The 64,424-nt window shown below is 44.7% G+C and overlaps 2 protein-coding genes across 3 annotated transcripts; one reads left to right on the forward strand and one right to left on the reverse strand.

Moving 5' to 3' along the window:
• The first annotated feature begins 28,985 nt into the window (after positions 1-28,985).
• Positions 28,986-48,883, forward strand: Tmem192 (transmembrane protein 192). Of its 2 annotated transcripts, XM_051169506.1 has the most exons (6): positions 28,986-29,114; positions 36,712-36,858; positions 40,084-40,348; positions 44,636-44,779; positions 46,263-46,365; positions 48,708-48,883. In XM_051169506.1, exons 1-6 carry the CDS (start codon positions 29,088-29,090, stop codon positions 48,829-48,831), a joined length of 810 nt encoding a protein of 269 aa, XP_051025463.1. In that variant the 5' UTR covers positions 28,986-29,087; the 3' UTR covers positions 48,832-48,883. The 2 variants fall into 2 exon arrangements, with proteins under 2 accessions (XP_051025463.1, XP_051025462.1); XM_051169505.1 differs by lacking the exon at positions 44,636-44,779.
• Positions 48,884-55,946: 7,063 nt separating this feature from the next.
• Positions 55,947-57,439, reverse strand: LOC127209868 (tripartite motif-containing protein 75-like). The gene has a single exon (XM_051169502.1). The coding sequence runs from the start codon at positions 57,437-57,439 to the stop codon at positions 56,060-56,062; it is 1,380 nt and encodes a 459-aa protein (XP_051025459.1). The 3' UTR covers positions 55,947-56,059.
• Positions 57,440-64,424: the final 6,985 nt, after the last annotated feature.

Raw genomic sequence — 64,424 nt, forward strand, 5'->3', positions numbered from 1 at the left:
TGAAATGCCATAGTAAACATATATAAAAATAATATATACTAAGAAAAAACACTTCATAGGCACCTAACTTTTCCTACCAATATATAAATAGTAAATATTTCGGTGTTTTGAGGGTACATAACCCACAAAAAGAAAAAGAATTTGCTTATCATATATTAAGACATTTTTTTTTCTGCTCATCACACTTATTGTGCTGGCTGTCCACGTCACATTTCTAGTTTGGCTCCTGAGAGGGGTTCATCTGGACCTGCATATGTTGGAGGAAATTCTAGAATGCCTACGCTTAAAATAAAAATTAAATTAAATTAACAAATTGTAAGAATTCAGAGTCTTAGAGGATACCATGATATTTAAGGTATGTGTTGCTTATGGTTCCAGCACTTGAGAGGAAAAGGAATTCTATGTTATTTTAGCTACATCGAAAGTTCAAGGCCAACCCTGGCTACTTGGGATTTTGTCTGAGGACAGAGAGATGGAGGAGGGTAGGAGGGAGAGAGAGAGGGAGAGGGAGGGGGAGGGATGGAGGGAGGGAGCAAGACACACAGGGAGACACAGAGAGAGCGACTAGTGGTATTTGCTACTTCCATGCTTTGGTTTTGTTTTGAAGTAAACTCTCATGTGGCCTGTGTTAGCCTTGAACTGGGAATGAGCGTTGCCAAGAATAACACAACTTCAGATCCTCCTGCGTTCACCTAAGTGCTGGGATCACAGGCACCTGTGCTTCCGTGCCTGGTACTAAGTGGTACTGACAGTCAAATCCAGGGCTTTGTGTGAGCTAGGCAAGTGCTCTACCCGCCCCCCCCCCCCAAGCCAGCCGTGCCCCCACTCCTTTGCTTCTTCTCTTGTTCCTCAGCTTTTCCTTAGGGGACCCTTGTCTTCAGGCTGGCCTCTTTACCCACTTAATACTAAGAACCTTTGAAAGCATCTTTACTTTCTGGGAGAAGAAAAGGTCCAGGCTTATCTTGATTTTTCCTTTCCCAAGCTGTAGGATCAGATATTTTGAAAAGCCCTAGTTGTTGTTTTTTTTTTTTTTTTTTTTTAACTGAGAACAATATTAAAGAAAGAAAAGGGCAAGCAAAGCTAGGCACTGGGTATAGGAGATAGCTTTATATGACTGTGGGGAGGCAGAATGACGTCAGAGAAGGCATTACTCAGGTTACTGTGGCAAAAACAAGAAACTCTCAAAAAGAACAGGGAATTCATATCCGGGTTTTAAAATTTGTCTCTCATTTCTATTTGGTCTTCCTGTGTAAAAGGAAACATATTTCTAGTTTGGATAACAGAGCTATATTATATTTGTTTGTTTGCTTAGTGCTGAGGATTGAACCTATCCCTAGTGGGATTTTGGTGATTTTAATTTTAAGACCGGGTCTCATCAAGTTGAATTTGTTTTATCACTCTCTGTGATCCTCCTCAGCCTCTGCCATAATAGGAATTACAGGCTCCTGTTACCACATCACAAATTGAGATCCACTTGATAAGGAAAATCAATAGACAATTGATGGCAGATAACGATATTTAGTGGTGGATTATTGGTCTCCAAAGCTTGTTTGGTTTTGAGCGCTCAGTCATTCTTACCAAGTGTTGAAAGTACAGGCACACACCACCAGGCTCAGCACAACCTTATTTTAAGTTAATTTTTTTCCATTTTTAAAAAATGTTTGTGCCAAACAGCCAATATGCTTGTGTGTTTGCATAATCATTTATTTGGGGGCTGTCCTAGGACTGGAATCCAGTTTCAGAAGTCCTTGGAAACAGAGGGCTGTCTCGCTGTTGTAGAACTTGGTACCCAAAGCAGGCAAAAGTAACAGAAAATAAAACTAAATGAGGTTTCTTTAAAAAGCCCAAGTTATAACCAGAGTGGATAGAAAGCTGTATTGAAGAGAATAGAGGATTCTTTCTTTAGAACATCGATTGTCAACCATCTCTGCTTCGATTGCTGTCTCTGCTTTACTTCATGGAACTATTTCATGAGACACGAGCTCAACTGAGTTACACCGTGTGTCTGTATTCAAGCTACTTTTAGCTATTCCCCCTAACAATATTGCAGAGACTTGCCCAAGATTTTTTTTTAGCCCAGCGACTTGCAGATGCCCGCAGTTCTGGTATGTCCCGCTCAGATGGTCTTAAACGGAGGGCTTCCACTGTGTTGCCCTGGCTGGCTCCCAGCTCCTGGATTCCAGTGCTCTTTCTGCATTGGCCTCGCTTTAGCCAGCACACAGACTTTCATGCCCAAACCTCATTTGAGGGTGTTTTTGAGGGGTGAGAAGTAACGACTGAAGGCTGGCAATCACACATGGGAGGCGTGCGCTCTCCCAGTGAGTTGTATATCCTCAGTCCACAGTCTTAAAATGTATGAGGGATGGCAATGTGTCTCTGTGGTGGAGCATTTGCCTAGCATGCCTAAGGCCCTGGGATTGATACCCAGGCCAATGAAAGATGGAAAGGAGAAAGGAAATCTTTTAATTTTTGTTCTCCTTTTTAAAACTAATTTTGAGCCCTGTGCCTCCTGCGTGGTGGGATTACAGACATGCACTGCTGTACCCAAAGGATGACAGAGTGAGGCTTCCTCTATTGTAACTAACAAGAAAGAACAACAACAAAAAAAATGAAGACCCACATAAGCAGCTATATAGATTGGTGTCAGGCAGATGAGAAAGCTGAAGTCTCATAGTTTAATGAATAGTAAGGTGAGGATTTGTGTGGAGAGGACTATACAGGAGGGAGGGCAGGATGTCTGCAGTGAGTGAATCAGTTAACTGGGTGTGGTTCACACCTGTCACCCAGCACTTAGGAGACGGAGAGTAGAAAATCAGGGACTCCAAGCCAGCTTCAGGCTATGGAATGAGTTTGAGGCTAGCCTGGGCTACATGAGACCCAATGGCAGAAAAGAAAAAGAAAAAAAAAAGAAGGAAGGAAGAGTGGGGGGGAGAAGGCTTGGAAGGGAAGGGAAGGGGAAGAGGAAGAAAGGGAAGGGGAAGGGGAAGGGAGGGGAGGGGAGGGAGGAAAGGGAAGGGAAGGGAAAGGAAAGGAAGGGAAAGAAAAAAGAAAAAGATCCAGGTGGTGGTGGTACATGCCTTTAATTCCAGCACCCGATGCAGAGGCAGGTGGAGCTCTAAGTTCGAGGCCAGTCTGGTCTACAAAATGTGTTCAGCCAGGGCTACACAGAAGAACACAGGAAAAACAAAACCAGTACAAACAAACAAGAAAGAAGAAGAAAAGAAAAATGGCTAATAATAATCAATAAGGAAGAGAACAGATATGTCTTTAAGAGATTCTATGGCCATGAGTTTAAAATAAGAGTATTGTCCTTGGCTTGGTGGTCCAAAAGACTGTATGTGCTCATATGGTAGAAGAAAACTTTCAAACACAATTGTTCCCTGGAGTCACTCTCTCCATCCTCAGGATGAATGCAAGGGGTAACAAAGAGATGGACTTGCCCACAAGGGAATCCTTGAAGTGCTAGTCCACGGGGTCCACAGCAACAAGGAAGGGAGGAAGCCGTGAGGCTCAGGGCTAAGGCTATTAGTGATAGAGAGCTTGCCAAGCTGGAGTGGGACAAGAATGTAACAGAAAGCAAGCATTGAGAAAAAAGACAGCCAGGAGCTAGGACACCCTCTCCGCAGCCTGTCTCTATGTGTCTTCTGGCCCGTGTCTCCTCATTGTTTATAGACTATACGACTGACGCAGGCACCATGGAGAATTGCTTGTTTCTCTTCCTTGTTTGGTCCAAACTGCAAACAAACCAATTATCCTTTACCAATTTGTTTCCAGTTCTTGTTTGAAATACAGGAAAACTAAGGTGCTGGGTTCCAGATTTGAATATCAGGTTGTTAGTGGGGGCCTGAAACTGGCAGGCTCTAGAGACTGGATAGGCCGGGTGTAGTGTCGAACACCTTTAACCCCAGGACTCGGAAGGCAGAAGCAGGCAGGTATCTGTGAGTTTAGGGCCAGTCTTGTCTGTATAGTGAGTTCCAGGCTAGCCAGGGCTCAAATAAACAAACAAAAAGATTGTATGGCACAGGAGGTTCAAGAGTGGGTGGCACTTAAGCCAAAAGTACAGGAGAGGGAAGCTGGGGAAACAAGATTTCAGAAGTTGAAGGCTCTTTTTTTTTTTCTCTTTAGGTTGACACTGTGATATGACCATGAGAAGCGGTTGACAGAGATCAGGTAGGGAAACAGGTCATTGGAGATGTCCTGGGTCTTTTTCATCCTTACATCCTTACATAGAGTGACATGAATGAAGAGCAATGGAAAGGGATCCAGGGTTCCCCTTTCTGCTCAGGAGTCTTGCTTTTCTTCAACAAACTCCATGAAGGAAAGGAACAGGAGGAGGAGGAAGAGAAGGAGGAGGAGGAGGAGGAAGAGAAGGAGGAGGAGGAGGAGGAGGAGGCTCAGCAGGTAAAGCCTTTGCCAGCCACCTGGCCAACGTGAATTCTAGCCTTAAGGCCCATATGGCGGATGGAGAGAACTGACTTTCTGACCTCCGCACATCTGCCACATCTGCCGTGGCACAGGCATGTACTCCTCCCTGACACACACACACATTCAATCATTAAATATAGTTTGTTTTTTTATTTTTATAAGCATAATATTGACTGTGTTTGTATCTTATATCTCGTGACCCTAACAAAGTAAATTCGTTGTAATTATCTCTGTGTGTGCATGTGCGTGTGTGCATTTGTGTGTGTGTGTGGGTGTGCACCTATGTGTGTGTGCACACCCAAGGCTAGAAGAGGGCATCAGGTGTCCTCCTCTATCACTCTCTGCCTTATCCCTTTGAGGCAGGATCTCTCCCTGAATCCAGAGCTTATGGGTTTTTTGGGGGGTGTTTTTGACTAGCGAGTTCTAGAGATCTCCCTCTTTCCTCCCTTCCTTTGCTGGGGTCCTAGTCATGCGTGGGACCACACCCAGCCGGTTATGGCAAAAGCTTCTGGGTTCAGTCCTCAGCACTGCAAAACAAGAGTTATAATATGATTTAAAGTAACTAAACAAATATATTTTGAATATCGATGACACGTCAGTTCCTAACTTAAGCCCCGGGTATTATTCTAGTGGAAGAAACTTTGACCTCAGCCTTTTATTGGCTGCTTAGTATCCTATCATTATCCTTGGTGATTGTATGTTAATATCCAGATACCGTGACACACATCTATAATACCATCACTCAGGGATAGCTGAGACAGGAGGATTGTGGGTTGGAGGGTAGGCTGGGGTGAATAGTGAGCCTCTGTCTCAAAAACGACAATAAAAGAAAAAAATGTGCATGCTAAAAGATCCACTTAAGCCAGCACTTCTGGTCTAGAAATTTATTATGTGATGTATTGAGTTTGTTCAGTCTATTTTTTTTTTTCTTTTATGGGGTGGGTAAAATATAGTGCGGTCTGGCTATAAACTTACTGTATGGACAAGGTTAATCTCCTGCCTCCAAGTGCTCAAGGGCTGGGATAACAGGCGTGAGCTGCCATGCTCAGCTTATATACATTCTGAAGTCCACAAAGGCACAGATAAACTCCTGGTGCCATTTTCTATCTTAAAGAACAGCTAATGACAGGAGATAATAAAGTAATGATAGGACACAAAGTAGCCAATAAAAGGCCGAGGGCAAAAGCTGGGCAAGTGGCACATGCCTATAATCCCAGTTCCCAGGAGGTGGAGGCAGGAGGGCAACGCCATCTGCAGCTGCACAGTGAGATTGAGGCCATCCTGGGCTATATATGAAGCGTTCTTAAAACAAAACAAAACAAAACAAAAACAAAATAAGTAAATAAAAAAAAAAAACTGGCTGTGGAGGCATCAGCACAGGAGGAATGAACGAGAACAAATACATATGCCAATGCCACAATGAAACACATTACTTTGTATGCTAATCTAATAAAAAGGCAATAAAGTGAGCATCCATCACCAATTCATGTATAACAGATGTATGTGTGCCTATGATATATGTGCGTAGAAGAAGTGAGGGATATTAATGAAACTGTGGTGGTTAACGCTGGAGAAAGATTAGGAATGGCAACAGGGTAAATTATGGCCACCCTTCATAAATTTAGTACTGTGTGAACCATTTGCAATGGTAACATATTTGTGTGTCGTTTGTATATATTTTTAAAAAATAACCGATAAGGGGAAAAATAGCATGATGCTTCAAAGAAGCCAGCAAAACTCTGACAGATGGTCTGTCAGAACGATGGGGCGGGGAAGCAAGCATTAAGGGGGAAACATAGGGGAAAATATCAAATCAATATCCGCAGTTAATTAAAAGTAGGGAAGAAAAAGGGAAGAGAGATTGGCAAAGCAAAAGGACCAAAATAGCTAGAATCTAAAACCGAAGTAAGAAACTAGAGAGATCTGCATAGCTTCGCCCTGTGACCATAGCCCATTACATCTGTGATTTATGAAGATTGTTTTGTCAAAATCCCAGCACCCAGAGTGTTTCTTACAGCTCTATTTCAAGAGGCTGGGAGGAATTGTTTCATTTCAACACCCAAGGGAAACAATCATGAGCCAAGAAAGATTTAAATATCCCCGGAGACAAGAATTTTGCCTGCCAACTCTTAAGGAGCCGGGGTTTACTTGTCATGATGAAAGGAGACGCTGAGCACAGAATGAATTCCCAAGAAAGATGGCAGAGACTAACAGAGCGGTATATGTCCAAGTCAGGTGTTTTTATTACAGTCAGCTTGGTTTTTTTTTAATTTAAATTTTCTTTGATGCACGCTATTTCAAATAACTATCACATTGTAGCCAGCATCTCTTTTTTAAAAAATATTTTTAAAAATTTTTTATTATTAATTTATTCTTGTTACATCTCAATGGCTATCCCATCCCTTGTGTCCTCCCATTCTTCCCTCCCTCCCCCTTTCCCCTTATTCCCCTCCCCTATGACTGTTCCTGAGGGGGATTACCTCCCCCTGTATATGCTCATAAGGTATCAAGTCTCTTCTTGGTAACCTGCTGTCCTTCCTCTGAGTGCCACCAGGTCTCCCCCTCCAGGGGACATGGTCAAATGTGAGGTACCAGAGTACGTGAGACAGTCATATCCCACTCTCCACTCAAGTGTGGAGACTGTTCTGACCATTGGCTAGATCTGGGTAGGGGTTTAAAGTTTACCGCCTGTATTGTCCTTAGCTGGTGCCTTAGTTTGAGCGGGACCCCTGGGCCCAAATCTGCCTATCATAATGTTCTACTTGTAGGTTTCTAGGACCCAAAAAATATTTTATTAATTTATTCATATTACATCTCAATTGTTATCCCATCCCTTGTATCCTCCCATGCCTCCCTCCCTCCCGCTTTCCCCCTTACTCCCCTCCCCTATAACTGTGACTGAGGGGAGCCTCCTCCCCCTGTATATGCCCATAGGGTATCAAGTCTCTTCTTGGTAGCCTGTGTAGGCAGCATCTCTTAATCTTTAGTTGTCTGCTCGAATTTCCATATTACTGCATGTAACCTAGCAGCTTACAAAAAACCACCTCACAATTATCCTACGTGGCTCTCACTGCAAGCCTATGTTGGATACTTTCAGTCTTATTTTATGAGTGATGAGACTGAGCTCCAAATGGAGGAAGGCCGTGAGGCGCCACTGCAAAAAGCAGAGCTGAGTACAAAGCTCTGTCCCCTGACACAGTATTCTCCATGTTGCTCAGGCAGAGATAGTAAATGCGCTTCCTGTTTCCTTGGATAGCATTTGTCTGTTGGTATAAGGGAAAGCAGATAGTTCTTGAAGAAGGAGACATGAGCTAGAAACTAATGTACACGGGCTTAGAGAACCATAGCAAGGGGAGGTGAGAGGGGCAGCCTTGAACTAGTCACAGGATTTTTACCTGTCATGGTGATACATATGAAATGCAACCATGGCACTGAAAACAGAAAGGCCCTAACTAACATTGTGTCCAGCCAGATGTAACATCAAACACTCGAAATTCTACCACTTGGGAGGAGGAGGCCGGAGTGTTAGGTTCAGGGTCATCCTCTGCTACATCTAGAAGTTGAACCTAGCCTGGGCTACTGTCTCAAGAAAGAAACAGGTAAAACAACAGGAATAAAAAACAAGCAAAGTAGCCCGACGCAGTGGCACACGCCTATAGTCCCAGCACTCAGGAATCAGAGGCAGGCAGATCTTTGTGAGTTCGAGACTAGCCTGGTCTACAAAGTGAATCCAGGACAGCCAAGGCTACACAGAGAAACCTTGTCTACAAAAACAAAAACAGAGAGAGAGAGAGAGAGAAAGAGAGAGAGAGAGAGAGAGAGAGAGAGAGAGAGAGAGAGAGAGAGAGAGACAGAGACAGAGACAGAGACAGAGGCAGAGACAGAGAGAGACAGAGAGAGAGGAGAATACCAAGCAAAGTTTAAAAAAAAAAACCTGCCAATTCTTGTCAAAGTATACATAAATGGACCAATGGACAAGAGGTGGGGGGAGGGGCCATCAGAGGGGGCTGTACCAAGGAAAGTACAAGAGCAGGGCAATATTAGGAACTTAGCCATTTGGTAGCTGTGCTCATTTTCTTGTTGCTTTAAGAAAAGTAACTGAAGGAGGGAGGTTTTGTTTAGTTCAGAGTCTTAGAGGATATACTCTGCAATGGGACAGACATGGCTGTGACAGCCTAAGCAAGCTGGCTACCTTGCATACACACTCACAAAGTAGAGAGATGTAAATATTTCTGCTCTGCTCGTGTCCTGTTTTCCTTGCTGATGCTGTGATAAAATACCCTGACCAAAAAGCAACCTCGGGGAGAAAGGTTTTATTCTAGCAAGCAATCCAGGCTGTAGAGTCCTTCACTGTGCTGAAGTCACAGCAGCTAGAGCTTGGAACAGTTATATTACACCCACAGTGAAACACAGAGAGAAAATGAATCATGTTTGCTTAACACTCTGTCTGCTCACATTCTCTACTCTTATAGAGTCCAGACTCAAACCCAGGGAATGGTGCCACCCAGAGTGGGCTGGGTCTTTCTACTTAAATTAACGCAATCTAGACAGTCTCTCAAAGCATTTCCACAGGTTGACCTAGGCAGGTTGGTAGGTGATTCTAGAGTTCACACATATAGCTCAGGTGGGCCTCAAACTTAAAAAAAAAAAAAAGATTTATTTATTATTTATATAGTATTCCACCTGCATATATGCCAGCAGGCCAGAGGAGGAAACCAAATCTCATTATAGCCACCATGCGGTTGCTGGGAATTGAACTCAGGACCTTTGGCAGAACAACCAATGCTCTTAACCTCTGAGCCATTTCTCCACCCCATGCCTCAAACTTTTGGTGTAAACAAATAAAACATTGTTCTTCTGATCCCCCTGCCTCTACCTCCTGAGTGCCCAGATTATGGATTTGTGTCACCGTGCCCGGGTTATGTAGTGCTAGAAACTGACCCTGGCCCTTTGTGCATGACAGGTGTTCACTCTACCACTTGAGCTAAAAGTTTTCCCCTATAGGCAGCTTTTTACAAATATTAGTCTTAGCAAGCACTGTACATGCTGAGCCTTCCTTCTCCCCAGGCTCTCATAGGCCATTTTAAACATCCCTTCTTAAGGCAAAACTACAACAAACTACACACCAAATATTAGTCTTAGCAAGCACTGTACATGCTGAGCCTTCCTTCTCCCCAGGCTCTCATAGGCCATTTTAAACATCCCTTCTTAAGGCAAAACTACAACAAACTACACTCATGGAAGAGATGCTCTCTGAGAAGAGGACCTTGTTCTGAGCCCTGTCAGGGTTGCGTCTGCATAATAAAGGCATTTGGCTTCTGCTCCTGATAGCTCTTCATTATTTAAATGATAGGATGGAAAACTCTAGTGGACACCTGAGACTCAGCCAGTAACAGAGCCTTCGTTATCTTGAGTGCTAGTTCCTGGTCAGTGTTCCTTCAGTTCATCCAAAGACAATGATAAAACAGACCACTATCTTTTCTTCTTGTTTTTCAGGCAGAGTCTCACTATTTAGACCAGGATGGCTTCAAACTCACTCTGTTGGGCTGGTATTAAAAGGTGTGCACCATCACACCCATACCATATCTTTTTTTTTTTTTCTACCAGTTATGATGAAGTAGGCTCCTTGCCTCCATCTAAAAGAAGAGACTGGCCATTGCAAGTTTGATTGGCATTAATTTTCAAACAAAACAGTCAGTACATTTCTTTCTTTTTTTTTTTTTTTTTCTGGCTAAAGGTTGTAAGGATAAGAAACATAGAACTCTCCTTATCTGATTTATCTGGATTAATGATCTGATTTAATACATTATCCAATATAATATTGTACAATATAATATTGTATATTAATTATCCAGATAATTATCTGATTTATATGAATTAAACCTTAAAGATTACTATAACATGATCCCTATTTTTAAATTAGATTTATTATATTTTATGTGTCTATTTTGCCTGCATGGATGTATTTCTACCACACGTGTTCCTGGTACCTGTGGAAGCCTGAGGAGGGCATTGGATCCCCTAGAACTGGAGTTACAAGTGGCTGTGAGCCACCAGGTTGGCAGGAACCGAACTTTGGTACTTTGCAAGAGCAATAAATGCTCTTCACTGTTGAGCCATCTTTTCTAGCCCTGCCATGTTTGTTGTTGTTGTTTTATTTGATTTTTTGGGCACAGGGTTTTATGTAGTCCAGGCTGGCCTTGAACTTGCTTTGTAGCTAAGAATGGCTCCAGAACCTCCTGCCTCCACCTTCCTAGCATTACAGGCTTGGTCCACCACACCCAGCTAACGAAAGCCTTTTGATTTCTAAGATATTTTTGAAAATTCTTTCTCACTAAAAATCCACTTAAATGACCATTAATTCCATGGACATCTGTGCCCAAAGGGTAAATCTCAGTTCTTAGTGAAGAGTTCTGTTGGTGGGTCGCTGATCCTGTAGGCTAAGAAAGATTTGGACACTGTCTAATCTGCACTGATGATGATGGTGATAATGATGATGATGAAGATGATGATGGCCTAACCCTCTGAAACTGTAAGCCAGCCCCAGTTAAATGCTTTCCTTTCTAAGAATTGTCTCAGCCATGGTGTCTTGTCACAGCAATAGAACACTAAGACCGGCAGTTTATCTTAGTTCTAGCCTAGTACTGGAAAGAAAAGGGACCCCTGGCCGCCACAGGGCTGGAGAAATAAAGGTATTCAGTGGGTTGAAAGAAGGTGGAATGTAGAAGAATTTTAATCCAGCCACATGGCTTCTTTGATCACATCCCAAGACCTTCCAGAGCTGTGTGATCTGAATGGAATGCAGACACACCCTTAGGACACACCTTTAATCCCAAACAGTGACGCTAAAGCTAGTTTGTAGAAGGAAGCAGTCATGTTTGGAAATGATATCTAATTGAGAGGCAAACAAAGACCCAGAGAAAGATTTGACAGAATAGGGTATGCCCAGCTCCCACGAGAACAGAAGAAAAGAGAGGTGACTTAAGAGAGAGCTGTGCAGAGAGAGAAGAGGAGCGAGGAGGCAGTTTTATGGGGAGCATTTGACAGGGACAGGCTGAAGAGAGAACAAGCTAGACACAGGTGAAGACAGAACGAAGCAGAGAATAAGTAGCCAGAATATTAGAGCAGGTCACTAGAGTTAGTCTGAGGCCAAGCAGAACAATTCAGTCAGAAGTGAGAGAAGCCAGATTGAATCAGTCAGCTTGGAGAGGCGTTTGAGCCAGAACAGCTGAGTTAAACCAGTCAGCCAGAGTTCAGAAAGAGCTAGAAAGGGTGAGGTTTATTCAGCAGTAAGTCTCAGAGGCTGAAAACACTTTAGACCTAGATTATACTGTATGGAGGCTAGAAGCTTCCTGGACTAGGCCTAGGTTAGCAGACAGAGGCAGTAAACCTCCAAGATGACAAATCAGGCAAATAAAAGTTACTTTTGCAATGGAAGATGAGGAATCAGGTAAACTACTTTCTGGGTTCATGGCAGTTCTGTAGGCTGCCATTCTGGCCACCATCCAACTCTGAATCTTGTGCTTATCCCTCACTGTGTCTCTGTCTGTCTCTGTCTGTCTGTCTGTCTGTCTGTCTGTCTGTCTCTCTTTCTCTCTCTCTGTACATGCCAAGCCTAGGGTTCAGTGTCATGGCTTGCAGACAAAATGCTTCTAGTTATCAAATTCATCTAAATACCGTTTTCTACCACACGTTCTGCAAGTAATGAGCTTGTGTGTTGGTAACATGGCTCAGCAGATTCAACGCCAGCTGGGCGAGCTTGAGCAGAGCTCCACTCTGCAACCCATGGTAGAAGGAGGACTGACTCCTAAGAGTTGTCATCTGACCTCCACGCTTGCACCCTAAGGACCTTTGTTATTTTGTAAGCTAATTTTGAAAAAAAGAAATGCAAGGGGAGAAAAGAAAGAAAGGAAGAAAGAAGGAAGGAAGGAAGGAAGAGGGGTGTTTGGATGGGGCAGTCTTCAGGAAATAGGAGAGTACCGAAATTGGGCTTCACTCTCATCACTGTCCTCATAGGGCACAGAGCCTCTTCTCCCCTTCCTAGAGTTCAGTGTTTCCTGTAGAAATGAATGCCAGAGAGAAATCTTGTAACAAAGCTAAATGGCCTTCCAAAATGGCCCTTTAATCACACCCATGACACACGATATACTTGCTGTCCTTTGCTTGTTGGCAGCTGATTGCATGGCTTCCCTTTCTCTTTGTGCCCCAAGCAGTGTGTGGAGAAATTTTTGAATCCTTGCCACACTGCAGAAGGATAGGATGAGGTTCCTAAGTGTTCTGGGATGGGTATCCATTGTATTGCACAGGCAGCCAAGCAAGAAAGCTGTCTCTAAGTCAGTCCCTGTGGCAGACAAAGTATCATGTGAAAATGAATACTTTAGAAAGTGCATTTACCAATATTTTTTGTTGATTTGTGTGTGTGTGTGTGTGTGTGTGTGAGATGTGTGTACAGGTGCTCACAGAGGCAAGAAGGTATCAGATACCTGTGAGCTACAGCTACAGACAATCATGGGTACCCAGTGTGGATGTGGAAACAAAACTCTTGTCCTCTGGAAAAGCAGTGCATGCTTTTAAACACTGAGTCATCTTTCCAGCCCTAATATTTATCAATATGCATCATCATCATCATCATCGTATCAATATTCCCACCCAAAATTAAAGTTGAATATGGGCTGAGTATGGCAGCATGCAACTGTGTTTCCAGCACTTGGTATGTGAAGGAAACAGGAAGATCATGAGTTCAAGACCAGCCTTATAGTAAGACCTTGTCTCAGAAAGGATTGTCAGGGTGTGGGAACGACTGTAAGCTTTGTCACAGGTGAAAGCAGTCTTGGTGGGCTTTACCCTTGGACACACCATGGATACTCCCTTAGATTAACCTTGAGATAGACAGGGTGGAGCTATCCTGGCCCTGGAATTCAGGAAGTGGACCTAGGGACTCCACCTGGACTATTGTTTTTCTAATTGACCCTCAATAGGAGAAGGAGACTGCCCTTCGCCCTTCACACATGAGGCAGGCAAGTGGAGAGGAGAGAGCAGCTGCAGGTTCAGACCAGGCTTGAGCGCACGTGGATCAGCAAACAGGCCAGAGACACCTAGGGACCCATCCCATGGAACGGATACCGGACGGTTCCCTCTTTTTTCCCTTTAACCTTTTTTCTCTCTTGTGTAAGCTAGTTGGGTTGTATAATAAAGTTTAATTGTTAAGAAACAGAGCCTACATCAGGGCAATCTGGCTGAGAGATCTGTCATCCAGTTGACAGCCTGGATTGGTTAAGCTGATCTGCCTGACTAGGCTGATGTCCCCTTCTTCCTTCATCACTCCATGATCAGTGAAAGAGGATGACCCTTAGTTGGTCTTGGAGTGAGTGTGTGTGTGTGTGTGTGTGTGTGTGTGTGTGTTGAATGGTGCAAGTGTATTTCCAGATATGTACCACGCATCCATAAGCAGAAGCTAGAGATCATATGGAATTCTCCTCTATCAGCCTCTGCCTTGGTCCCTTGAGACAGGGTATCTCCCTGAACTTGGAGGTAAGTGGGAAGGCAGCAAACGCAGTGATCCTCTGTCTCTGTCCTACATAGCACTAGGGTTATATATACATATACAACCACAGCCATCTTATTACCTGGGTGCTGGGTATCTGATCTCAGGTCCACATGCTTGTATAGCGAGTGCTCATAGCCACTGAACCATTTCCTTAGTACTGTTCTTGGGTCAGTGGCATAGAACTAGCTTAACTCTCCAGCTAGAAGTTCCAAACATTTTTTCAGGATCCTTTTGTATTATTGCAAATATATCTTGATCATATTCTTTCCCCTCCTCCTCCACTCCCCCGCCCCAAATCATCCTTATTTCTGTACTCTCTCTTTTTGTGTGTGTGTGTGTGTGAGAGAGAGAGAGAGAGAGAGAGAGAGAGAGAGAGAGAGAGAGAGAGAGAGAGAGAGAGATCAGAGCATTCATTGCTTAACCCTTATCAGAGAACATTCTTCTTGCAGTAGTTGGTAATTAACATAGAGACCACTGCTGGGCAATGTGTGGAGAGTGAGAGACCTTGGAACACTCAGCACTAAATGTGATGTCTTTATTGAACTTGTCCCCTCAGAGCTCAGAGCCATATGCAGAAGAGGAGATGGAAAGTTTCTAAGAGCCAGAGGTAATAAATGACTTCTCGGAAACAGTGTTGTTCAGATGCAACAGGACCAGTATATGTACGAACACAGAGACTGTGACATGCACAAGATCTACACAGGTTTAAGCCAGACAGGCTCCCAGCATTGAGAAAGGGGAGTAGACATGGTGACTCAATCCTAAACAGTTTTCTCCAGTGGAGCGTCCCTGGGTATATATCAACAGCACTGAAGGGCAGGCTCCATGCACAGAAGCAGTTGGTCAATGCAAAATGTACACAGTGGTCTTGGGCACTCTTAGTTTTCTTTTTGCAAAATTGACAGTGAGAGCATGAAGTAGGGTAGGTAGAGAGGTAAGAAAGATCTTGGGGGAGAGAAGTGAATATGATCAAGTCTACTGTATGGAGTTTTTCCAAGATAGAGGTGGGTTTTTTTTTTTTTTTTTTGGTGTGTGTGTGTGTGTGTGTGTGTATGTGTGTGTGTGTGTCTCTGGCTGTCCTGGAACTCACTCTAGACCAGGCTGGCCTAGAACTCACATAGATCCACGTGCTTCTGCCCACAAGTGCTAGGATCATCAAAAAAATTTTTTTTCTTTTGAGACAGGGTTTCTCTGTGTAGCCTTAGCTATTCTGGACTCGATTTGTAGACCAGGCTGGCCTCGAACTCACACCTGCCTTTGCCTCCCAAGTGCTGGGATTAAAGGCATGTGCCACCATGCCTGGCTCCAAATTGTTTTTTTTAATTAAAAAAAAAAAAAAGATCCTTTGGAAGGAGAACATGAAACAGTCCCACTTCCGAGACATAGGACACATTCAAATGATGTATTTCTTTCTTTCTTCTTCTTTTTTTTTTTTTTTTTTTTTGAGACAGGGTTTCTCTGTGTAGCCTTGGCCATCCTGGACTCACTTTGTAGACCAGGCTGGCCTCGAACTCACAGCGATCTGCCTGCCTCTGCCTCCCGAGTGCTGGGATTAAAGGCGTGCGCCAAATGATGTATTTCAAGGAGAAGTCTACGTTTTTTTTTTGTTTTTTTGTTTTTTTAACTTTTAAAAAACTGTTTTAAAACTTTTTTTTCAACTTTTTGTGCACATGTTATTATGCACCACCTCTTTCATGCTTAGGTACAAATATGGCTGTCAGAGGAGAACTCTGTGGATTTGTTCTCACCTTCCAGCTTTGGTTAGGTTCTCAGGGTTGAGCGCAGGCGTCCAGGCTTATGTAGCAAGCACCTTTACCCATCTGCACTGAGCCATCTCGCCAGGATTACAGAATGACCCTGTGATGGCTTTGCAAACTCCGTAGTCAGTTTCAATCACGTGCCACTCTCCATCAACATTTTCAAAGGTACACTTGTCCTTCCTTCCCTCGGCACGTACATAAAAATAACACCTGCTTGAAACAAGGCCTGTCAATTGCCAGTGTCTACAGTCAAGAGGCTGTTGTTCTTTTAATATTAGTAAAAATTCATGTCAAGAATAGTAAGTCAGCCTGGTGGTGGTGGTAAGCACCTTTAACCCCAGCACTAGGGAGACAGAGGGAAGGTGGATCTCTGAGTTTGAGACTAGCTGGTCTACAGAGTGAGTTCCAGGACAGTCAGGGCTACACAGAGAGACCCTGTCTCAGAAAAAAAAAAAATAGTTGTAAGTATCTCATGTATACTTCTAACTCATTAAACATTTCTCTGCAACTCTGTAATATAGATAGAATTAGTGTCTTGATTAAACAAATAATAAAATCATCGTGCTAGTCAGCAAGGGCAGCAATAAATAAAATAAAAAAAGACAGAGGCAGCCATTGTGGCATGGCCTGTAATCCCAGCACTCAGAAGGCTGAGTACTGTGAATTCAAATCCAGACTGAGTTTTGTAGGAAGTTTAAGGCTAGCTTGAGCTCTCTCACTAGACACTGTTTCAAAAAAAAAAAAAAAAAAATCTAACTGGGGGAAGGGATTCAGTGGGAGGGGACAAATGGGAGGGGCAGTTGAAAAAGGGACAGAAAGGGACAAACTCTAGTGACATGAATATATGGGGATGCTCTGCTGAAACACTGAGTTTTAAACTAAGAAGCTGGGGGCCTTGTTCCTGTTTGTTTGCTTTGGGTTTTCTGAAGCAGGATTTCTCTGTGTAGCCTTGGCTGTCCTGGAACTCACTATGTAGACTAGTCTGGCCTCGAACTCAAGAGATCTGCCTGCTGCTGCCTCCCCAGTGCTAAAGGTGTGCACGAACACCACTTGGCAAGATAGACTATTACTATGCCCTGTAGTGGCCAAGTATTTGCCTAGCATGTCCAAGGTCTTGGATTTGGGCCCTTGGATTTGGAGGGAGTGGGAGTGGGGGTACGTTACACTTTAGAAGCAGGTGGGCTTGATTACTCAATAGCCTCTCTCTCCGTAGAGTCTTCTGAACTGTGGAAGTTTGAGGTTTTTTTTTTTTTCTCTCAGTAGTTAGTTCTAAGGTGTGTTACCTTAAATGACTTATCCAAAAGCCCTAGGACCATCATGCCTCTGTAAGAATCCCGTGGGCGGAGAGCGGGAGCCTCTCAGAGTAATGTAAGTGACGAGATGTCTCATGACCCGAAAGGCCCTGAATGGAGGATGATTTTATTCAGTGTGAAGGCAAAGCCATTTGAGCATTTTGAACAAAGGAACATCATAATTTGATCTTCTTCTTTTTTTTTTTTCCTCTTACAGATGACTGTGGCTAATGTATAGAAAACAGACTGAAGTGAGAATTGGGACTGAAACAAAGAACTTGCTGACAAAGCCATCGCAATGCCCAGGAGCGTGGGGACTGCGCACAGGCTGTACAGTCCCAGCCCTTGGGAGCTGCAGGGAGGAGCTGCAGGCCAGGCTAGGCTATGAGAGAGCCTGACAAAAAAAACAGCAAACAAACAAACACACAGAATAAGTCTGGGTAGGAAGTATTAACAGTCTAGGTTAGGGCGATAATAGAAGAGGAGGTAGGAAATCAATTTTTAATATAGCTTATGACTAGAGCCAATAAAACTATGTGTTGGCTTGGATATAGGCTAGCTCTAAGTTTGAAAGCCTTCATAGCCATTTGAAAAGAGTTTTTAACTCTTCTATTTTTCACCAGAAAGATTATTTATAATTGCATAGTTCATAGATTTTTTTTCCTCAAGTATTTTGAAATTATATGTTAGATGTGGGTCAACTCTTGGCAGAAAGAGAAAACAAAACAAAACAAAACAAAAACTTTTCTTTTTTTAAAAAACAAATGCATGAACATATCTTAATTGATTATTAGGTAATTAATTATTAGATGTTGAAATGCATAGGGAAACATACATTGCTAGGCTTCAAATCACCCCTCTGCCAGGTGCAGTACACAGGAGTAACCCTCACACCTGGGAGGCAGAGTCTGTAGGGAGATCAGGAGTTCGAAGTCAGGACTGGTAAGTGGCATCACAAGCCTTTAATCCCAGCACTTGCAAGGAAGAGTCAGGAAGATCTCTGAGTGCCAGGGCAGTCTGTTCTACAGACTGGGTTCCAGGATAGCCGGCGCTACACAGAGAAATACTGTCTGTGTGTGGGCACCCAACTCCCACCTTCAGCAAAGGATGAGTTCAAAGCCAGCCTGAGCTGTGTGAGACACTGTCACAAAACAAAATCCCACCCCCACCTTCAGTCCACCCCCACACCCAAAGGAACCATCTCTCTGACCAGTTACCAAATATAGCCTCTGCTGCTCTTGTTCCTCCTAGACTGAAGGTCTTGGGGCATGAAGTTTGAGGGGGGACAGTCCATCGAGGCATGGCAGTAGGTCATGTCACACATGTGAAGTCAAGATGCAGAGAGAAAAAAAGGATAAGTTTTCCTTCTGCTGCTATGGAAAAATCCTTAGGAAAGAAGGGTAGAAAGTACAGGGCCGGAGAGATGGTTCAGCAGTGAGGAGCACTCAGTGCTCTAGCAGAGGACTGGGGTTCAGTGCCAGTACCCACATAACACCCTCAACGTTCTGTAACTCCAGTCCTAAGGCATCTGATGCCTCTTCTGACCCTGCTGGAACCTCTTCTATGCATGTTATGTGCCTTCACATTCACTCACACACATACATATTTTTTTTTAAAGTAGAAAGGTGAAGTATTTTAAATTTTTTTTGTTAATTTATTCAGATTACATCTCAATTGTTATCCCATCACTTGTATCCTCCCATTCCCTCCCGCTTTCACCCTATTCCCCCCCCCCTTTTTTTTTGTTAATTGGAGCAACAGTAACTAGCTAACTCTTTTCTCCCAAACCATAAAAACTGAAAAAACGGTAAGCTCCAACCCTAATCTAAATATAAGCACCATATTTCAAATACTTGCAAATCATTTCCCTTTCCTTCCTCTTTTAGAATCAGATGGCTGGAAATCTTAAACGTTGTTTTGTAAGTAGATGACGTGAGAGCGAGTGTTTATAATACTAGACTTGCTTTTGATTTTTCTTGTCGCTGTTATCTAATTATGAAGGGTAAGTATTTGAAAAGCTCATCAATATTGCTAAGGGTGGGGCTGGGGAGACAGCTTGCTTGCTAAGCACATTCACTGCTCTTTCAGAGGGGTTGGAGTTTGGCTCCAAACACACACACACACACACACACATTGAGCAGTTCACCACTGCCTTCGACTCCAGGTCTGGGGGATCCAATGCTTTTATCTGGACTTCTGCACGTGCGCAAGCACGCACGTAAGCCGGCACCCTCACTAAACCAGGTAAGGCTATCTATAGAGATGCCAGATACTGCCAAGTATGTCAAACACCCAAATTTAGATTTAAAATAGTGGGTGAGAGGGAAATACTGTAATAATTCTACAGATCCTCTTTAGGAGACAAGTTTTCTTCCATCTTAAACTTTTTTTTTTAATATGATGGATGTTTTGCCTACATGTTTGTCTGTGCATCACATGTGTTCTTGGTGTCCAGTGTTTGTCATTGGATGGGGGCTAAAGGTACAGGATACTTCATTTGCCTGGAGAGGCATTCCAGGTGCTAGGCTTGAGAATTGAGGAGGTAGGGGATGAGACTGTGCGCGCTGGGCATAGAACAGGCACAGAACAAGAAGGGATCTATCCTCACTCCTGCCAGTCTCAAGATTGAGAATTTTTTGGGTTTAGACACATCACAACCTCACTCTAGCTCTGTGCTGGATTCCCCAGTGGGACAGTCTATGTGCCTCACATGCACACACATGGCCTAGGCATGCATATACATATACATAAATTAAAAAATTAAATTAAAATTATTTTCAGAAAGCTGAAAACATATTCTTCCATTAGACATTAGGAACAGACACCTTCTCATGTTCAAAGTACACTGTATGCAAAAGAATGACACGTGGCTGGGTGAAGTGACGCACGCCTTCAGTCCCAGCACTCAGGAGGGAGCAGGAGGCTCTCTCTGAGTTCAAGGCAAGCCTGGTCTATATAGTGAGTTCCAGGACAGCCAGGGCTATGTAGGGAGACCTGTTTCAAATACAAACAAACAAACAAAACAACACACATGTGGGAAGGAGTAAGCTTTGTCACAGGTGGGAGCAGTCTTGGCGGGCTTTACCCTTGGGGCACCCCATGAATACCTTGTGACAGACTGAGTGGAGCCATCCTGGGTCTGGAATTTAGGAAGCAGACCTGGGAACCCCATCTGGACTATTGTCTTTTTAATGGACCCTCACCGGAAGAAGGAGCCGGTCCTTTTCACGTGACTGAAGGAGTTGGGGAAGAGAGAATAACAAAGTCGGGAGCGGGGAGAGCGTGCAGGGGCAGCGGACAAGCTGGATCAGCACGCCGGCCAGAGAGACATCTAAGGATCCGTCCCGTGGAACGGCTATCGGAAGGTTCATTTTTTCGTCTCTTTAACCTTTTTTTTCTTTTATAAGCTAGTTGGGTTGTATAATAAAGTTTAATTGTTAAGAAACAGAGTCAAACACACACACACACACACACACACACACACACACACACACACACACATTATTCTGCCTGATTTGATGGTATTCACCTGTCATTCCAACACCTCAGAAGCTAAAGTAGGAGCATCCACACAAGTTTGAGGCCAGCCTGCATCAAACAATATGGTTTTTTCCAGCTTGGGATACATAGTGAGATTCTGTCTCAAAAGAGCAAAGCAGAGGACTGGAGAGATGGCTCAGTGGTTAAGAGCATGGGCTGACTTTCCAGAAGATTGTTGTTTGATTCCCAGCATCCATATGGTTGTACACAAGCAGCCATGACTCCAGTTCCAGGGGATCCAACCACCTCTTCTGGTCTCCCTGAGCACCAAGCTCTACACAGTGTGTGGCTATACATATTGACAAAAACCATTCACACACACATAGTTAAATAAAACCTTAAAAATATTAAAAATCAATAGTCCCAGCACCGGGGAGGCAGAAGTAGGTGGATCTCACGAGTTTGAGGCCAGCCTGGTCTACAGAGGGAGTCCAGGACAACCAAGGTGACCTAGAGAGACCCTGTCTCACAAAACAAAAGCCAAAAGCAAACAAAGAAAAAAAAAATCAAACAATAAAACGTCTTCCTTCATGCAATTACTATATACTAATAAAAGTATGCGGTCCGGGGAGATGGCTCTGTCAGTAGAGGGCCTGAGGTGGAGCCCCAGAACCCATGTAGAAGTGCTGTGTGTGATGGCATACAGTGTTAACTCAGTACTGGGCGATCCTGGGCATCACATGGCAGCCAGTCTAGACTAACTGAGAAGTTCAGTCCAATGAGAGATTCTGTCTCAAGGGAGGTGGGCAGTGTTTCTGAAGATGATACCAGAAGTTGTCCTCTGACCTACACACACACACACACACACACACACACACACGCACACACGCACACGTATGCATGCACGCACACACGCATGCATCCACACACGCACATGTGCCTGAGCACCTAACATTTTTTAAAAATGAAGAAAAATTCACCCTTTCTATTGGTGTGGTAAAGCAGTATGACCAAGACAACTTATAGAAGGAAGGGTTTATTTGCTGCTTACAGTTCCAAAGGGATGGGAGACCATCACCACCATGACGGGGAGCATGGCAACAAGGCAGGCAGGCCAGGCCCTGGAACAGCTGCGGATAGCCGACAACCCAATCCATGATCCACAAACAAGAGAAACACCGAGAGAGAGAGTTATTGGAAATGGTACTAGTCTTCTGAAACCTCAACGCTGGCCCGCAGTGAGCAGTGACACACCTCCTCCAACAAGGCCATGCCCCCCTAATCCTTCCCAGACAGTTCCACCAACTGCAGCTCTAGTATTCAAACATAGGAGCCTTGGGTGCGGGGCATTCTCATCCCAGCCATCACATCTTCTCATAGGTGGCAGAAAACCTAGAACTTTGCTCTCACATGAGCTTACACTTTACTGAGCTCTGAGTAGTCAAAGCACCCACTTTCTCTAAGGCTTGGTTTTCTTTTCTGCATAAGGAGTGTAATATCCCTTACTTTATCAGCACTTGATATTATCATGTACGCAATGAATATCGATTCTGTTCTCCTGGTCTTCTTGTTAAGGGGACAGTAAAGTCCCTTAGGCTGTCTTTTCTCAAAGCCACAGGTTGCTTGCCAATGGACAGGACATTCTCCACAGTTGAGTGGAGAGTGGGGTCTGACTTTCACATGAACTCTGGTGCCCCATATTTGACCACGTACCCTGGATGGGGAGGCCTGGTGGGCACTCAGAGGAAGGATAGCAGGCTACCAAGAAGAGACTTGATACCCTATGAGCATATACAGGGGGAGGAAATCCCCCTCAGTCACAGACATAGCGGAGGGGAGTAAGAGGAGAATGGAAGGGAGGGAGGAATGGGAGGATACAAGGGATGGGATAACAATTGAGATGTAATATGAATAAACTAATAAAATATATTTAAAGAAAAAGAATGTTGCTTGTTCCCCCTGGCTTCATGCTTCTGTCACTGACCATGCAGACATAAAAGTGGCTGCTAATGCAGTGCTCAAAAGTCTGGCCCTGGTGAGCTGTGGTGAGATTGGTGCCAGTAGTTGAAGTCTCCTCCTCTAAGGGGTGTGTGTGATAGGCAGCTCCCGGTATTGCCCAGACTGCCCTCTAGCTCTTATGTGGCGCCCGCGCCACCGCGGTACCGAGTCGAGGGTGAGGGGCTGCGGATTTAACTCATGCACACACACACACACACACACACACACACGCACACACGCGCACACACACAGACAATAACACAGCGGGTCCTTCGTGCTAAGAGAGCAGCAGCCATGGCAGCGGTTTATTAATCTTCATCCCACAGTTCCAAAGAGCCTTCTTATAGGCAGCCAAACAGGAATCCTCCTCCCAGGTGAAATCCCTCAAGAGGTAATCGCACACAGGAAGAAAAGTCTCGAGGAAGGGAGGGGCGCGTTCTCAGAGCAGTAAACACGACTAGCTAACCAAGATAAACACAGACATGGAAGTTGCTAGAAACAGGACATGAAACAAGACAGGCAGGCAGCCCAGTCGGGCCTGGTTCCTACACTTTTACACTCAAAGATTCCTCCTGCCTTGGCTTCTCCAGTGCCTCAGATTTTCAGTATTTGTTACTCTTTCCCATGGGACTCTTACATTTAAAATTCTGCTGCTGGGTGGAGCCTCTCAGAGGACAACTCTGATAGGCTCCTGTCTGCAGGCATAGCAGAATATTGTTAATAGTGTCAGGGGTTGGCTCTCTCCCACCGGGTGGGTTTTGGGTTGGGCCAGGCATTAGTTGGACATTCCCTCAGTCTCTTCTCTATCTAGTCTGTCTTTGCCCTTATAACTGATGGACAGCTCAGGCCTCATGTAGGTGACTAATAAGGAGAGTGGGGGCCTGTCTCTGACATGGACTCCATTGCCTGCTTTTTCATCACTTCCCCCTGACACAACTGCCTTGCCAGGCCACAGGGGAAGAGGAGAAACTCAGTCCTGATGTGACTTGATGTGCTACAGTGGGTGGGTGGGAGGGAGGATAGAGGAGGAAGGGTGGAACTGGGCTACTACCAGGATGTAAAGTGAATAAATAAATGAATTAATAAAAAAATTCCATCTTTGAGTGTTGTAGTGAGGCTGAAATTCCAGCACGTGTTAGGAGGATCACCCAAATTTGAGACCAGCTTGTTCTACGCAGTGGATTCCACGCTAGCCACGGGTACATAGCAAAAAGATCAAAATTAATTAAATTCTGTCTTTGGATGTTTAGATCTATCAACCTATCACCAAGTGTGACACTAAGCTCTTTTTAAAGAATAGCTCACTTCACTTTCTTAGAAGTCACTTAAAAAGCCTCTTCACATGTGTATCACCAAAAGGAAGCATGAACATCCATCAAGGGCTTAGGCGGCAACTGAAAATTTGAGTTTAGAGCTGAATTGTCTGACTAGCAGGGGAACAGCGCCGCTTAGTGGGAAGCACGGGAACTTCACCACTAAACATCTCCAGGCTTTAGGCAAATTTAATACTGTCTTAATTTCACAGCCTGCCCTGATTCCATTGCTTGAATCCAGAGGGCAGCTGCCCCTGTGGTGTAGGGACGCAGTGCTCAGTAGACAGCAATATAAAGAGGTTGTTAAACTGTATCATCACAGGGCCTGGGAGACAGCTCAGCTGATGACCCGAGTACAATCCACCAAGCCAAATGGCGGAGGGAGGAAACTGATCCTGGAGGTTGTCCTCTACTCACTACACATGCACCGTGATACACTCTCGTGACTCCTCCACCCCACCACGCCATGCACCATAATAAATAAGGAAACGTTTTTTAATTAATTAATTAATTTATTTATTTATTTTTGGTTTTTCCAGACAGGGTTTCTCTGTGTAGCCTTGGCCATCCTGGACTCACTCTGTAGACCAGGCTGGCCTCGAACTCACATCGATCCGCCTGCCTCTGCCTCCCAAGTGCTGGGATGAAAGGCATGCTCCACCACGCCCGGCTCAACGTTTTTCTTAAAATACCAAGTGTCAACTTGATGGGCTTTAGAATCACCATGGAGACAACACTCTGGGAGAGGTGTGGAGGGAGCAGTTAGACTAGGATGAAATAAGAAGACTCGCCCCAAATAATGGCCAGCACCTGGATTAAAAATAAAAGGGGGCGGGGCAAAGGACCTAGGCACCGCTGCATCCCCTGTGAGCTTAGCTCCAGCTTGTTCCCCTGTGAGCACCAGCTTCATCACCTGAGAGCTGAGCACCAGCCTCATCCCTCATCCCTGTGAGCACCATCTCCATCCCTTCTAAACTGAGCGCTAGCTTCACCCCCTGAGCTCCCTGCCTGTGGAGACAACGTGACCAATTTCCTGGAGCTTCTGCTGTGCTTGTGTCCTGCCCTGATGGACTGTGCACATGAGCTGGGAGCTGAAATAAACCCTCCTTCCTTTAAGTTACTTTTGCCAGATAGTCTGTCTCCAAAACGAGAAAAGTAACTGGTACAAATTACCAAAAGGCAGGGTTTCAGATTCCAGACATGTGACTGTCTAAAGGCACAGAGTTGGGGCTGGGAGACAGACAGGCGTGGGAGTGATCATCTCATCAGGAAGAGAGATGGGACTGAGGCCTCATTATGCCATTTGCTAAAACAACGCTGTGAGTTTAGCACCCGTGCCATCTGAACTTCTTCCAGGGGAAAAACATCTAATCAGGGAGACTGGGCAGAGTGGCTTCCGCTTGCTCAGGACGACGCTGAACTTAAACCAAAAGGCATTTATCAAATATTTAATTGCACGTACGCAGTGCTGGATGCCCACAAGGAGCACTGTGTGTGCCCAGCCCCTCCTCCCCAGCAATTTATAATAAGCAGAAGTGGAGAAACACGGTGGTGGGGACAGGAAGGAAGTCAGAATTTCGTGAGTTCCTCAAGCCTAGCAGTCTTATGCAAAGGAAGAGATTTCTTTTTCAGTGTTGGAGATTGAAGCCACTCTTCCGCAAGCCTCTGAGGAAGCGTCTATCACTTATCTACAACTTCAGCCCCTTTATAAATATCCTTTTGTCCACTTTATAGATAAGGAAGGTGCTGAAACTCACATTTAAGTTGGAGTTTGGTGATTTTAGTGCTCTTTACTCAGCATGGTTTGCCCTGGAAGAAGGGCAGATTGACAAGAGAACACGTGCTCAAAATAAAAGGATTCCTTAAAACTGACATGGTGGCCAAGCCAGTAAAAGCACTGTCCATACAAGCAGATGACCCAAGTTTGAACTCTGGAAACCATGCTGGAAGAAGAGAAAAACCTAGAAGTTGTTTTCACTGCCTTTCTTCTGCTTTTTCACACATGGTGTAGCAGACATACACCCACACATTCACGTGTTCACGAGTGTACACATACACACAACAATAATAACCAATATCGCCAATAATGAACTGTACAGTAGCCTGGCATGGCAGCCCATGCCTATAATCCGGTGCTTATGTGATAGGAACAGAAACATCAGGAGCTCAATGCCGTCCTCTCAACTACACAGCAAATTCAAGGCCATCCCGTACTCTGTGACACTCCACGCTCAAAAAATATATGAAAAGAGAGAACAAGGTAAAAACAGAGAGAGAGAGAGAGAGAGAGAGAGAGAGAGAGAGAGAGAGAGAGAGAGAGAGAGAGAGAGTCATGGGTAGTTGCCCAGTTGATGCCCCTCAGCCTTTCCAACCTATTTCCCGTCTTAACCTGCCTTTACCATGTACATCTCTTGTTTCATCCATCTCGTAGCTCCTTCTCACCTATTCTGCCCTGCCTGTTCCCTACTCCGTGCCTTCTAGCAGTATCTCATAGTTCTTTGATCCCAACCACTACTGAATGTGAGTTCCCGGCTGGGGTGTGTGATGGCTGTGTGGGACAAGATCCACCATTCAGTTGTTCATAAGACCAAGACATAACCATGATGTTCTATCTCCCTCTCTGTTTTTAATAATATTTATTGATTTATTTTATATATGTAAGTGCTCTTTGTTCATGCTCACCAGAAGACGGTATCAGATTCCATAACAGGTGGTTGTGAGCCACCCATGTGGGTGCTGGGGATTGAACTCAGGACCTCTGGAAGAGCTGTCAGTGTTCTTAACCTCTGAGCCATCTCTCTAGCCCCTAACCATGATATTTCTAGTAACTACAGGAAGTAATTATTACCCGGATCCAAGCCAAAAATAAAACGTAGAAAGCTAGCGCCTAAGCTGGATGTAGTGGCTCACATCCGCAATCCTACCACTTTGCAGATGGAAGCAGGAGAATCCAAAGTTCACGGTCATCATAGCTACATAATGAATTGGGGTCCAGCCTAGGATGCATAAGACTCTGCCTCAAAACACGAAAGAATAAAATCTCCAACACAGATAAATCAGATCTCTGAGCTTAACTTTTCTTGTTTTGAAAAGTGTATTTACATCTTATTTACTTATTATTATTTTGTAGGGCAAGGGGACCCATGGCAATATATATATATATATATATATATATCAGAGGGTAACATTGAAGAGTTGGTTTTTTACTGCTTCTTTTACATGGGTTTTGGGGATTGAGCTCAAGTCATCAGGTCAGGCTTGCAAAGCACACACCTTTACCTGCTAAGCACCCCATGGTTAAAAAAAAAAAAAAAAAAAAAAATATATATATATATATATATATATATATATATTGCACTACACCGTGCATGCACCTCACACATTAAATTGCAGACATGAAAGCAGAAAGGGGACTAGGTGGGAAAAAGGAGGAATCAGTGTGAGGGGACAGCTGGAGGCACTGAGGGCTGCATATGATCAGAATATCTTATACACATGTGTGAAAACATTGTAACGAAACCTACTATTACATATAATTAACAGATGCCAGTAAAAACCTTTTTAAAAAAAGAATAAAGGCCAATTAAAACTGTGCAGTCCATAAAGAAAAATGCTTTGAGGATTCCTTTTCAGGGCCTGTAGAGATGCTGGTTCTAGGGAGAGAAGGAGGAAGAGATATGCTCTTCCAGGACACGTGGGCAGGCGTTCTTTCCGATGGACAGATTCAGTCACTGTCCTTGAGGCCCAGCCTGCTCAGTGTCGCGATACCTTTGCCCTCCAATTCCTCTTCACTCTCAGTCCTTGAGGACATATCCTCACTTCCCTGCTTATTTCTTCATGAGATAGTCTCATGTAAGCCAGGCTTGCCTCGAACTCACTGATCAAGTCATCCTATGAGCATATATAGGGGGAGGAGGCCCCCCTCAGTCACAGTCATAGGGGAGGGGAGTAAGGGGAGAATGGGAGGGGAGGGAGGAATGGGAGGATACAGGGATGGGATAACAATTGAGATGTAATATGAATAAATTAATAAAATATATTTAAAAAAAAAGAAATTATGATCCTTCTGCCTCCACTAAGTCCTGGGACTACAGGTGTGTGCCTCCACAACCAGTTCCCCAATTTGATTAAATGCGTGCACACACACACACACACACACACACACACACACACCTCAAGCTGCAGAGCTGGCTCAGCACTTAAATGCACTAACTGCTCTTCCAGAGGGCATGGGTTTGATTCCCAGAACTCACACGGCAGCTCACAGCTGTCTAACTTCAGTGCCAGAGTATCCGACGACCTCTTCTTGCCTCCCTGGGCAAAAGGCATTCACCCGGGTACACAGACACGCATTCAAGTAAAACACCCGTACACATAAAGTAAAACTAATTTTAAAATACTTTGTATATAGAACAAAACAAAACAATTCCCCAGGTGTGGTGGCACATACGTGTAATGCCAGATTTCAGTGGTCAAAGGCAGGAGGCCCAAGAATTCGAGGCCAGTTTCAGTGGACATCAAGTTCTAGGCCAGCAAGAGTTACTTGAGACCTTGTTTTTGTTTTTGTTTAAAAAAAAAAAAAAAAAAAAAAAAAAAAAGCCGAGGGCTGGCCAATGGCACTTGCTACCAAGCCTGAAATTCATGTAGAGGAACCCTTTCTCATGAAAAACAAAAACAAAACAAAACAAATGAAAAATCAAACGGTGGAAAAAAAAGAGATGGAAAAAGGGAAAACAGAAACAGCTTTAGGGAAAAGCCCCACAGGATGCTTTGTTTCCTTGTGGGGACATCTGTAAATTTTGTTATAGAAACTGGAATCTTTATTCCAGCTCAGTCCCTCTACAGATAGAATTACAGTTTTACTGCGCCGTTTCCCAAACACAGAGCTACTGCTGCAAACAAAATCTGCTCAACAGAAATAAGTTAATGTTTTAAAGACAAGCAGTTGTTGATAATTGATTCAAACGGCTGCACTAAAAATTCGTCCCTTAATTGTCAAATCTCTGACAAACAAGTCAAGCAACAGTTTAGGGAATCCCCCAAAAGAAGCTTCTGCGTGACACGGCGTCCAGAAGTAGGGCAGGCCACTCCCCTGACTGCTGACTGGCTGATTCTAGGTAGGGGGCGTGGCCTTGAGCAATCGGGGCGGGACGGACGCCGAAGTGGGTGTGTCCGGGGCGGGGCGCGCAGGTCTTGAGACCGTCCTGGGCCACTGCGCCCTGGCGCCAGAGGAGCACCAGGCTGGCGGGGCGTCGGCCCGCGAAGGCGGGTCATGGCGGCGAGCAGCAGGCTGGAGGACGTGAGTGGGGTGTCCTTTCCCCGCCGTCTCCCCGCTTCCTGTGCTGGCCTCAGGGGGCGGAGACTGCGGACTGGGAACTAACCTGAGCCGCAGTGGCCTCAACCCGAGGAGTCTTGGGGTGCGGGGTGACGCGTCAGGCGGGGACCCAGACTTCCCGGATGAAGGTCGGAGGGACGCGGCAGGGTGGGCGCGCGCGCAACCCTTCAGTCAGCGGCTCACGTGCAGTGCGCGTCTTTGGTTCCGGAAATGGAAACGCCACGTGACGCGCGCAGGCCTGAAGGGTCCTTCCTGCGAGGGACTGACAGGTCTGGCGCGGCTTGCATACCCAGGTTGAACCTGTGGGCCCTCCTGCTGTAGCTGGAGAGGACAGGGAACTTGGTGTGTGATTGTGATGCCAGGCTGAACCCCAGCGTCCCTCTCTCGGACTGACCAGTAGCTATTATCTCCCGGAAACCCAGATTGGAGAAAAACAGTGTCATGTGCTGTTTTGAATGTAGGCATGGTGGGAAAGATGTTTGAATCTTAGATGCAAGCTTGATTGCTTAAAAAAAAAAAAGTGTACCCGATGACCTAGTTCACGCGTGTAGCTAGTGTTGAATAGTAATACAATTGCAAACGTCTTGTGTTTGAAAGCTCATTAAGACACTTTGATTAAATGTTTATTTGAAACTGGGGGAGGGGAGACGCTTTTGGAAGAAACTTGCATCTGTGTCCAGAACGAACTCTTTTTTGTTCATTAGCATAATAAAATTCCTGCCCTTGAGAAATGCAAGGCTGACATTACCTTAGCACATTGACCTGAGGTGAAAACTAGTAAGAACATTACTGTGGTCTGTGTACTACAGTACATCAAGAAAAGCAATGTTCCAGAACAGTAAGAGCTTAGATTCTTGTGTATTTGGTTTCTGCAGTCATTTATTTACTTTAGACTTGTTATGTAGTCCTTGCTGGCCTGGTACTCATTATGTAGCCTAGCCTGGCCTCAAATTTGCCTGTACCTGACTCACGTTAGCACTGGGATAATGGGAGTACCCCACCATACCTAGCTAGTTAAATTTTCTTGATGAAATTTAGGTTTCTAACAGTAAGAATAATAACAATTCTAGTTTTATTTTTCAACTGAGAAAAATGGAAAACTAAATAATACTCAGAAACTTAAAAGTCATATGTATTTAAAGCACAGCCCATAGTTTTTGAAATTTTACGAGTAAGATTTCGTGGAAGAATAAATATCTAAGAAGAAAACGAATGGCTTAGAAAAACATAAGCAGTACATCTTTCTTAGTTGGTTCCAAACTGCCCAGGATATACAACTTACTTTCAGGAGTACAGTCCTAGATATTTCTTTCAGCAAACAATTGGATGATTATTTCACAAGCAGTTAAACCGCTGAATTACTGTGGGTGTGAGTAGTTTGCCTGCTTCTGGTATTTTGAAGATAACAAAGTGCCCAGTCAGTAGGCAAACTACATGGACTATGTTGTAAGCCCAGGCACTTGAGTCAGTGAACTAATGGCTCATTGATAAAGACAAGGATTTGTTGGCAGATTTGGGTGAATTAACTTGCGGGCCTCTGCAAGCACCAACCAGGGCAGCTCAGAGTGTCTTAAGTGATAAGAGCCATTTTAGCGTCTACACTGCAGTGAATGTGGCACTGTTACCTCACCTGTGGTCTGTGTCTCCTCCTTCTCATGGAGAGTAGGTGGGACAAACCGTCTTTTGGTGTATGATTACCCTCAGACCAGGATATTCCCAGTGGTTTTAGTTCCTTACAGGCTCACGCTATGTAACTCGGGCTATATTCCAGCTCCCAGGAATCCTGCTGCTGAAGTGTCCCGCTCATTATACACGGGGTCCAGTAAGGCTTAATACAACCACAGAAATTGGGTCCCCAAAGGAAGCAGTTACTGGGGATAAAACTGAAGAGATAGTATTTGGGCCAAAACGATAGCTGAATTGTTTGGTGGTAACTCACTCAGTCGTACATTTGTCAAAATGGGTTGGGTGTACGTGTAGCATGCTTTCCTGCCTAGCATGCACATGTGCACTCAGCCTTTAGCACCACATAAAACAGACATGGTAGCGCACATCTGTAATCTCAGCACTGAGGAAATGAGGGCCAGGGAATCAAAAGTTCAAGGTCACCCTTGGCACTAGTGAGTTATATAGGCCAAGATAGGGGAAGTGAAGGAATAGTTTGGGGTTCTGGGGATGTAGCTCATTCATAGTGTGCATGAGGCCCTAGGTTTGGGGGTTAAAAAAGGACTCGTAAAAAGACAGAAAGAAGGGGGGGGGGACATGATGAGTTGATTAAAACTGGTTTTAAAAACAACAGAAAATAGCGAAGAGAAGATATAAAACCTTTCTATATGTTCAAAAGCTTAAAGTTGACTCGGCTTAACCTTGTAGAGCTGAAACTTGTCGTTTGACAGTCGGGGACTGAGTCAAGGAGAAGATGGCATCTGCTGTGTGTGATAGGCGGGGTAGTGGGAACAAGTAGGAATGGTGTAGAGATTGAGGGAGGCATCCTGAGAGCTCAGAACACTCAGAAGAGATCTGGGGAGGGGTTAGGCTGGAAAAGGAGTGCCAGTGCTCTTCCATAGCTCAGCTAGCCTGGTGAAGAACTTGAGGTCTGTCCCGAGGGTGCTGGGGAGTAACTCACAGGCACACTGTTGAGACCAGTGGGGAAGGCTCCACAGGCCAGGGTGACCCACAGATGACCAAGAGAAATGCTGAGAGTCTGGGTCACGAGAGAGCAGGATGGACGTTAGATATGAAGACCAGGAGAAGAATGAGAGTTAACAGAGGGCAGGGATGTGTCTCAGTGACAGAGTACTGGTCTGAGGTGTGGGGCGGAGTTCAGTTGCCAATGCCACAAGACAACTAATTAGTTAAATAAATAAACACATCCTCGCCCCTAGGGGACAAAGGTAGGAAGATCTTGGGCTCAAGACTAGCATGGGCTACACTTTGAGACCCTGCGTCCAGAGCAGGAGGATGATAAAGAGGTTAGACGTAGTAGCTTCCAGCTTTTAATCTCAGCACTTGAGAGGCAGAAGGATGAGGGTCTGTGTGACTTCAAAGCAAATCCGGTCTACATAGTGAGTTCCAGACCAGCAGGGTAATATGGCTCAAGACAGGTGGTGGTGATGTAGGCCTTTAAGTCCCAGCATCCTAGAGGCAGAGGCAGGCGGATCTCTGAGTTTGAGGTCAGCCTGGTCTACAGAACGAGTTCCAGGACAGCCAGAGCTACTCAGAGATCTCCATTTAAAAAACAAAACCACAAACAAACAAACAAACAAAAATTAAAATAATGACACGCATATTGATGGCCCATGAGTGAGTTGTGGAGACCTGCAAAGATAGGTGTGGAACATATATTGATTCATGCGCCAGTGTTTGCTGAGTGAATTCCTAAGACAGACAAGTAAGAGGTGGGGAGTTAGTGAGTCTAATGTAGTCTCCCAGGAAAGGTGGATAAATAGGCCCTTCAAAAAGAAGAAACAGAAAACAGGATAGTATGACAGAGGAGCTATACATAATGCTTTGATAATAGGGAAGTGACATGATGCAGACTTCCGGTGTCCAGGAAGGCTCCGTGATGGGAGTCGCCCCATCTAGGCATATAATGATGCTCACGCATTAGCCGAGGGGAGAGTTTCCAAGTTTCTGTGTCCTTCAGATTGAGACAGTGCTCACGGTGGAGGGTGTTGAGAACAGACACAGTCAGAATTACATGCCACTACGATGCTTGTTACCTAGCCAGTGCTGGGAGGCAAAGGCAGGGGGCGCACCACAAGTTGAGTTGAAGTCAGCAAGCCGCTGGCCAGCCAGGCCTCCCTAGAGAGAGCATCCCCTCAAAACGCAGGCAAAATCATCAGAATGATACCATAGATTGTGGCAAACAAAATTTGAGCTTCCAGGAAATTGCGTTCAGAGAGCACCGTAGCAGCATTAGGTGCCCGAGTGTGAAAACTGAGCAGCACCCCAGATCTGGGTTACACCTTAGATTTCCGTATTTAAGTCCAGTGCTGAATATTGAGCCCAGGGCCTCACACATGCTAGGCAACGCACATACAGCCCCAGTGGGTGTCAGAGGCAGGAGGATCAGGAGTCAAGGCTCGCTTCAGCCACATAGTGAATTTGAGACCAGCCTAACCTATGCACGTGTGTAATGTATGAATTGATCATATTCACCCATTGTCCTCTGATTTCACTCTCCTCCCATTGAGCTATTATCATCCCTCTGATTTCTTTACTGTCTTAAACAGTAAGTGTGTGTGTGTGTGTGTGTGTGTGTGTGTGTGTGTGTGTGTGTAGGTTTTTTAGATTTTTTTTTTTACATTTTATCTCTATTAGTGTTTGGACTACACTATTGTATGTGCACCAGAAGAAAGTACCAGATCCTCTGGAACTCAGGGTCTACGGTCACAGATGGTTGGGAGCCACCGCGTGGGTGCTGGGAGCCAAAGTCAGGTCCCCTAGAAAAGCAACAAGTGCTCTTAGCTGCTGAGCCACGACTCCAGCCTTCTTTACTCTTTCGAGACAGGATCTCAGTATGCTGCCCCTGCTAACTTGGAACTCCCTGTGTAGTCCAGGCTAGGTGAGCTATACCCTCCTCCTTCAGGCTCTCTTTAAGGCATTCTTTTTGTTTTTGTTTTTGTTTTCTTTTCCTTTCTTTCTTTCTTTCTTTCTTTCTTTCTTTCTTTCTTTCTTTCTTTCTTTCTTTTTTAGACAGGGTTTCTCTGCATAGCCTTGGCTGTCCTAGACTTGCTTTGTAGACCAGGCTGGTCTCCAACTCACAGTGATCTACCTGCCTCTGCCTCCCCAGGGCTGCGCTTAAAGGCATGCGCCACCACCGCCCGCTCCCCCCCCTTTTTTAAAAGCTTTATTTATGTATATTAGTGTTTGCTTGCATGCAGGTATGTATGGATACCTCTTGTGGGCCTCAGGAAGTCAGAGGAAGGAGTCAGATCCTCTGGGACTAGAGTTGCAGATGGTTGTGAGCTGCCACATGGGTGCTGTGGGTGCTGGGAATTGAACCCTGGTCCTCTGGAAGAGAGCTAGTGTTCTTAACTGTTGAGCCATCTCTCCAGCCCCCCTCCTTTTCTTTTTCTTCGAGACAGGGTTTCTCTGTGTAGTCTTGGCTGTCCTGGACTCGCTTTGTAGACCAGGTTGACCTCAAATTCACAGAGATCCACTTGCCTCTGCCTCCCGAAGTGTTGAGATTATAGGCGTTGGCCACTGTGCCTGGCTTAGGACCCTTTCACAGTAATGTAGAACACCAGACAGTTTAATATTTGCATGTGTGGACTGTGTGGGTGATTCATGCCTACGGTCCCAGTCCAGCTTCAGCCACATAGTGGATTTGAGGCCAGCCTAGCTTATACATGCATGCAGTGTATGAATTGATCATATTCACCCCTCATGCTCCCTCAGTGGCTCCCCTCCCGTCTTCACATCCCCTGCCGCCACCGGCTCCTCTTCTGTTTATATAATCCACTGCTCCTCACTTAGTGCTGCCTGCCTGCACGGGTGTGGGAGCATCTACTTGAGCATGGCCAGTCTAATGGGCATACTACAGAGCAGAAATGACTTTCCCCCCTGAGCAGCCTTCAGTTGCCCCTTGGCTCAGGTGGGGCCTCCCTATTGTATGTTTTCAAGGCTTGGTGAAATAGGTTGAAGCTAGACATGGTGGCATATACCTATAATCTCAGTACCTGAAGTAAGGAGTCAGGGGGATTGCTGTGACAGGAGTGAGACCAGCCTGAGCAAAACAGGGGGACCTTATTGCAGTTAAAAAATGGGTTGCTTAAATTACATTCTGCATTACTTTGTTCTAGAGTTAAATGGAATACTTGGGCATGATGGTGCACATTTTTTAGTTCTGGCACTCCAAACGTAGAGGCAGGTAGGTCTATGAGTTCTAGGCCAGCCTGGTCTACATGGTCAGTTTCAGGACATCCAGAGCTGTTACCCAGAGAAACTCTGTCTTAAACTCCCCACCCTCTGAAAAGTTCTTCACTGCTTCCAAAGCATGAGTTAGAGTAGCCTACACAGTGAGATTAAATCAGTGTGGAGTATAGTGCATGTAAAACAGGCTCCCAAGCCAGGCGCTACACACCTTTAATCCCCACACTCAGGCGGCAGATGGACCAATGTGAAAGACTCTCTCTTAATAAAAGTTTCACCAGCTGAGTGGTGGTGGCTCACACCTGTAATCCTAGGACTCAGGAGATAGAGGCAGGAGGAATATCAGTGAGTTTGAGGCCAGACTCATCTACAGAGCTAGTTCCAGGACAGCCAGGGCTACACAAAGAAACCCCATCTCAAATAAACCAACCAAGAAAAATAAATAAGTAAAATAAAGTTTCACCAAGTCATATGGCATTCCCTAAAGAGTGGTAATTTTTCAAAGTTGGCTTTCTGTGGGGTCTGTGCTGCCTCTGATGTGTACATTGTTTTCTGTTGCTGTATGTGGTGCTAGGGTCAGAGTCAGGACCTCCTGTGTGTCCAGGAAGCCCTCAACCAGTAAGCTGCACCCCAGCACACGCGCACACACGCACCTTTTCAGGATGTTCCATAAGCTAGGTGAGCACTCTCTTTCGGAGCTATGTCCTCAATTTGTTTAGTCTTTTAGAGAAAGGGTAGCGCTCCGTATTCTAAGCTGGCCTGGAAGGAGCTCCATTGCCCATACCAGCCTCACACTCTGGATTCCTTTGTCTTAGCCTCTCGGCCACAAAAAGACAAAAAAATCATACAGAATGTTTAAAAAATTTTTTTTATTAATTTATTCTTGTTACATCTCAATGGTTATCCCATCCCTTGTATCCTCCCATTCTTTCCTCCCTCCCATTTTCCCCTTATTCCCTTCCCCTATGACTGTTACTAGCCCAAGGGGCATGTCCCACGAAAGCCTTCACTTACCAGGAAACTGGGACAGAGGGGAGGACATCCTATTGGGACTCTAGATGAGAGAAGCATGGGAGAATAGCAAAGTAGAAGGATCCAGGGAGTCCTAGAAACCTACAAGTAGAACATTATGATAGGCAGATTTGGGCCCAGGGGTCGCGCTCAAACTAAGGCACCAGCCAAGGACAATACAGGCGGTAAACTTTAAACCCCTACCGAGATCTAGCCAATGGTCAAAACATTCTCCACAGTTGAGTGGAGAGTGGGGTATGACTTCCACACCCCTGGTGTGGTGGTCTCTGGTGTCTCATATTTGACCACGTCCCCTGGAGGGGGAGACCTGGTGGCACTCAGAGGAAGGATAGCAGGCTACCAAGAAGAGACTTGATACCCTATGAGCATGTACAGGGGGAGGAAATCCCCCTCAGGAACAGTCATACAGAATGGTTTTTAAAGCTCCAGGTGTGGTGGCGCATGCCTGGATTCTCAGGACCAGAGGACCGCCACAGATTGAAGGCTACTGTGTGCGACATGATGTTTCTTTACAATACCCTTTACCGTAGAATAACTCAAACAACCAAAAAAGTGCATTTAAAAAAAAAGCTTTATTAGATATGTCTCAGGAACATGATCCAGAAAGTCTTGACTACAACGTGCTCTAACTTGTGTGGCTTTCCGCTCACAGGGTTCCTTGGATGTCCTACAAAGTATGGATGATGACCCACTTCTGGACAGCCAGCCTCTCCCACATCACTCTTTGCATGCTCACTTCAGACCCAGATTCCATCCTCTTCCCACCGTCATTGTAGCGAATCTGCTGCTGCTTATCCACGTGAGTGCACTGCAGAGCGTACCAGCATGGAGGGAGAGACGGCCCGGGCACAAGATGGTTGGAGGACCAGGATTCCACCTCCAGCACCTGTGTCAAAACCTGGGGATGGAGGGGTACAGTCCCAGCAATGGGGAGGTGGAGATGGGAGGGTCCCTGGGACTCTCTGGGCAGCCTAATCTAATAGGTGAGCCTCTGATGTGACTGAGACCCCCGTCTCCAAACCAGAACAACAAGGTAGATGTCTCCAAGGAACAGCACCTGCGTTGTCCTCTGACCCTCAAGTGCATACACACGGGCACACACAAGTCCAATACATAGATAGCTCTCCAAGGGCATTTGGACTGTATCTATCAGGATATACATATATATTTGTGCCCGTGCTTCTTTTTTTATTTATTTGTTTGTTTGTTTTCGAGACAGGGTTTCTCTGTGTAGCCTTGGCTGTCCTAGACTCATTTTGTAGACTAGACTGGCCTCGAACTCACAGCGATCCGCCTGCCTCTGCCTCCCAAGTGCTGGGATTAAAGGCGTGCGCCACCACGCCAGGCCTTGTGCCCGTACTTCTATTTCAAAGAATTTGTTGTAAAGCTGTTTACACACCAGTAGGGACATAGTGAGTGGTAATGTTGCTTGTTATATTAAGAAACCACAAATTACTTGGTGTTCTGATGTCCACTGTTTCTGCTCCCGAATTCCAGGCTAGCTGGCCCATGAACAGAAACACTGCCTCCAAACAAGGTGGAAGGAGAGAACCCATTCTGGAAATGTTCTGGAAATGTCGTCCTCTGGTTTCCACATTCATGCTATAGCAAAGTACACACACACAAGCACAATAAATAAATAAATAAATAAAGCCAGGTGTGGTGGTGCAAGCTTTCAATTCCAGCACTTGGAAGGCAGAGCAGGCAGTCTCTGTAAGTTCAAGGCCAGCCTAAGCTACACATCAAATTTAGGCCAGTTAGGGCTATGTAGTGAGACCCTGTGTCTAAAAAACAAACATGCCCATAATATCAGTAATTACCAGGTAGAGGCAGGATGATAGAAAAGTTATAAGTCAGTCTGGGCTGTATAGTAAGACCTTAACCATTTGCAGTGATTAGCATATATTCAAGTCCATATTAATTTTAATTAATTAATCTACATTTAATTTCAATGCCCTGTCCCTCTTTTTAAGTGCCCCATTTGTCAGACTCCTCTAGAAGGTGACCTGTGCCCCAAGCCTGGCTCCAGAGGACAAGTGTGGCTCAGGAGAGTTCATTTCTAGTAAGCTCTGTGTTCCTCTGACTTGTCAGCATGTGGCATCCTAGAGCCACTGTTCCACAGCTCACTCCTTTTACTGTGTTATGGGCCTCTGTCCAAATTAGTAGGCTAGCTTATGGGCCAGTGGCTGGTAATGCCTTCAGACTGGACACATACATGAACTGCTTTTTTTTTTTTTCCTTTTTTAAAGACAAGATCTTACTCTATAGCCAACACTGACCTTGATCTCACAATGTAGACCATGCCGGTCTAGAACTCAGAGATCCACCTGCTTCTGCTTCCCAAGTGCTGGCTATTGAATTTATTTTTGAGGAATAGGATTCTTATAGGAAGATTACTGAGCTAAGATATTTCCAAATCATTTTCTGAAAGTGATTCCCAGTTCAGTTAGCAATAGATGAGTCATTTTTCCTGTGCCCAGGCACCATTTAAATCTTTCTCAATCTCATCAGGTATTTGTTCTCTTAAAACTGAAGCTAGGAGTACATTTAAAAAAAGAGATTTATTCATTATGTATACAGTATTTTACCATGCTAGAAGAGGGCACCAGACCTCATTATAGATGGTTGTGAGCCACCATGTGGTTGCTGGGAATTGAACTCAGGACCTTTGGAAGAGTGGTCAGTGCTCTTAACCTCTGAGCCATCTCTCCAGCCCCTAGGGATACATTTTTTAATAGGTTTTTTTTTTTTTATTTTTAGTTATGTGTGGATTTGTGCATGTGAGTGGGGGTGCCTGCAGAAGTCAGTGCTATAGATCCCACTGGAGGCTGTGTTCCTGGTGGTGTGAAGTGCCCAACAACAAGGATGCTGGGAACTGAACTCTTCTGCAAGAGCATAGCATGTGCTTAACCAGAGATTAGCATATATGCAAATCAATATTAATTTTAATTAATTTAATCTATATTTAATTTTAATACTCTATCCTTCCTTTTCTAAATTCCCCATTTACCAGACTCCGCTAGAAGGTGTACTTACTGTGCCCCAAGATACTGTTATGCTAGTCTTCTCCTTACGCTCCTGGAAGTAAACTTTTCTTTTCTTTTTTCTTTTTTTTGCTTATTTTATTTATTTTTTTATTAATTTATTCTTGTTACATCTCAATGGGAAGTAAACTTTTCAAACCACAAATTTTATTGTTTATTTTTGATTATGTGGTGATGAGAGTGCAAATATCTTTGGAGGATAGAAGAAAGTATCTGACCTCTGGGGCTGGTTCCAGTGGTAGTGAGCCACTTGGCAGGGCTGCCGTGGACTGACCCTTCACGGTTCCCTGTCAGGGCTGAGTGCAGTCTTAGGCACCAAGCCATCTCTTCAGTCCTTATTATTTGCTTTTGACATAATGAACTCTTCTTGCATCCTTTTTTTTTTTTTTTTTCTAATAAAGAGAAAGACATAAACTTTAAGTGAGCACCTCCTTAAGTGAGATTTAGGGTAACTTTCTTTTCTTACTTGTGTTTTTGTCTGTGTTTTCCTACACTTTTCTTTTTCAAAGTTGACATGCAATCTCCCTATGTAGCCCAGGTTGACCTGGAATTTTCATCCTCTGAGTGTTAGGATTATAGGAATGTGCTTCTGTGCCCAGCTTCTACAAATTTTTATAATGCTTTGGTTTAAAAAAAAAAGTTTAAAAATCACTTGTAAGGCTAGGATAGGATACATCACAGAATCCTTTAGAAAATGGCAGTTCCTGCTTCCTAAACGCATATATTTATTTTAATTCTTTCTTACATCGGTGTCTGAGTGTGTGTATGCACACATTTGCGCATGCAGGTATGTGTGCCACAGCACACAGAACTCAAGTCAATTTGTAGAAGTCAGTTCTCTCCTTCCACCATGTGGATCCTGTGGTCAAACTCAGGCGGTCAGTCCTGGTGACAAGTGCCTTTACCCACTGAGCCATCTCACCATCCCTGACAACAACTTACACATTCATTGTGAATCCTACTGCTTTTCTTTCCGCCAGGTTGTGTTTGTTATTTTAGCCTTTTTAACAGGTGTGCTGTGTTCGTACCCTAATCCAAATGAAGACAAGTGCCCGGAAGACTACACCAACCCATTGAAGGTTCAGACTGTCATAATCCTTGGGAAAATTACCCTGTGGATCCTGCATCTGCTTCTTGAACGCTACATCCAGTATCACCACAGGAAAGTCAGAAGCCGAGGCTATTCCCAGATCTACTGGTCCACGAGGCATCTCAAGTCACTGGCCCTCATGATCCACTCTTCTGGTAAGTACTGCATCTCTCAGATGAAGTGTGGCTTGAGTGTCAAAAATGACAAAAGGACAAGTGAAACTTGGTTTATTGAGTTATTAATCAAATATATTCTCTTTGAGAGTGATATACATTGTAGTCCCTCTCCTGATTTTTTTGTGTGAAGAGAGATTGAACACAAGGCTTTGTGTGTGCTAAGCAAGCACTCCAGTATTGAGCTATGCCCCACCTACCTGTTGACACTTTTCTTACACAGTCTTATTGTTGGTTTGAGATAGGAACTCACTGTGTCTATAGGATGGCACTCCTAGAACTCTCTTCCATGAGGCTTGCCTCCAGCTAACAACAGTCCATCTGTCTGTGCCTCCGAAGTAAGTGCTGGGATGACAGGCATGTGTCGCATGCCTGGGATACAGCCTCGATTTTTATTTGAAAATTGTATTTGCTATGGGTGTCATACCGACTTATCCCTTTTCAAAATACAGAATTTTCCACCTGGTTAGTATCAGCCATCTCATTTGCTCAAGGAGGAAGGATGCTGCTGCTTGACAGTCCTGAGGATTAGAAAAAGTATCTGAATTTACGAGGTAGAGGCTGGAGAGCCTTGAATTCAATGCCAGTGTATATAGCAAGCTTGAGGCCAGCCTGCGCTATGTAGGACCTTATCTCAACAAACAAACAACCCCCCTGCCCCCCCCAAAAAAACCCCAAAACTCATTCTTTACAAAAAAAGAATTTTTAGAATGAGGTTCCATGATTTTTTGTGTGTGTGTGCTATAGGCAATAGTGATAATAAGTTGCTAGGCTATAGACAAATGAGCTAAGTTACTCAAAACAGAAAACAAAAACATTGCCTTTCTTTTTATTAATTCAATTATTCATATTACATCTCAGTTGTTATCCCATCCCTTGTATCCTCCCATTCCCCCCTCCCTCCCGCTTACCCACTACTCCCCTCCCCTATGATTGTGACTTGGGGGGACCTCCTTCCCCTGTATATGCTCATAGGGTATCAGGTCTCTTCGTGGTAGTCTGCTATCCTTCCTCTGAGTGCCACCAGCCCTTCCCATCCAGGGGACGTGGTCAAATATGGGGCACCTGAGTTCGTGTGAAGGTCAGTCGCCACTCTTCAATCAACTGTGGAGACTATCCTGTCCTTTGGCTAGATCTGGGTAGGGGTTTGAAATTTACTGCACATATTGTCCTTGGATGGTGCCGTAGTTTGAGCGGGACCCCTGGGCCGAAATCCGTCCATCATAATGTTCTTCTTGTAGGTTTCTAGGATCCTCTGGATCCTTCTATTTCCCCATTCTCCCATATTTCTCTCACAAATTTCTTGATCGATTCCACTTGCCAAAACTGAATCAAGATCAGATAAACAGATTAAATAGTCCTATTTCTCCTGTGGAAATAGAAGCAATCATTGATAGTCTCCCAACCAAAAAAAGCCCAGGACCAGAGGGTTTCAGCACAGAATTCTACCAGACCTTCAAAGAAGAGCTAATACTGATACTCTTCAAGCTACTCCAAAGGATAGAAACAGATGGAACATTACTAAATTCATTCTATGAGGCGACAGTCACATTGATACCTAAACCCCACAAAGACCCAACAAAAAAAGAGAATTTCAGACCAATTTCTCTTATGAACATTGATGCCAAAATACTCAATAAAATACTTGCAAAACAAATACAAAACATTATGTCTTAAGCCAGGCCTGGTGAGCCTAGCTCCCTGAGAAGCTGAGTCAGGAAAATCACAGTTTCGAGGTTTGCTTAAGTGTGGTGAAGGTTATCCTGGGTAGCTTGGTGTTCTGTTAACAATTCCAGGGCTTCTGGAATAAACACTTGGACACCAGTGACAGTGGGAGAAGAGATGTCAGCAGGGAACCAAAGCTGGCATAGTTCCAGAAAGGCCTCGGCCCCAGGTCTTGTTTACCCTCTATAAAAACCACAAGATGATTTTACAGAGGCGAACATGGCTGGCAGGAGGTTGTTAAAGGCAACATCGCACTGTTCCTGCCGTTTCTACAGGTCATTGTGTTCCAAGTAGCAAGTAAAAGGCCCGGTTGGCAAACAGGCAGTACAAGCAGCGCTTTAAGTAAATCACTAAATAAACCAGTAAATCAGTATCTCATAATTGGTCTCTTCTACCTTATTCTACTTCATTAGTGTCTTAGTTAGGGTTTCTGTTGCTGTGAAAACACACCATGACCATGGCTACTCTTATAAATGAAAATATTTGGTTGGGACTGGCTTGCACATCAGAGGTTTAATCCATTGTCACCGTGGCGGGAAGCATAGCACTGCACAGGCAGACATGGTGCTGGAGAGCTGAGTGTTCCACATCCAGATCAGCAGGCAGCAGGAAGAGAGACACTCTAGACCGAGCATGAGCATCTGAAACCTAAAACACCTCCCCCACTGACACACTTCCTCTAACAAAGACACATCTCTGAATGGTGCCCCTGCCTGTGAGCCTATGGGGCCACCTACATTCAAACCCTCACAAGTAGTGAGTTCTTGTCACAAAGCAAAAAGTATATATAGGACTCAGGATACACCTGTGATGGACTACTTGCTTATATTGCACAGGGGCCTAGGGTGAATATCTGGTACCCCCCACACAGAGACAGACAGACAGACAGACAACAGAAAACAGAAGCTTCACGGGTCCTGAGTCAAGGCAGATCAGTCCCTGCGCACAGGGTATGGCGTTCTTAGTTGTTGAAGGCCTTTCTGAGGTTTAATAGAATTAAATTGAACTGGACCAGGGAGTGTTGACTCAGTATCCTATTTTGACCTTAGAAAATCCTCTTGGGTTCTACTGAATGAATGTTTCTTGTATATTCTGTTAGGGTGTTACCAAAGGGAAACCACAGGGCCATCCACTCCCCAGAGCTATTGATGGAGGCTAAGGGAGCAAACTTTTTGTTTGGTTGGTTGGTTTTGGTATTGTTTTTTTTCCAGACAAGGTTTCTCTGTGTGATAGCCTTGGCTATCCTGGAAATCACTTTGTAGACCAGGCTGTCCTTGAACTCACAGAGATCCACCTGCCTCTGGCTCCTGAGTGCTGCGATGAGAGATCCTCACTGAGCCTGGATGAGTGGACAGAGGTTCTTGCTCCCAGACTCCACCAGGGAAGTTTGTGGGTTCTAACTGGTGCTTAGCCACTATGTGACCAGAAGAAGGCGCCATAGCATAAGAATAAGAACAGGAACTGTTGAACTACTTTATTTATATGAGATAAGAGTAAAGAATACTCTCAGGGATTGATCTAGAAATAATAGTTTGGTGTTTTTTGTTTTGTCTTCAAAATCTGGAAGTAAAAGCTTTGGAATTCACAAAGAAGTTATTGAGACTTGACATTTTTAAAATCTGACTTTAATCTAGGTATGATACACTCTGAGCCCTCAGGAGGCTGAGGCAGGAGAATTGTCAGTGAACTCAAGGCCAGCCTACACTATATTGGCACCCTGTCTCAATACATACTATGTTTGCACATGTGCAGAAGAAGCAGAAGAAGTTAGTTTAATAGTTTTATAAAGCCAAGAAATCATTCCTGAGTTTTAAAACAAGGTCAGGTTTTTCTGTTATTATTTTTGCTGCTAGGAGCCAAACCCAGGGTTTCTCATCTGCTGACCCTCTACCCTGACACCACCATCTTCTGGCAACATCTTGCCACTGAGCTAAATCTTTAACTCCTTGATTTTTTTTTTTTTTTTTTTTTTTTTTTTTTTTTGTGATGAGGTCTCCTGTAACTACGTTGGCTTCATCCTTCTCCCTCTACCTTTTGAATTCCAGGGTCACAGGTCCAATCTTTGATTTCATGTGGTTCTGGGGATTGAACCCAGGTGGTCATCCATGCTGGGCAAACATTCTACAGGCCAAGCTATATGGGCAGCTCTCAGAGATTTTTGTTTTAAAGAATTTAAATTCCCAATCTCTAGAGCTTCCCTAAGTCTGGTGACTGGAGAAGAAGTTCCAAGCCTCTGATTGCTAGTCTTTCTGGTGATCAGACCCATGCTCAGGCTATGTCGAGCTCTCCCTGATTAGCATACACTCTTGCTTGATCCTAAGCGTTTATTATGTATAGTTCTGTTACTTAGGAAATCACAAGGGCTTAAGGAAATTGGAGATAGATAGATAGATAGATCGATAGATAGATAGATGGACAAAGAGAGAGAGAGAGAGAGAGAGAGAGAGAGAGAGAGAGAGAGAGAAAACAGGCATCAAACCAAAAGGAACTGCTGCAGACTGAAGAGCAGCATCCCATCCCTATCTGTGTCCCTCCTTCCCTCAGGCAACACAGCACTCCTCCTCCCCCTCCCCCTCCTCTGCCTGCAGCATTCCTTCCCTGAGCCCAGCTGGCTGTGCCTTGAGCTGATTTTGGCCATACTGACCCTGGAGATGATCGGTTCCCTGGCCTGTCTGCTCTTCTATACAGGTGAGAGTGGGAAGGGAAGCCTGAAAGGGAGCCACTGTCCTGTCACCTCTGTCCCCTCTCCTGCACAGTCAGAAGCATAGCCTGATATGTTAGTCAAAAGCCTTCCCCCTTAGTTGAGGACTCCATTCGTACCCCTGTCATTCACTTCTGATTACTACATGTCTTCTATCTGAGCAACAGAAAGAGAGAGACAACCACTGTCAATTTTCTACATTTGTGTCATTTTGGGACCTTTGAGCTGGAGAGATGGCTCAGCAGTTAAGAGTACTTACTGCTCTTAATCCTGTCAGGAGGCTCACACCTGCCAGTGAGTACACCCCAGGGGATCCAGCGCCTCTGGCCTCCTGAAAGCACAGGCCCATCCCCTTACCCACATGCATATGATATTATACTCTTTAAACAATAAGGAATTTTCAGCAGACTTATGTAATGCTTTCATAGCAAACAAAACAACAAACTTGCTTCCTATAAGGCTGTGTTTCTCAACCTTTCTACTGCTGTAACCCTTTAATACAGCCCCTCATGTTGTGGTGACTTCCAGCCTTACAATTATTTTCATTACTACTTCACAACTGTAATTTTGCTACTATTATGAAGTATAATTAAATATTTGATATGCAATATATCTGACTGACTCCTGTGAAAAGGTCATTTGACACCCCCTTCCCCACAAAAGGCGTCACAATTCACAGGTTGAGCACCTCTGTTATAAGTCAAACAGAATGGCCCGGAATTCATAGCCAGCTCCCTGCTTCTGCCTCCCAAGTGCTAGGATCATAGCTGAGTCAGCAAGCTAGGCCCTGCATGTAAGTTTGTCGTGTAAATTAAAAACAAAGGCCAAGCCTAATGGCACACACATGTAATCCCAATACTTGGAAAACCGATCCATGTGAGTCTTTTTTGAGTTTCAGGCCAGTCTGGTCTGCACAGTGAGACCCTGTGTCAAGAAAAGAAAACAGGCTGGGTGTGGTGGCGCATGCCTTTAATCCCAGCACTCGGGAGGCAGAGGCAGGCGGATTGCTGTGAGTTCGAGGCCAGCCTGGTCTACAAAGTGAGTCCAGGATGGCCAAGGCTACACAGAGAAACCCTGTCTCGAAAAACCAAAAAAAAAAAAAAAAAAAAAAAAGAAAAGAAAAGAAAAGAAAACAGAAAGATGAGTGCCCACTTTATGAGCTAGTCACGGGAACAGAATGAGGTCACCCATCTAGGACAGTTAAGCTGTTTCTCATGTGTTGTAAATGTCACCTATTGCTGTTGTGATTTTGTTACTACTGATGATCTGCACACTCCCCATGACTAGTCCTGGCTTAGTAGGCTTTCAAATGTGTGTGTTGATAAACAAGCAGCAAACTCTTTACTCGGTATGTGAGCTCATGTATATTACCCTTGTAGAAAGAGTAACTGATTAGTAGAACTTGGAAAACTGAATATAGCAATTACTTCAAAATAGATAACCTGTGTATAAATGATCTTATTATTTCAGTGAGAATTAGGAGATTCAATAGAGCCAAGCCCCAGCCTGATATACTTGAAGAAGAAAAAATGTATGCTTACCCTAGCAGTAATGCCTCAGAGACCGGCTTCAGGTAAGGCTTGCATTGGCACTGAAAAATTGCAATTAACGTTTCCCCTTTGGGAGGTTCAGGAAGAGTGGATTCCTAGCCAGAGCAATATAACAAAATTGTGACCCAAAGTAATTTTTAAAAAATGGTTTTGAAAATGCTGAGAATGTAGTCAGAGGTTCTGTGTTTGAGTCTTAGGGTTCATCCTTAGTATCAAGAGCTCGCATAGACACAACCTAGAAGGCTGAGCTGACCCCAAGTTTGATTTCAGCAGACAGAATTTTGTTTCAGAAAAATAAGCATTTTCTTTCCATATAGCATTCTTCTGTACTGTAATATATCCAACAATAGTATTTTTGGGTTGTTTTGAAACAGGGTAGCCTATTTTATGTAGCACTATGCAGTCCTGGCTGGCATTGAACTCAGACATCCATCTGGCTCTCTATCCTTTATGATGAAAGGTGTCCACCAGGACTCCCAGCTCTATTGTAAGTTTTTAATGAGCCTTCATTGCTGAAAAATCAGATCTTTTGTAATAGAGCTGGTGGGCTGACCAACTCACCTACCTCCCAGACCCAGATCCAGGGCCTTGAGTTGGCCCACCACGACATCTACCCATCTACACGTGGCTGGAGCACAGGAAGGGACCAGGCCCGTAGATCCAAAGCTGCAGGCTCTCCATGACACAGGGCAACAGCAGGATATCTGTGTGAGGATCCAGTATTGATAGTGTAGCAGATGGCAGAGGCCTTGAACCAGTCCAATGACTCATTGCATTGAACAATTGCAAGTAAGGATGTTTGAACAAAAGGGTATAGTGTGGGACACAGTACACTGTACCCAGTGAGATCTGTTGTTGTTTTCTTTTGGAGGGAGGTTGTAAGGGTGAAGGGCAGATACGATGGAATGGGGGAGATGAGTGGGATTGGGATGCATGATGTGAAAATCACAAAGAATAAGACATTTTAAAATAATCATTCATTTCATAACAAAATCCAAGTAAATTTTAAAATGAGCAAGTATTACTCTTAGAGAAATAAAAGTTGGTGTATGAAAAATAATAGTAGGCCTTACCGTAGCTTAACTGAGAAAAATGATTTATACAGTGATAATGTAGCTTCTGAATATGGATTTAACTTATAATTATAATACCATTCACTGGATTGAGAGGACAGACATATGTGATGTAAACATAGAGCTGGGGAGAATAGGAGGAAACCCTGCTATTTGTGTTTATTTTGAGTTTGGGATAGGGTCTCACTGTGGGGTTGAGACTAGACTCTAGTTTGCTGTGTTGCTATGTAGCCCACGGTAGACTCAGACTCTTGATTCTCTTCTTTAGCCTGCTGAGTACTGGAACTTACTGTATAGACCTTCTAGCTCACAGAGATCCACCTACCTCTTGCTGTGTTGCTGTGTCGTCCAGGCTGTGAGTTTCAGGACAGCTAAAGCTACTTAGAGGGAGACTGTGTGTGTGTGTGTGTGTGTGCGTGCGCGCCCGTGTATGCAGTTTTAGTAGAGTGGCTTACAGGCTGCGGTCTGAGGAGTCCAACAGTGGCTGTCTTAGAGCACACAGGCCCAGGATCTGGTTGTTCAGTCCGTGAGACTGGATGTCTGAGCAGTCCCAGTCTGGTCCTGGACCCCAGTGAAGTCCTAGAGAGCTGCCAGTTGTCAGTGCACATTGGAATTCTGAAGAACTCAGTTCCATGGCCAGGAAGGGATGCGTCAAGAACAGGGTAGAAGCAGGCAGAAAGCAAAAGTTCCTCTGTCCATGTTCTCTATGTGGGTTGCCAGCAGGAAGTGTGGCCCAGATTTAGAGTAGGTCTCCACCTCAAATAATCCAGCTGGGAAAAAATCCCTCCTAGGTGTGTTCAGCTGCTTGAGATTTAGTCAAGTTGACAATTAAGATTAGTCAGCGTAGTCATTCCTAATAAATCAGGAGGTTGGTTTTATGGGGCAGACACAGACAGGGTCTCACTATTTAGCCTTGCCTGTCCTGGAAATTGCTAGGTAAGCGAGGCTGGCCCTGTCCTCACAGAAATCTGCCTGCCTCTGCCTCCTGAGTGCTGATGTACAGCAACATGGCCTGATTCATGTATTGACTTTACATTGTAAAAGCTTCCAACAAGTTTTCTAGAGGCCAAAGGGGAAAAGTAGATAAATAAGTAAAGGCAACAAGTACAGACAGATTGATTTCCAGCTCGATCCACTAAGTTCACTCTGGAAAGAGTTATTTTGGGATATCCCTGGTGTATGAACCTGAAGGAAAGAACTTGCTCTACTGAGCACTGTTGAGGACTCATTTGAGGTGAGACCGAAGAATGTTAGTGAGTTCGTGTAACCTGTTTATATCTTGAATTCTGCAGGACAATTTCAAGCCTAGAAGAAGTTGTTGAAAAGCAAGGAGACATAATATTGTACCTGAAGCGGCACAATGCCCTGCTGAGTAAGCGGCTGTCGGAACTGGCTGCTCAGCCGACTAGGACATGAGAGATTCATGAGCTCGACCGCCGCTGCGTCCACAGTAGGTTCAGACAGTCCCGCTGACCCATAGCCTTTCCTGAAGCCACGTTCAGACTGTGCTGGGATCCTGAGTTCAGTTGTACCCATGAAGACCAATGTGTGTTCCAGAGATGGGGCCTCTCGGGAGTTTATAAAAGTCTGGGAAACTTGACAGTGTTATGTATTGTTGAATAGGTCGATTGGCAGTTTTTGTCTCAGCCCTCTGAGGTTCTGGGGAAGCTAATGAGCATATGGTGCCCAGGCATGCTTGCCTTCGCTCCTCTGAGCACTGGGGTAGCAGGTGGGAAAATGGGGGACTGACAAACAGTCACATGCATCAACGTGCTTTATGTAACTAAGCTGTGTCAAAAGTGAGCCACCTGCCTGGGCAAAGAGAGCCCAGGTTCTCCCCTCCTCTGTGGGGAGGAGCGTCCACAGAGTCTCTGAGAGAGGGAGAAGGAGGCCTCAGCATGAGGGAGGGCAAGGTAGCCAAACTCAGTCGCCAGAATAAGACAGCCAAGAAACAAAGAACTAGGTTTTACTACATTTTCTAGAAGGAAGAGTTAGAGCTAAGCTAAAAGATAAAAGGGACCAAGAAAGAAAAGAGGACAAGGACAAAGGGATGAGAAAAAAGAAAAGGAGGAGACAGACACACACACACACACACACACACACACACACACACACACACACACACACACACACACACACACACACACACCAGGTTATAAGCCTGGGTTGTAAAAAGAGGAGGATGGAACCAGGGTATGCCTCTTGTTTATAGTAAATACCCCTAGAGCCTGTCTCTGGAACTTGGCCTCTTCTTAACTCAGAGACAGCTTTGAAGGGTCTTAACTGAATGGAACCAGGTTGGTGACACCTTTTGCCAAATGCTCTTTTGTAGCCTGCTGCAAGCCAGGTGGGAGGCCTTACCGGAAGGAAGTGCCTCAAGACTTAAGGCTAGCAATTGTCTGCACTGTATGTTGTGAAATAATTTAACTTCTTTATGTTTCTGGAATCCAGGGTATAGTTTAAGAATATTAGACTAATATGACTCTTTGTAAAGGAAGTGTGGTGTGACAATCTGCCAGAAACGCGGTTGGTTGTAAACCAGTAAGTTCCTGCTACAATTGCTGAGAGAGGCATTATTTCCTGTAGTTAATGCTTTCTCCTGATGAGTCTTTCATGGATTTTATATGAGTAGGCATATTGGATGAGAGACAGGCCACCTAAGGTGGTTTCTGTTTATTTGCTCATGGTTCCCAGTACTGGGTATCAAGCCCAGCCTCACACATGATAGTTAAATACTCAGCCACTGATTCACTTTCTAAAAAGGACTTCCTTCATCAGTCAGGGTGACCCATACCTGTAATCTCAGCACTTGAAAAGCTGAGGCAGGAGGATCACCACTAGCATGAGGCCAGCCCCACTCATAGAATGAGACTTTGCTCCAAAAGCACACAATGATTTCCTCAGTACAGGACCAAGCTCTCACCAGATCATGTGATGTGGAAGTTCTACAGAGAGTCACTGAGAAATAACATGCAAAGAAGTCCTGGGCCAGTGGGAGACCGAGTGGTGATGCCTGCCGTGTGGTCATGTGGTAAGACCTTGCCTGCATTGGCAAGAGTTGAAAGGTGCAGGAGATAATCTGTTGGACTCAGTTTATGTTTGCCTTCTTCAAGAAGTTGCCATCTATGTCTGTGGTATACTTTGACATTTAATTAGCTGAGCCTGGGGCTCCCACCTTTCATCCTAGTCCTTGGGAGGGAGACTCTGGAAATTCAAGACCAACCTGGTCAAAACACTGAGCTCCAGGCCAGCTAGAGCTACAAAGAGATCCTGTCTCAAAAACATACTAGATAATAGGATGTGGCTTAACCCATCTGTGGGTTAAAATTGTTCCAAATGGTGCTGCTGAGATGGACCAGTAGGAACAGTGCTTGCTATGCAAGCCTGATGACCTGAGTTTGATCCCAGGAGGAGAAATTCTGAAAGTTGTCTTCTGACCTCAGATTCTGAACATGGCGCTCTTGTGTGTGCATAGATACGTATCACATACATACATGACACAAAAACATACAATGCCACATTTTTATTTGCCTAAATAGAAAAAGTATACTTTTTGGTCTTGGGTTATTGTTAAAAATTATGATGGGTTTAAAGTGTCAAGTCAATTTATGTATCGGTATTATTACTATGCAGGTAATTCTTGCAATGAACATGAAGTGTTTCTATGTGGCACTATTCCTGCTAGAGATCCTTATAATAAACTGGCACCTTTATGGGTCACCTTAGAAAGACTGTTTTGTGAAATAGGAGCTCACGTGGCTGAGGAAGGCCTTGAACCCCTGATTCTCTTGCTTCCACCTTTGAGTGGGTAAGATCATGGCTGTCAGGCCACGATGCTTAGCTTAGAAAGGCTTTTCGCTGGTGGCTCACTCGTGAGATCTCTGTTCAGCAGGCTGCAGTTTTAGCCTAATACTCAATATTTTATTTGCAGAGCCATCTATAATTATTTAGGGATGTGATGGATGCAAGTTGACAGGCAAGGACTGTCCACTTGATCCTACGGACTCTTGCTTGTGGACAGTAGATTGCTGCTTCCTTTAGCTACAGCCATGGCTGCAACATTCTGAAAGTTTTCTTCATCCAAGATAAACATGTCCATGCCTTCTGCTAGTAATGTGGGTGAATCTCCAAAAAGGAATAACATTCACATATGGAAGCCACATTGTACTTAAACAGTTTCCAGGGTCTAGAAAGAATGCTCAGTGGGTAAGTGTGTGTACAGAGCTTATAGAAGATGGAGTTCAGTTCCCACACCCAGGTTGCCATTTCTATATGACTATGAATGAAACTGGTACCTAATCCAGACCTGTGGCTGTTCATAACTCTCTTGTGACATACATCCTAAATCCTTTGCTCATCTTTCTCCTAGGATATCCTTGTGTGATATTATTTTTCTTGTAGTTATTCATATATGAGGCATAGTCTCATGTAGTCTAGGCTGGCCTCATACTCCATATGAACCCAAAGAATGACCTTGAATTTCTGATCCTTCTACCCCCAACTCTCAGGTAGTGGGATTACAGGTTATCCTGACCTTTGTACACTTTGTGGAATAGGAATAGAACTCAGGGATTCCTGCATGCTACCAACTGAGCTACATCTCCAGCCCCTGTATTCCTTTTCTCTCAGATTGGATTTTGATTTTGATTTTGCTATGTATAAATATTTACCAGCTAATATGCATGTATAGTGTGCATGTCTGGTGCTCAAGCATACCAGAAGAATTGATGAGATCCCCTGAACTTGAATTGACAGATGATTATGAGTCACCAAGTGTGTGGGTGCTGGGAATCAAAGCCAGGTCCTTTGGAGGAGCAGCAAGTGCTGGTAACCACTGAGCCATTGAGCCATCACTCTGGCCCAGGAGGTCTTCTTCTGATCATCCCCAACACTCTACTTCTGTAAACGTTTATATCTTAACTCACCATTCAGAGGTCTCTTTTATTGTAAATCCTTGTTTTATCGTATGTGTCTGGGTGTTTTCCCTGCAGGTATGTCTAGGCACAGCCTGTGCATATCTGCTGCCTGAGGAGGCCAGAAGACACACAACTGGAGCTGGAGTTACTGTGGGGTTAAAAGAAATGGAACCTGGGTCCTCTAGGAGACCAGCCAGTGCTCTTTACCCACTGAGCCATCTGTCCTTTCCCAGAGATCTAAACCACAAATTAAGTCATGTTACCACACATGTGATTCATTCTCAAACCCAAGGCCTCACTGTAAAGGTCTTTAGAAAATCAACTCCTCCTCCCTACTCCACTGAGTTTCCTGGTTCTCTGTGGGCCCTGCTGTAACCACACTTCTGTGTTTTGATGCCGACACATTACCACCTCAGAGCCTTCCCACCTGTTTCCCCTTTGGTCAATTCTCATGCATTCCTTCCTTCTTTTGTGTCACTTGATGAGGAAGCCCCTCTAAAGCTGCAGCCTTAAAGCCTAGAATAATGGTTCATCCCTAAAGCTCTAGCACTCGGGAAGGGAAGGCAGCAGGGTTAAGTTCAGAGCTCTCTTGGTTACACATGGAATTCAAAGTCAGCTGGGGCTCCATGATGCCCGATCTCAGTAACAACAACCTGTAGCCTTAGTACTGAGACTCCAGCTCAGTGCCAGAGGGTTTGCCTAGACTATTCAACCTAGAGGTTGGAGTCTAGCCCAGCACGACACAGTCAGTCATCAGTCCCTCAGCCAAAAGATTAGAATGCTGAAGCATGCTCACCCTCAAGGATGTAGCTGTTTTCTGTACCCATGTCAGGTGGCTCAAAACTGGCTGCCGAACCTCCAGCTCCAGGTGATCTGACAACACTGTCTGGCCTGACACATGCACATACCTCCATGCAGATGTGCATACCTACACATAAATTAACATAGTTTTCAATAAAAGAAACTCACAGTACCTGAGCATCATGGCTCATAGCAATGGTCTCTGCACCAAGGAAGCTGAAGCAGGCTTGCTGTGGGTTGAAGGCTAGCCTTTGCTATAGTTAGACCCTGTCTAAAAAACAAGTCATAACTAAATACTATTTTAGCCTTGCCTTGTGGCCCAGGCCTATGATGCTGGCATGTGGAGAATTAAGACTTTGCATCATCTTAACTATATAGTGAGCCCAAAGCCAGACTGGAACAAACAAACAAAAAAAAAAAAAAAAAAAAAAAAAAAAGACACTACTGGCTGCGAACTGAAAGTGTGATCTGTTCAAATCTGCCCATAAAGTTCACCACCTCTTGATGGCACCAAGCAGGACACAAGACCAGTTCCAGACTAGAGCACCAGCATTCACAAGGGCTGCTACTAGTGAAAGCAGTGGGGATCTTGGGTCCTTTGTTGACTTTGGGGGCATATACATTTTAAAAATTATTTTATGTGTATGAGTGCTTTGCCTGCATGTATGAATGTGTGTGCACTGTATGCATGTGTAATGCCTACAGAAGCCAGTAGAGGGCATCTTATTCCCTGGAATTAGAGCTAGATTCCTGGATCCCACAAAGTGGAGGGAGAGAACTGATTTCAGGAAGTTGTCCTGTGTCCTCCACTTGACTGTCATGGCACAGGGGCCCTCATATAAACACACATAAGTCATGTATTTTGGGTTTGTTTTGTTTTTTGAGACAGGGTTACTTTGTGTAGCTCTGGCTGTTCTGGAACTAGCTCTCTACACCAGACTGTCCTGGAACTCACAGAGATCTGCCTGCCACTGACTTCTGAGTACTGGGATTAAAGTCCTGTGTCACCACCACCCAGCAATAATAAAAGGAAGTCTACTTCTGGACTTGAGATACAGCTCAATTGGTAGACTGCTTGCCTGGTATGCATGATGCTCTGGGGCCTGCACAGTGCATAGAGCTGTGCAGGGTAGCACCTGCCTGTGATCCCAGCACAAGGTCAGTGGAAGCAGGAAGGTAAGCGCCAGAAACCACTCCTGCCCCTTCCCACAAAAAGCAGTAACGGTTTCCTGCTTCTGATTCCTAAGTGCACAGATGCAGCCTGAGCCACCAAGCCTGGACATTTTAAGAATTAAGTAAAAAACTGAGAAGGCAAAAGTGATAACCAAAGACCCCAAGGAACAATCTTATGTACAAAGAAACATTTTTCCTTTATTAAAAATAAGTTTAATTGATAAAAATGGTGCATTATTGGGAACCTTGTCACATTTCACCACGTAAAGATAATGTAGTGTTTACAACCATCTCCAACGTTTGTCTCTTTCTGGTGACATCATCCCAAATGCTTTCCTGCAGCTTTTCAACTCTAAAGGACGTTACTCACTGTCTACAATCACCCTGCTTTGCAAAGATACAGGGTACTTTTTGTTTGATCCAGGTCTAACTCAGCAGCCATTCATCAGTCCCAACCTTTCCCTTCTCCATCAAGAACTGATTTTAGGGCCTGAAATGACTCAGCACATAAAAAGGCTTTCCATGCAAACGTGACTAACTAAACGCAATCCCTGGGACATAGGGTGAAAGAGGAGAAGCTGTCCTGACCTCCACACCCTCAACTACAGTCCATCTGTCTGTCTGTCTGTACCACTCTCTCACACAAATACAGAAATACTAAGTTTTGAATAAAAATTGATAAAACTGTATCAAAGCCTAAAGGCATTGGCCTGCAATGCCAGCTACTTGGGAGGCTGAAGGGTAAGAATGACAAGTTCAAGGTCAGCCTGGATACCTCAGCAAGACTACATCAAAATCTAACAGGGCTGATGATGTTAGCTCCTGGAACCCAATCCCCAGTCCTGGAAATGTGAACAGAGAGAGAGAGGGAGGGAGGGAGGGAGGCAGGGGGCTAGAGGAGGCAACACTGATGATTTGGTTACTGAAATGAAAGCCCAGGAACAGTTTTACACTTGTAAGACTCTACTATTATTAATCTAATTTCTTATTAATATTTAAGGTATTTCTATGATTATAGGGAAAGTAAGGGATTTTCACATCAGATTTCAAAGGTAGGGCATTTATGATACAGAAATAGATGATTGGGAGTTTAAAGTCAGCATCTGCTATGCCTAGACTACATAAGACCTTCTCGGTTATAAAGCAGATAAAAACATTGTTAGAACTCTTATCACATTCTGAGGTAGTTTGGGGCGCTGATGCAAGATGGAATGACAGCTATTTGGGAGAGCTGAGTCAGGACAGCCTGCTAAGTTAGTGTTGGCTTAATAAGACTGTCTCAAGCATGTAAAGGTTGAAGTGTATAGCTCAGCCCTATATCATTGCTAGCATGGGTTTAATGGCATTTTCCCCCCAGATGTAAGACTTAGAAGTTTAAAAATGCATCTGTTGAGTAATATGTTGATCCATGCTTTTAAACCTGGAACACAGGAAGCTTCCATGGAAGCATTGCTGACAGCTGGTTCCCAGTGTGCTCTGCATACAAAGTTCCAGGCCAGTCGGTGCTACATAGCAAGAATGTGTCTCAAAAAGGATTATTCAGGCCAATCAGAGTTATACAGCAAGAACATGTCTAAAAAGGGATTGTTGGGCAGAGAAGCTCACACCTATAATGCTGGCAATAAGACAGTGCAGCCCAGATAAACACAAATTCAAAGTCATCTTTAGCTGTATAACAAGCTTGGGGCCCATCTGGGTTGGGGGCAGAGGAGTTTAGAACATGAACAGACCTCATAAGGCCACCATGTGGGGCTTCACTCAGAACCTGTGGCAGAACAGAGTCTAAGAGGTTCTGAATGAGGTCCTATGTAGAAATAAGGGCAAACAGGACCAGGAAAGGTGTCCCTGAAGGTGTAGATGTGACATCTCTCAGGCATGCAATAGAAGGAAAGCTCTCCCAGTTCACAGTCCAGGAAAACACCAATGGCTCTCGCATGCTCAAATTGAGAGTCAGGGTCAGCTCCTGAGACATCGAAGTGGTCCCCCTGCCAGACAATCCTCCAGCATCCCTGGGGGAGAGAGGACTGCCTTTCCCTGATGGGCAAATCAGCCTTGCAGATACCAACAGCCCATCCAGCCTTCTTTCCTACCTGCACCTCCCAGAAATGTCTCCCCGAATAAAAATAAGGAAAGCCCAACACAACGGGGCTCTTGGTAAACCGTTTCGAAGAAGCAGAACCACACTGTCTTTCCTTCACAAATGTTACACATTTTTTATCCTCAGAAACAAGCAGGTTTGGATGGGCTGTTTCCAGGTCCAGAGTTACTTGCTCTGTAAATTGCTCTATAACTCTTTCTAGTGCTGAATACTGGAGAGGAAAGTTGTAAGTTTCTCTTCTAAACTGAACTGAAAAAAGGGATGGGCCCTTATGGCTTTTCAAATTCTGGTAGATATCCTTGACTGTGAACAGCAGTTTTGCTTCAGGGAGCTCTATGTTAGTCTGTACTTGGCTCAGGAGATCTCTGAGCATGGAAGCATAGTTTTCAAATGCTGCCTTATTATCACACACTTTCTGCTCAGTATCCCTCTCCTGGTCCTCTAACCTGGAGAATGCTGCCCGATGTTCCCGATCTAAATACCAGGTCAGCTGCTCAAATTCAGAAGTCAGATTCCACATCTGTGCTTCTACCTCCTCACTCAGGGCCAAGGTTCTTTCCTTCTGAACGCTGATTGACTCTTCAGCTTCTTTCATTTGAGACTTCAGGAGCTTGATGAAGCCCTGAAGCTTCTCCCTGTGGTGAGAAGCAGCTTGTGCAATGGGTGTCACCTGGTGGCCATTGTGACTAGCAGGCCCAATGCACTGGTCACACAGCAGTTGCAGGTCATCCTCACAGAAGAGGGTCAAGACCTGGTTGTGCTTCTCACAATTGCTTTTGCTCTTCCTGCTATGGAGCTGCTGGGCAGCTTCAGTCATCATCCCAAGCTGGGCATTGCTTCTGAGGTTTCCATCCAGGCACCGGTGTCCACAGACAGGACAGGAGAACTTGTCCAACAGCTCTGCCCAGCAGTGTTTGATGCAGGAGTGACAGAAGTTGTGTCCACATGCGCTGGTGACTGAGTCTGTCGGGTCATCCAGACAGATGGAGCATTTGGTCTCTGGCTGGAGTCTGGCCAAGGCTTCTGCCTGTGCCATCAGACTGCGAATACAGGTCTGGACTCTGGCTGGCTTCCTTCTGAGGGTTGGCTGTGGGGTACTCTTTAGGGACAGGCACACTCACTTATCCTGATCTTCTTACAGTCTCTCCTGGAAACTGCTGTCAACTCGCTGATGTTTCTTGTTTTCCCCACAGTAGTGTAAGTCTTGAGTCCTTTGCATTTTCAGATTGGATAATTCCAGCTCCCAACAAGGTCCTTTGCATGGGCCCACAGCCAGTGACAGCTCAGGTGGACAGCTACCCTTATGGACCCTGGCAACTCAGTTGTTTTGAGAGAAAAATTTCTTAAAAAAGAAAGAAAGAAAGAAAGAATAAATTACTTCCCACTCAATGCCTAGCTTCAGTTAAACCAAAAGCTGCATCACACCTCCCAGTCTGTCCTTCCCAAGCCTGTCAGTCTGAGCCCAAGCTCCTCTGCCCACCTGGCCCCACAGCCCATCTGCTCACCAGTCCCTTCAACCAGAGCTGTGGGAAAAACAGAGAATAAACCAGGCACGGCACAGCCCTGATTAAATATCCCTCCCTGTAACCTCTGACCATCAGGATTCCCCCTCCCTAAAGCTCCAATCAGATGGCTGGGATCACAGAGCCCAGCTGTGGATCAAACCCAGGGCCTCAAGCATGCTGAGCAAATGCTCTACAAACAGTTCTGTCCCTAGCCTGTTGTTTTCTTTGTTTCTTTTGATTTGATTTTTCAACACAAGGTCTCTATGTAGCTCTGGCTGTCCTGGAGCTCTCAGTGTAGACTATGCTGTCTTGACTTCACAGAGACCCGGATCTTTTGATAAGGTCTCATTATGGTTTTGCTGGGTAGTTGTTGAGCGCCTTTAATCCCAGCACTTTGGAGGCAGAGGCAGCCAGTTCTCTGAGTTCGAGGCCAGCCTGATCCATAGAGTGAGCTCCAGGACAGTCAAGGCTACACAGAGAAAACCTATCACCAAAAAGGAAAAAACAAAACAAAACAAAAAACAAAAACGAATAATAGAACAAACAGTCTTACAAAAATATTTTCCATGTTCTCACTCACTCTCTCACTCTCTCTTTTTCTTTTAAACAGGGTCTCACTAAACCTTGCTTGCTTGCCTGGAACTTGCTATGTAGACCATGTTGGCATCTGCCTCCTCAGTGCTGATCTTAAAAGTGTACAGCATTATGCCCAGCCTAAGTGTTTACAATTAAAATGCCACTACCTTGGTGGTGGTGTTTTGTAGGGAGTAAAACAAAAAAAATATAAACACTGACCTTGGCCATTTACTGAATTTGAGGACAATCTTGAATACTTGAGGCCCTGTCCTCACCAAAACAAAAACAGATGTGGTGGTTCACAAATGTAGTATCAGGACTTAGGAGCCAGGGTCTGATAGATGGAAGCTACTTCCACCTAGTGTTCACATAGATTTCCAGACCAGTCAGCCAATATCTACACAGGAGACCCTGTCCTGACACCAAAATTACAAACTGGTCGAGGTTTTGTTTTGATCCAATTAAGGGCACTCATCAAGGTGCTGGCTGCCTTTACCACAAGCAACAGTCTTCAGAATGGAGGGAGCCTCAATTGAGAAAATGCCTCCATAAGATCAGGCTGTGGGCAAGCCTGTGGTACATTTTTTAAAATTAGTGATTAAGAAATTGGTCCACCTCATTGTGGATGGTGCTATCCCTTGGCTGGTGGTCTTGGGTTCTGTAAGAAAGTAGGCTGAACAAGCCGGGGGAAGCAAGGCAGTAAAGTAGCCTCCTCATCAGCTCCTGCCTCCAGATTCCTGTCCTGTGTGAGTTCCTGCCCTGACTTCCTTTGATGATGAATTGTAATGTGGAAACAGAAGCTAAATAAACATTTTCCTCCCCAGCTTGCTTTTGGTCATGGTGTTCACCTCAGCAACAGAAACTCTAAAATAATCAGAGCCCCTCTTTTGCCAAAAATATCATTCTATATGTCAAGATTTGTTTCTTCACTAACTATCCAAACAGGAACAGCATATGGCTCACAGTAATAATCATACGCAGTCCAAGGCCTGACTTCTGGTAGGGACTAGTTCACCATTTCTTGACACAGCATGGTTACAAAGGCCTAAAATGCCAGTACTTGGGAGGCTGAGGGAGGGGGACCATAAGCTTGAACACAGCTTGCCTGTTTGGCAAACGATAGTCTCAAAAATAAATGATTGAGCCAGGAGTGGTGGCACACACTTTTAATCCCAGTACTCAGGAGGCAGAGGCAGGGGGATGTTGGAATTGGAGGCCAGCCTGGTCTACAGAGTGAGTTCCAGGACAGCCGAGACTTCATAGAGAAACCCTGTCATGAAAAGCAAAAATAAATTAATAGATAGATAAATGTTTGAATACATATATGTCAAATTTGAGTTTCGGTGAGTTATGTTTTTGGCATTCTATGGGTTGTGCAGTCTTGGACAAGGTGCTGGACTCTACATGCCTTAATCTGTCCTTTGTAGGCAACCACAGCAGTTACACTCAGAGAAATGAATCGAGACTCGTCAGGCACTTCAGACATAGCACCATATCAATTAGAACCATATTAGGGCTGTGACCATCCCTTCACTGTCTCTTCCTGGCCGTGAACAGAAACCATGCCTCGCTGTAACCTCCTGGAAGAGAGATCCAGCCTCCCTTCACAGAAGCCCTGAGTGATGCTGCCTCACCTCCATTCATCCTTTCGGACTTCCTGAAGGTGTCTTTTAAGCATTGAGGTGCCAAAAGCCACAACAAAGAACATAAAGTTTAAGCAGATTCCCTGGAGAGGCAGATCTTATTTTACCCAGCCTCCGCCTCCCACTTTACCCCAGCACCCTACTTATTTTGAGGAGTCCTCCCTGGGCAGCCCCCTGGCTAGTAGCAGAAGTGATGCCCTGGTGTTTCCACACACATGAAGTAAAAGATGCCAGCAGTGAGGACGCCATCCAGAAATAAAGCAGTGCATCCTGGGGGTGAGTGTGAGGAGGGGCAGGGAAAAGAGGAGTTGGCGTGAGTATTCTGTGAGATCTTGTAGCTCAATCAAAGCTAGAAGCTGTGTTCTTCCTACCCCAGCTTCTCGGATTAGAGGCAGGTGTATGCAATGCTGGGAATCAAACCATGGGCTTTTGTAGGTGCATGCTACTAGGCAAGCACTGTACCAGAGGAGAAGCATCCCTACGCCCATCTAGGAATTATAAGTGCTGCACACCTAGAAGCAGGCAGCTCTCTGAGTTCTGGGCCAGCCTGGACTACAGAGCAAGTTACCTACCACTCTTCATTTAGTATGGGTCTGTCCTGTTCTTTTTGACTTAGGGCATAAATACAAATCTTTGCTCTAAACTTGCAGTCACCTTGTATTCCAGGAAGAGGAAAACCTCCCTGGGCGGAAACCTCACCCCTACATACCAGATGAAAGCAGTACCCTCCAGCATGGTGAGAGGCCATACCCTGGAGCATCAGTCATCATCTTCCAAGATTTGATCCCTTTGAGAGTGACAGTGATGAGGGCTTGTGACCATATTATACAAGTAAGACTGAGATTGACTAACCAAACACACCTCAACTAGGACCAATTGATTATGCACGCCTGTGGCCAACCCTGAGTTTTTCTTTACTGAAACCTGAAGCTCATACCTGTAGCCTAGGTCTTCCTGCGTGCTGAGCCAGCATTTTGCCGACTCAGTAACATGCACACAGCTATGTAATTAAATTAATAGCCGAGGCATGGCCTTGTAACTGGATTCTTTTTCTTTCTGGGAGCTGGAATTAAAGCCTTGAGCTACCATACTTGGGTTCAATCTCCATCCCTATTCCTCAGGGTTCAGGTCTCTTTCATTTATATATGATAGACCCTCGGTGGAGCCTAGCCTGCTGGGTACCTAGGTCAGGTTCTTGTTCTGACAACCTCAGTAACAACAGCTGAACATTCCTTTCTTGCAGGAGTATTTTCTAGCAGTGTCTGTGCTGCAGGTGTCTTGTTTGCACCTGAAATCTCCAGAGTCACAGTTCCAAACCAATAACTCAAGGTTCTTCTCTTAAGTTATGGAGCTCAAGACCTAACCTGCTCCTCCTGCAACCTGCTCCTTCCCTGAGCTGCACTGACTTCTCTGCTCTAGAAAAGCTCCTTAGCAGGTCCCCCTCGGTCTTAGAGCCAGGGGAGGGGAATAGGGTGAAAGCAGGAGGGAGGGATGAATGGGAGGATAACAATTGAGTTGTAATCTGAATAAATTAAATTAAAAAACAAACAAACAAACAAACCGAAAAACTCCTTAGCTGTTAGGCTTCTGTCCTTCATCTCATTGCTTTACTGGAATGTCCAGAGGGCCCCTCCACACTGTGTCCTTCAACGTCACACCCTTCTACAAGGACTCCTGGGCTGTCTTACTGACCCCTCACTGACTCCTCCTTAGAATCACTACTGTCTCGGAGTGTGTCACTTTGGGGACTGTTTTTTGCTTCATTTAGATTCCACTGTGGCACAGTCACAACACAGATTACTGACCCAGACCTTATGAAGGAAGGAGGTTTTTAACATTTTTTTAAAGATTCATTTGTTTATTATGATTACAGTGTTATGTATGCATGTACACCTGCACACCAGAAGAGGGCACAGATATCATAATAGATAGTTGTGAGCCCCCAAGTGGTTGCTGGAAATTGAACTCAGGACCTTTGGAAGAACAGCCAGGCATCTTAACCTCTGAGCCATCTCTCAAGCTCAAGGAAGGAGATTTTTTCTTTTTCCCTAAGGAAGGAGATCTTAGGAGGTAGGGACAGGAAGACCTCTCTTCCAAAGAGCCTGAAAGGGAGCTGGCAGAAGCCTACTTGCATTGATATTCTGCAAAGATTCTGCAAATTTCCAAGGCACTTCTAGATTTGAGCAATTTCCACAGTGTAACAGTTTTATGTATTAAGTGACTGTTTTAAAGTCACCTGAGTATAATGGTTTTAGACAGATGTTTCCCAGTTCATGTAGCACCAGCTGTTTGGGAGACCACTGTGGCAGTTGAGCAAGAGGGCTGCTCAAGCCTCTAGCACTGAGCTTTCTCCCTGTGTCTCCTACTGTTACACACTCCTCTGGCACTGTTGTAGCTACAGGGATCACGGAAGATGAATGGGGGTCAGGGGTCAGAGGACAATGGACCTGATGTTGATTCTCTCCTTCCACCTTCACATTCATACACCTGAGAACAAACTCAGGTCCTCTGGCTTGGACTGCTATGGCAAGCCTCTTTACCAGCTGAGCCATCTCCCTGGCCCATTATTATCTTTTTAAGAGTCCTCTTATCTTTCAGAGATATGCTTAGAAATATCTCTGTAGCCCAGGCTGGTCAGGAACTAGTTCACCCCTGTAGCCCAGACTGACCTTGAACTTAGTTTTTTGGCCTCAGCCTCCCCCCCCCCCAGGTACTGGGATTAGAAGTGTGCACCACAACACTCAGATGGACATCCCTCTTTCTTTTATCTAAGGTTTAGTGTGTGTGTGTGTGTGTGTGTGTGTGTGTGTGTGTTCCATGCGCTTGCCTGAGGCTCATTGCAGTTAAAGGTGGTTGTGAGCTGCCATGTGGGTAACTTGCAAGAGCAACACGTGTTTTGAACCACAGAGTCATCTCTCCAGATCCCACATCTTCGTACTATAGAATGTGAAAGTGCCCTGTCCTTCCTGGTCCGTATCACCATCTCTGCCTCCTGAGTATCTGGGATTCCAAGTCTGAGCCGAGAGGCCCAGGTGGCCACTCTTTAACATGGTGTGTATTAAGGATCCAGGAACACTTTGTTCTTAGGGCCACTCAACACACCTGCCAGTTACTATGTGAACAAAATGATTAAACAACCCAAGATAAGATAAACCTCAACAGATTGGAAAGAATTCAGTTTCTTTGAAATACTTAACACCTGATCGCAGAGATCTGGTCCCCCTTAAGAAAGCTTGCAGGTTTGAGTCTTTCCTTTGTTCCTTTGATACATGTGTAGACACCCCCATACCCATGAATTCTGAGTTCATAGATCCAATCAACCTCAGGTGTAAGCAAGGCTTGGTGGGTTATAGCTTAGAATCCCCATGGTCAGCGGGCTGAGGCAGCAAGCCTGAGAGTTCCCACATAAAAGCACAGTAACAGAAGACATTTTGAGAGGCATAAAGTCATGTTCTCCTGACATGTATGTTATTGGTAGGTATCCTATAGTTTTCTTGTCAGTTCCATTGCACTAGTTATTATAAGTCATATTGAAATGTTGTAGAAGCTTGTGAAAGAGTTTATGAAAACCTTTCATTTTATGTAGCCTAACTGATCTTGAGCTCCTGCCTCAAAGTCCTGCTCACTGGGATTAGAAGCTCTGTTTTCATGCCAGTTTCACTCTGTCATTCCACAGAAGGGCCTTGGCCATGCATGACCTTGAGTATTAGGGGGACGTCATGTAGCCTATTTTCTGGGAACCCGTTAGATGACTATATATGACTCTCAGAATCTTAGCATCTTCTCTATTTATGGAAGCACAGATCGCCAACTTCCTTAGCCTGTTGCTGACAGACATGACTGGTCTTCTGGCTCAGCCAATCATTGCTGAGTGATTTTTTTCTGATATCACTGAGTCTTTTAGCTCCAGATCATTCTTTCCACACTACAACAGTCCCTTCTAAAACATACTATTACAGAAATCACTGCAGAGGAAGCACACTTGTAGTTGTAGCTACTCAGAAGACTCCTGAGTTCAAGGCTAGGGGCAGCTGGTGTCAAAAACAAAACAGGCAGGGAATAGGGGACTCAGTGAACAAGGGCGTGCTCAAAGTCTGATGGTGGGGGCTGAGCCCTGGACCCACATAAGGGTAAAGGAGAGAGCTGACTCTACAAGGCTGGTTCTGAACTCACAATACCTTAGACCAGTATGTGCTTAATAGTATGCCACAGACATTAGCTCCTTAACACTGATGGGAATCTATTTAAAGGATTAGCAGGAGTTCTGCATATCTTGAAATTTTCTGTAAATTTAAAT

Source organism: Acomys russatus, chromosome 27, assembly GCF_903995435.1.
Source record: "Acomys russatus chromosome 27, mAcoRus1.1, whole genome shotgun sequence".
Taxonomy (NCBI): domain Eukaryota; kingdom Metazoa; phylum Chordata; class Mammalia; order Rodentia; family Muridae; genus Acomys; species Acomys russatus.

Coding starts and splice junctions, on each gene's coding strand:
- Tmem192 (XM_051169506.1), top strand. CDS start 29,088: ATGGCGGCGAGCAGCAGGCTGGAGGAC. Junction 40,349..44,635: donor CCTCATGATCCACTCTTCTG/GTAAGTACTGCA, acceptor TCCTTCCCTCAG/GCAACACAGCACTCCTCCTC. Junction 44,780..46,262: donor CTGTCTGCTCTTCTATACAG/GTGAGAGTGGGA, acceptor TTATTATTTCAG/TGAGAATTAGGAGATTCAAT.
- LOC127209868 (XM_051169502.1), bottom strand. CDS start 57,439: ATGGCACAGGCAGAAGCCTTGGCCAGACTCCAGCCAGAGACCAAATGC.